At 38.1% G+C, this 60,948-nt stretch overlaps 5 protein-coding genes across 5 annotated transcripts; 4 read left to right on the plus strand and 1 right to left on the minus strand.

Moving 5' to 3' along the window:
- Window positions 1–9,157: 9,157 nt before the first annotated feature.
- Window positions 9,158–13,546, plus strand: LOC130872091 (cationic trypsin-3-like). The gene is made up of 5 exons (XM_057765900.1): window positions 9,158–9,197; window positions 10,716–10,875; window positions 11,965–12,218; window positions 12,726–12,862; window positions 13,397–13,546. The coding sequence occupies exons 1-5, from the start codon at window positions 9,158–9,160 to the stop codon at window positions 13,544–13,546; spliced, it is 741 nt and encodes a 246-aa protein (XP_057621883.1).
- Window positions 13,547–19,055: 5,509 nt separating this feature from the next.
- LOC130889108 (trypsin-4-like) lies at window positions 19,056–23,743 on the minus strand. The gene is given in 6 exon segments (XM_057792690.1): window positions 19,056–19,283; window positions 19,801–19,945; window positions 20,439–20,705; window positions 20,978–21,167; window positions 22,830–22,863; window positions 23,588–23,743. Coding segments are annotated over 6 exon segments (1,020 nt in total).
- Window positions 23,744–30,708: 6,965 nt separating this feature from the next.
- LOC130872126 (trypsin V-A-like) lies at window positions 30,709–36,643 on the plus strand. Its single transcript, XM_057765945.1, has 5 exons — window positions 30,709–30,745; window positions 33,291–33,453; window positions 34,628–34,878; window positions 35,654–35,790; window positions 36,494–36,643. Exons 1-5 carry the CDS (start codon window positions 30,709–30,711, stop codon window positions 36,641–36,643), a joined length of 738 nt encoding a protein of 245 aa, XP_057621928.1.
- Window positions 36,644–44,540: 7,897 nt separating this feature from the next.
- On the plus strand, window positions 44,541–49,795 carry LOC130872040 (cationic trypsin-3-like). The gene is made up of 5 exons (XM_057765839.1): window positions 44,541–44,580; window positions 46,431–46,593; window positions 47,853–48,106; window positions 48,614–48,750; window positions 49,646–49,795. Exons 1-5 carry the CDS (start codon window positions 44,541–44,543, stop codon window positions 49,793–49,795), a joined length of 744 nt encoding a protein of 247 aa, XP_057621822.1.
- A 4,342-nt stretch (window positions 49,796–54,137) lies between these two features.
- On the plus strand, window positions 54,138–60,571 carry LOC130872031 (probable inactive serine protease 58). The gene is made up of 5 exons (XM_057765831.1): window positions 54,138–54,177; window positions 54,940–55,108; window positions 57,185–57,435; window positions 59,824–59,969; window positions 60,422–60,571. The coding sequence occupies exons 1-5, from the start codon at window positions 54,138–54,140 to the stop codon at window positions 60,569–60,571; spliced, it is 756 nt and encodes a 251-aa protein (XP_057621814.1).
- Window positions 60,572–60,948: the final 377 nt, after the last annotated feature.

Below are 60,948 nucleotides of genomic sequence, written 5' to 3' on the forward strand. Positions count from 1 at the left end.
TAAGGGCACTTCTAAGATTTCTAGCCGCTATACAAAGAGAGAAATGTGCCTTTGATGGGTTAGTAGCTGACTTATCTCATCTCACCTGTTAAGGACTTAGAAACCACACTCTCCAGCCTATGGTGACCACATGCTATTGTGACTGGTATCCTGATCCTGTGATCCCAAGGTGCAGTAATCAGAATAAACACTCGGTAGCTCTAAGAACAGAGTTTTCTCCTTCAACACAAGAAATATTTCATCTAGATGATTTGGGAGCCCCTCTGGTTCCCCTAGGAGAAAATCTAGATGGTCCTTGGCAATAAAGTTATAGATGAAGCTTACTGGTCCAATAGAGTGAGAAAACACTGTACTAGGCCCAGGATTTGGAGCTTAATCACAAAATTATGTCTTAGTGGAACTTAAAATTAGTTGAAGAAATGGACAGAGAAATCAAAACTCTCATTTGAAGCTCTATTAAATGAAGCACAATTAATAAAAACTCAGGGTCAGAGATTGTGGTTCAACCTAAATATCCAAAAAGCAAATCAGCTAGCCACTAGCTCTTACCTTGACCTCAGACCAAAATGGTGATCCTGTCTCTAGGAATCTCAGAATGAGACTGTGTGTTGAGAGCTGTTTCTTCCCATTTTATAATCCTCTCTAGGGCTGGGATTAAAGACATGCACCATCATGATTAAAGGCATGCACCATCCGGTTTCTATGACAACTAGTGCAGCTACTGGGATTAAACATGCATGTTACCATGACCTGATTTGTAAAGCTGACCAGTGGGACTGTTTGACTATCAGATCTTCAGGCAGTCTTTATTTATACAAATACAATTGAAATTCCACTACACTCAGCAAAATCACAAAACCCAAGAAGCAATATAACTGGGTCTGTAACAAGGTAAAGAATGACAGCGGATAAATGAAGGCATCTAAGAAGATTTGACAAAAGGAAAACGAAGACAAGAGCAGACAGAAGGAAATTTCGGACTAGTTTCAAGAACAGGTAATACTTGGGATGATCTTTGATGAATACGTGGAAGATTTACCAGGGAAAAATGCAGCATCACTCATTCAGCAATTATTCATCAAGCAAATGTTATGTGCTGGGTTCATGCTCAAGTCGAGGCACAAAAGTTAGCAAGTAAAATATTGTAGCCTCGGGAAATTGAAAACTGCTTGGGACAAACACAATGTATCTACACAGTTTCACACAAACAATGTTTAAGTGGACATTATCATAACAACAGGAAAGAAGGCTGTTAGGAAGCCTTAGGAAGGACTGAGCTTAGCTGGAGAACAAAGTGAGAGGTGTTGAAATAGTACGGAAGTTGACAGGGTGTGTATTGACTGGTGCTTTGGGAAGGTTCACCGTGGGGTAAGCTCCTGTGCTGTGCCCCAGAATTCAGATCTGACCTGATCTCAGTGGAGCAGCTAAAATAGATTTAAGTCTGGAGTTACATGATCTGTGCTGTGGAGAATGCATTGAAAGAAACTAAATCCAGAAAGAGAAGAGTTTTAATAGCACTGTTTCCGTAGCTCAGCAGAGAGAATGTGATCCTGGACAAGGCAAGACACAGTGGTGACAAAGACAAATTATATGATGATAAACCAAGAGTCTTCAAGATGAATGGAGAATTCCAAATTTGATATTTGACTACACATTATGTGCAAAATAAATTGCAAAGTGAGAGACTTTCATGTTTCAAGTCTGAATACCTTTCTTCCTCTCTCCCTCCCTTACTCTATCCTCTCCTTGCTCCTTCCTTCCCTCCCCCTCCCTCTCTCATTCCCTCTTTTCCTCCTTCCTCGTTCCTTCCCTTCCTCCTTCTTTCTTTCCCTTGCTTCCTCCCTTCCTCTCTTCCTTCTTGCTACAAATTTTAAACTATTATTTTAATAGTAGAATTTAAGATAACTTTAACTTTCTATATTATTTCTATTATACTACAGTTGTACTTAAATTTTCTATGTGAGTAGGTGCAATGTTTTTAAAAATGCTTAAAAGATTTGGTGGGAACAGTTCGCGGTGGTGGCGCACGCCTTTAATCCCAGCACTCGGGAGGCAGAGGCAGGCGGATCTCTGTGAGTTCGAGACCAGCCTGGTCTACAGAGCTAGTTCCAGGACAGGCTCCAAAACCACAGAGAAACCCTGTCTCGAAAAACCAAAAAAAAAAAAAAAAAAAAAAAAAAAAAAAAAAAATTTAGGATAGGAGGATGATTCCATGTCACTGTTTTTTAGGACTGGATACTTTAGAGTTGGTCTCTTAAACACAAGCTCTGAAATAAAGCACAATCTTCATCTGTTTGTTCCCTCCTTCTCACCTCTGAATAGTGACAGTGAAGGCTACAAGACTCCCAGTGTCTAGACTCATTACAAGAACATCTGCCCCTACTGTGTCCTGTGTCCTTGACTGTTGGCTATTACTTGTGTCTTAAGCGAACGCGGTAACTACTACACTACAGAAACCTGCTCACCTGTGTGCTGCAGAGGAGGGATTGTCAGTAGACAGAGGGTGCTGTCAGCAGCTCACTATGACCCTCTGTAGCTGCAGGCCTGCTCAGCTCCTACGGCTGCATCCACTGCCACCTGCAGGCTTCCTCCTTGGCTGCAGGCTTCTCGTGTTGGAGAAGGCCCAGGCAGGCAGGTGCAGGGATGAATTGTGACTCAGCCCTCATGAATAACTTGTTCAGATTCTACTCCCCTTAGAGGCAAATGTCCCCATTCTTCTCTTAAAGTGACCCTTTTCCAATTATCTGAATATCTATTCTTTGTCTTGATTTTCCTTGAAACCTAGTCTTTCAAACAACTTTAGGTTGTTCCTTTCTGCATGCACCTTGGTATTTTCTTTACCGTGACACATTTTGTGAAGTATATAAGTACACATGTGTGTACAGGTACGATGTGTATGTGTAGAAGTCAAAGGTAGGTGCCATCTGCCTTCTTCTATCATGCTCCATGTTACTTTTTGAGGTAGGGTCACATGTTCAACCCAGAGCTCACGGATTCAGCAGTCTAGCTAGTCAGCTTCCCAAGAGATCATGTCTTTTCTGCCCAAGGAGTGTGATTACAGACAGGTCACATTGCTTCTAGGAGTCCAAACTCCAGGCTTCATGCTTTCTGTCAAGTACTTTATCTACTGAGCCATTCCTCCTAGTCTTGTTACTGTTATTTATTTATTTGTTTTTTGCTTGTGCCTGAAATCTGAAATAATCTAAAACTCCAATATTTTAATTTTTTCCCATTTTTACTTCTATGTGTATATGACTTGGAATCATGTGAGAGGGCGTAGTCAAAATACCAGCAAAAGACAGGCCTAGGGGCTTATGACCCTAGCACCAACAGAGCAAGGCAGCAGATCTTTGGAAGTTCCAAGCCAGCAAGGGCTGCACAGTGAGACACTACATCAGTTAAAAAAAAAAAAAAGAAATGACCAACTTCCAGTTGATGACATTGTTAGCTTCCAAAAAATTTTGACTTTGGGGCCAGGGAGATGGCTCAACGTTTAAGAGCACTGGGTGCTCCTCCAAAGAACCCAGGTTTGAGTCCCAGCTCCCACACAATGGCTCACAACCATCTGTAACTCCAGCTCTAAGAAATCTGATGCACTCTTCTGGATTCCTCTGGTACCAGATGTGCATGGAATTCATAGATAGTTATTCAAGAAAAACACCCATGAATATTTTATAAACACCCTATATAAATATTATAAATATGTAACATTTTTTGAAAATGCAACCCATAAAATGAAGGTTAGTGTATTAATGCAGGTTAAAATGATGAAACTTGAAGACAGTCACAGGGGCAGTCAGTGGTTAAGAGCACTGGCTGCTCTTCCAGAGGTCCTGAGTTCAATTCCCAGCAACCACATGGTGGCTCACAACCATCTGTAATGAGATCTGGCGCCCTCCTCTGGCGTGTGGGCATAAAAAAAAGAAGACAGTCACAGGAAAAGAACAGATTTTCATGAATTACTGGTGTGTTCAACATTTTGTTGTGAATATGTTTGTTAGCTCATTTTGTGTAAAAATTATATGCAATCTGCATTGTTGGTTCTTGCCCTGTTTCATTTATTTTTCTGGTTTTGTTTGTTTTAAACCGGATCTAACTATGCAGCACTATCATAATGAGTTGTTGTGTAGCATAGAACTTGTTGTGTAGACCAGGCTGGCCTCAAACTCACAGAAATCTGCCTACCTGTGCCTTTGGAGTGCTAGGGTTAAAGGGGTATGCCACCATGTCCATCCTTGTGTCTTGTCTTCTGACATACCTATTTGTCTATCAATCTCACTTCCGTTTCTGTCCCTATTTCTGTTTCTCTGTTGATCTCACTGTCTTCTGATATAATGAGTTCACTTCATAAAATCCTCACCGACTTATCCTATTTCAATTTGTAAACTGTCTCATGGCAGGGCTGGGTTTCTGCTATGTACTTCTTAAATTCTGTGTTGGACATAGAAGCTGATCACACACTAGAGAAGCATCTTTGAAGTGAATTCTTAGAGATAATTGGTATTTTAAAGTCATAACATGTGGATTAAAAAATCATTCTAACTTGTCTGATTTATCCATTATTCTCCATGAGAAGCTCATTTATTCATGAGGATATTGAAGTCCAGATACAAAACTCCTAGTGATGGAGCAAGCACAGGAACGCTGATGTACAAATTGAAATTTATTTATTTATTTATGTTTTATTTTATTTTTTTTTTTTTTTTAGATTTTTCTAGACAGGGTTTCTCCATAGCTTTTTGGTTCCTGTCCTGGAACTAGCTCTTGTAGACCAGGCTGGCCTCGAACTCACAGAGATCCACCTGTCTCTGCCTCCCGAGTGCTGGGATTAAAGGCGTGCACCACCACCACCCGGCTGAAATGTTCTTTCACAAGATTTTCTTCCTCGTATTTTTATTTGTATTCTATTTCTGTCACTCTTCCCTACACTAGTCTCTTTTGCTAACCTCCCAGATGTAACACCTGCTCAGCCATCCTCTTCCTCCTCTCTCCATAAACATGATCTAAAGAGAAAACCAAGATGTTTCCCCTAATGCTACTACCTTTATTTCAGATCATTGCCACCTCTGAAACTAAACTAACATCCATTCCATTTTAAATCCAGATAAAGTTATCTAAATGGTTTCTCTCTTACCTTTACGGCAGACTAAGCAAGTTCCTGCCTGTGCAAAGTGTATGGTTTGAAATCTAAATGTTTAAAAATGAAGCTTTATTAAAACATAGATATAATCAATCATTTTCATATTGAGTACAGAAACTCCTAGTTCAAGTTTCCATGAGACTCTATTCAAGAATAGAATACTTGTTTAGGGAATTTCTACTCTTGCTACTTGGAATTCTCACCCACAAAACTATTTGCAAGGACTTTTTTTTTTGTACAAGATTCAATTGAAAATTATTTAGTTATTGTAGGGGATGTCTCTGTCAAGGCTACTGTACTAATGCACAAATGCAGTCACATAAAATATGAACTTTCTGTACTCTACCAGTGATGGCCTGTATGTGGCAAAGAATAGAAATGTTGCTAAGGGTGTGTCCACAGCTGGGCACCTAGGTTAATTTTTAGAAGCACTTGCTCTGTGACCTATTTCCTGTATTTTTACTGTTCTGTTTTCTTATATCACATATTAGATGTTTTATTAAAAATTTTTGAAGATTAATTTAATCTGGAATTTTCCATATACATTAGAGTTAAGAGGAAACATTCCTTCCCAGTAATGAATGACATATTAGCCAGGAAAGTAGCTAGAGAAGCTAAAGAAATATCCAATGAGAGTCAGTGGAGGGAAGGAACATGCAATGCTTTCAATGGCTGATTCCTCTTGTTCCTGCCAGTGAGAAAGTCAATACATTTATCTGAGCTCAGTCAGCCCCCAGTTCAGACTCAACAAGCTGAGACTTTCAAGGTCACAATGTCACATGCATGAGAAAGACAGATAACAAACACAGACTAATTAAATACAAATAGAGAAGTCTGGGCTGGTCATGTGCTTGAATTCCCCATAACTCATCCCTGGTGCTTTGAGCAGGATGAGGAAGAATGCCCTCAGACCATGTTGTAAAATCAGTGATGGTTATAAATGAGAATTCACTGATATCATTGAGCACAGATATTTTGCACAAAGAGTACAAAAGAATATATTATTATGGGGTCAAGAAACTTTCAACGTCATTAGCTATAAAATATCAAAGAATACTTCAAAGGAATTGAGAAGTTCATTAAAATCTTGTGACGTTCTTATAAGCCTAAGAATCTAAAGACTATATCAGGATATGTTTTTTTTTCCATATTTGTTCAACAGCTGTACATAACTGATTACATAAATTATGCATTTCTTTTTCTTTTCTTTTTTTTTTTTTTTTTGATTTTCGAGACAGGTTTCTTCATAACTTTTTGGTTCCTATCCTGGAACTACCTCTTGTAGACCAGGCTGGCCTCGAACTCACAGAGATCCGCCTGCCTCTGCCTCGCGAGTGCTGGGATTAAAGGCGTGTGCCACCACCTGCCCGGCTAAATTATGCATTTTTATATACAGACATATATACACATATGTATATATAAAACCATATTGTAATCCAGTTATCTTATTATCTTGACTATCTTGGGTCATCTATACCATTTCCACTCACAGACAACTATCATGGAAGAGCCACCATCATTGTTTCTCAGCTTGCCATTTCTGGACCTAACATTCTATGCTAAGTATGATATTTCAAATATGGTATACTCATCATTATTAGCCTTCAACTTAAACTTAGATAGTATGAACAGGATCAATTCCTTTAAAAGTGACCATTTATCTTAATGTCCATCATATAAAACACTTTTGTAAGAAGAAATTAAGAAAAAAAAAGAGGTTTGGGCGCTGGAAAGATGGTTAAGATATTAAAGTACATACTGTTCTTGTGGAGAACCCAAGCGAGGTTCCCAGAACCCACATCCTGTGGTTCACAAATGCTTTTAACTTCAGCTCAAGAAGGTCCAGCATCCCCTTCTACCCTCTATGGACACCACACTCAAATTCACACATATTCTGATAGACACATATACAAATAATTAAAAATAAAATATTTTTTTTCTAAAAGAAAAAGAGTCCATTCAATTCTCAAAATGTAACAGAGTTTACACACCATACTTAGTGGTCTGCATGCACATAGGTGTAGAAATGTTACTAGAATGACCAAAGGCCTGAGATCAGTACTTGATGTTTTCCTATATGCCCACTACCTCTTTTTGATGACTAAATCATTCTCATATCATTTAATAGACCTATGTTCTGTTGTCTTGTTTTTGCAGGAAGGAACTCTGAAAATTATATATCTACCCATGCTCTTACACTCCTGCCTGGAAGCCTCCATTCTTTCCTTCTCAGAAGGACTGACAGGATAAAGAACATGTACGCTCACCAGCTGAAACACTGAGGAACACAGTGGTACATGAGCCAGTTATTGAAAGAAGTCTTTCCTAATCTTCTTTCCTAAAGACCTAGGTCTCAGATGAGAGTCTGGGGAAGTTCTGAGAGTGATATGGGATGGTACAGCTTCCAGCATTGTCACAGGAATCAGCCCCAGATCACTGAAGAATAAGAAGATGCCCCTCATTCTGACCACTGTTCCTTCTACTTTTGTAATTTTTTCTGATTCTTGGGAATCTGTTAATGGCAACTTCCTACCTTGGACTCCATTTAAACCATTCCTTTTGAATATCTATATTGACCCAACACTTAAGGCCTTTTCTTTGACAATAGCAGTGGATACAAAATCTTTTTGTCTTTTTCTTTCTTCTCCCTCATCTGAAATTCTCAGGTGGGGACAGTTTTGCTTGGAGAAGACATGGGAATTTGTCAAATGTTATCACAACTGCAAGAAAGAGGAAGTGAGTGCTCTTTGAAACTTAAGATTCTGCTAAACACCTTACTGGGTGCACAGAATAAATTCCCATAACAAAGACTTCAGAGGCCCCCCAGTGTCAAAAGTGTCAACGTTGAGAATCTGTCTTCCCCTAATACAGTACTTTGTCACAGTGACCAAAGTATCAGACAGATAAATTAAGAGAGGAAAGATTAATGGCTTGTGGTTTAAAATGCGAGGAAAGACGTGACAGAGCAGAGCCATTTATGTCATTGCAAGCCAGGCAGCAGAGAGGAGAATTCAGACACTCTCCTGATTTTCTCCTTTCCTAACCTCCTTTTTATTCAGCTTGGGCCTCCAACCCAGCAATGGAGCCACCTACATTCCAGGGAGGAATTAGCCCTCAGTTAACCATCTCTAGAAATGCCCCCATTCACAGAGCAAGGGGTGTGCCCCTTCAAATTCCTAAACAATTCAAAATTCTATTGTATTGATAATGAAGATTAGACATCCCAGCTAAGTTGTTTAACTAACAGCAAAATTTTAAAACTCACTCAAGAATAATAATTTACATAGTGAGTCCTTTCTCTAAACAAATGTGGGTAGGGGTCGGTAGGTTAGCTTAGTGGTAGAATATGTGTTTTCTGGTTTAGCATGAGTGAGGCCCTGGCTCTTGAGGATGGATTCCTCCATTAATTCTGATAATTCCTGTTTTAAAAATGCAAATTATTGAGAAAAAAATTATGACTTCCTTAAAAAAATCACTTGATAGTTCATCCTGTTTTCTTCATGTTTGAAATATAATGTTGCCTAATTCTGCCAGGAGCCTGCCTTGCAATTTATAGATCAGATTGCTAGCAATGGAAACTTGGTGTGAATGTAGAAGATTAGAATGACCCTAGGACAAGGTATATATACACTATGACTGATTACCAAAGAAACAATGGCATGTGAAGGATCACAGTTCCAGAGAGTCTTTAAGAAAAACCTTCACATTTGAAATGTCAGAGTACCTAAGTTTATATCTGAGAATCTGAAAACCTGAAGTCTGTCTTGTGACCTTACTCTTACTCACTTTCCTACTATGGTGAACTGCTCCCACCAGGTGAGTTGGTTTCTTATATTCCCACAACCTTTGGAAGAAAGGGGTTGCTGTTTGGATAATTGAATTCTAAATTTAGATCTCTGAGTTTCCAATGAAAAAGCTTTCCTGGAACCTATGGTCATGGGCATTAACAAAAGTCCTGGGGTTATAAATAGCCATGGAGCAAAGCCTTCATCCTATCTACAGACACAGTGAGCTACCATGAAGATCTTTGTCTTCTTTGCCTTCCTTGGAGCTGCTGGTGAGTCTCTTTAATGAACAAATCAGTAAGAATTATTAATGCACCTAAATTAGTACTTTGTGCCCTGGGTTTGTATATAGAAGGCTTAAAATGTTGGCACAACATTGTGCAGTGGATGTATTTATGGATAATTAAAGGTTGCTTGCATAGGTTGGCAGACTGTCTTTAACTTCCAGGTAGAGTCCATGAGTTAGGGGGTAAAGAATAAGAACATAACAAAGGGAGTATTGGTATTGACCTCTCTGGAATACTGATATTAATAACAGTAATTGGGGCTGGAGGGATGGCTCTCTGTTTTGGAACATGTACTGCTCTTCCAGAGAACGTGAGTTCAGTTCCCATTTTTGATATCAGCAAGCTCACAGCCATCCATGATGCCATCTCCGGAAAGGGGAGGGGAATCTTCTGGCTACCTCAGGCAGTTGCACTCACATGCACAATTCCCACCTATATGGTTCAAAATAGAGTATTTTTTTTAAAGAAGAGTAATCTGTGCTTCTTGAAGACAGTATAAATATCAAATCTGGGCTTCCTAAATACTGAAAGGCTGATTATTTGATCCAGGGTTCAAATTTTATTTCTCATGGAAAGAAACTTGTGGGCTACAATACACTCATATTTACTAATAAATTCTCCCTTATGTGAATCCATATACCATTCAAATAATTAAACACTGGGACATGACCACTTCTAGGTTAGTCTTAGCAATTTATTAATTTTCCACAGGGTAAGGGTGGTATTTTGGACTTAACCCAAGACTTAATACATATTCACCAGCTACAACATATATATGACCTTCTATTTTATTTTTAACTTTCATACAGAGTCTTGCTAAATTATTGAGGCTGCCTTAGAGTATATTCTGTACCCTAGACAGCCCTTAAGCTTGCCATTGTTCTTTCTCAGCCTCCAATATATGCCTGGGCCAAATGCACTAATGTCACTAAAGTTTTAGTACTGAATATTATACTAGAGTCTCCAACACTCAGCGGTATAAATTAGATGTACATTTCAACACTCCTGGAAATATTTTAGGTAATAAAATTACTCAATTCATAAAAATAAAGGAAGATTCTGGAACTGTAACAAATCTTGATGGTAGAGAATCCTGCTACACAATACAGGAGCACATATTGCAAAGGTTGTTGGCATAAATGGAAAGATTAGGGAAGACAATCCTGTAATGTTTCTTAAAAATTTAGGTGACAAGCAACACAAGAGATAAGGAGAACAGAAAAATTAAATGAGTGTTTTTTTCTAAACTAGAATGTTCTAGGGTTGCTCCGTACGTTTTCCTTGTTCCCTTATAGAGACAGGCATGCCATGCCAACAACTCGCCATCGGTCAAGATTAACACAAAGCTATCCATTTGTATGACTTTCCAGCAGGGTTCTGCATTAAAGTATTCCTCCAATAGAACCATCATTTCCTGATTATATGAGATAGAAAAATGAAGCAAGTGTAAAGCAGACATCCTATGGTGGTTTCATTTACAAGAATATCCAACTTACTTCTTAGTTGCTCTCCCCATACATGACGGTGACAAGATTGTTGGAGGTTACACCTGTCAGAAGAATTCTCTCCCCTACCAGGTGTCCCTGAATGTTGGCTACCACTCATGTGGTGGTTCCCTCATCAATTCCCAGTGGGTTGTTTCAGCAGCTCACTGCTACAACTCGTAAGTGGCCAATATTCACATTTCTTTGCTCTAAAGTCATGTTTTTCTTTAGCTTTGTTGGAGTATAATTAGGCATCATGCAAAGTTGTACAGGATGATGAAAGCATTCAGATACTGGGCTCTAGAGATGGCTCAATGGCTAGGAGCATGTGTTGCTCTTCCAGAGGGCCAGAGCTCGATTCCTAGCACCCACATCTGATGGTTAACAACCACATGTAACTCCAGTGCCAGGTGATCTTGTGCCTTCTTCCTGACTCCATGGGCACCTGCATTCACACATACACATATCCACACATAGACATACACATATAATTAAAAATAAAAATATTTTTTTAAAAAAACACAGATACTAAGAGCTTGATTCTATCGCAACAATTTTATGATCTGTTGAGAAACATTTATGTGGAGTTTTGCTTCAGAACTCACTACTATCTTCTTCTTCCTATGTGATGATACTCAAGACCAGAAATGGAACAGTAGTTAATAAAATATGTGTTCAGATTGTGAATCATTACATAGCTCTAACAAGGGGAAAGGGGCATGTGGAAATAAAACCATTGAATCTTAAGTACACTATTAAAAGCAAGCATCCATGATTCTGTTCCCATAACATTACACTCCTTTTCAGTCAAGCACAGTGGCGCACACCTTTAATCCCAGCACTCCTTTTCCAATTCCTGCTTCGTCATGCTATGTATTCCTATTTGTCTCAGTATCTCAAATCCTTGTGTATGTTGTATATCTGAAATTCTTGGAAATTATAACCAGAGGAAACACGGCAAATGGCAACCAATTTCTATCAACTAACTGTCCATCTCCAACAATTTAGTAGGGGTGCTTCTTCCTATCTTATATCTTGTATTTTAATGTATACTGGACTGTGAGCCTGTACTAGCAGGGATGCTTTTGCAAGAAATTCTCTAAATTTTAAGTAGCAAGGGAGTGCACAGTGCACAAGGGTATAAAGTCACCTGTATGAATAAATGCTCAAACAGGCTGTAATTTGTATTTATTCTCATGATTGAGAAATTGGGAGGAAGGGGAAAAATTGAAGAAGGATATTTTAAAAATACTAATCTTTACATCCAGTCAAATCCAGGTGCGCCTGGGAGAATACAACATTGATGTCCTTGAGGGTAGTGAGCAATTCATTGATGCAGCTACAATCATCCGCCACCCTAAGTACAACAAAAAGACCTATGATAATGACATCATGTTGATTAAGCTGAAATCATCTGTTGCTCTCAACTCTCGAGTGTCCATTGTCTCTCTTCCAAGTTCCTGTCCATCAGCTGGTACTAAGTGTCTTGTATCTGGCTGGGGCAACATCCGGAGCAGTGGCAGTAAGTATCACTGGGACTTGATTGCCATGTGTGAGAAGAATAAAGATGAAAGGCATGTTGGGAGCAAGAAGGTCCAAATTATTACTCAAGAGAATGTTCTCCGAAGGAAGATTTAGGTACAGGGAGTCTTAAAATGCACAAATTAGTGTGAAGAAAATACTTGTGCTGAGACCATATAGTAGACACAACAAAAAATGAACTATTAGAAAAACTCCAGGTGTTCTGCTGAAATGGGGGATGTAAGTAGACAGATGCTGAAGATTTTGGTCTTCCTTTAAGTTTATGCCTGTTGAGAGCTGTGGACAACAAGGCTTGAACCAGATTTCTTTTAATTGCTGTTGTGAATTGAATAAAATTACGTAGCAAACTTTCTCAGAAAATGTTCTGCAAAATTAAAAGTCATGGGGAACTAAAAGACCAAGGAAATGTTAAGAGAGAGGAAGAAGGTGACGATGATGTTTCCAAGAGCAATGGGTAATCTTCCATTTCCATTCTTGTGTTTGACAGCCAAAATGCCTTCACTCCTTCAGTGTCTTGATGTCCCTGTCCTCTCTAACAATTCTTGCAAAAGTTCCTACCCAGGCAAGATCACCAGCAATATGTTCTGCCTGGGCTTCCTGGAGGGTGGAAAGGACTCCTGCCAGGTGAGTTTATTTGTGGTTCTTCTTCTTACTCATTCTCTCTCTTCGTTACTCCTGCTTTTCTGAAAAAAAAAAAAAAAGAACATTAACATCTCAGAGACTGTTGATGAGGGATAAAGAATAGATTTGTAATAAACTATAAAATGTCTCAATAATATTGATGATTAGGACTAAATATAAAAATGATGTACAGAAATTACTACAAACATTTCACCTGACCAACTACCTCAAAAGCTTTATAGTAAATTTTACCTTTGAAAAAGAGAAGATCTTTAGAGAAGTTGAGAAAGGATTCAGTCTCCCCAGTTCTCACATTGTCCTGAATTCATAGACTGACAAGGAAAGAGGTGGGTCTATAAGAAAGGAAGTTATAGAATATTGGCATACTACAAGGACTACGGCTTGAGTTTCTGGGTGTAGAAAAGTTATTTCATGGAGAAACAGTGAAAATGGCCCAAGATCATGGAGTAAAAACTTAGTCCATCCTCTCATTTAGATACATGTGAGAAATTTTCTTCTATTTTCCTTGTTATTTAGGGTGACTCTGGTGGCCCTGTGGTCTGCAATGGAAAGCTCCACGGTGTTGTTTCCTGGGGCGATGGCTGTGCATTGAAAGGGAAACCTGGTGTCTACACGAAGGTCTGCAAGTATGTGAGCTGGATTCAGCAGACTATTGCTGCCAACTAAACACCTTTATCTCTTCACAAGCCATCTCTCTGTAGTAAGATTCACCTTGCTTCTATCCCCCATCACAATAAAAACATTTCCTTCTTACCACATCTGTCCATGTATGGTTCTTGCTTGATAGTAATGAACTTTCTCCTGAGACTTACTCCAAAATGAGAAAAAGTACAGAGAGTTAGATTATTTTATAAAGATGAATGAGAAGGTAATTTAGTATTTCATTCAAATACCATTTGGTAATTTATTAAACTATCTGATAAAGTTTATTTGAATATTTGGTTATAATATATACTCTTATGACCCAAAATGGTAGAACTAATGTTGCCTATTTTTTCTATACTATATCCCCTCTTTTTACCTTCAGAAAGAGATCATGAATCTAATCTCTATTGTTTGGCTATCTCCCCAACCATGATCAGTGACAAATTGTAATAAAAACCCTCTAAATGATGACAAACATTCATATCCCACCCAATGACCAAAAATCAACCACCCAACCTCTTTGGAATGTGGACATAGGGTCCTCTAGTCTGTTTCATGTTGTTTGTGGGTGACAGACAACATCTTTATGGAACCTGGGGAAATTGATAAATGGTCAAGTTCTGGAAAAACTAGCCATAATATTTGTTGCTCAATCTCTGTGTAATGGGAAATCTCAAGGTTTATTTGTACCCTGGATAGCTCAGTTGGTAGAGCATAAGACTCTTAATCTAGTATTAAGGGTTTGTGCCCCATGTTGGGCACCATATATAGGCAGACTTGATTTTGGACTGAGAGATTATAAAAAACAACAAGGAGGCTTACTAATTATTAAAGATCTGTCTTAGGCTTGTTTCTAACTAGCTCTTATAACTTAAATTAACACATTTCTATTAATCTGCATGCTTACATCTTCTCCTCTATATTTTGCTTCCCTCTGTATCCTGTTGGCAACTCCCTCTTTTTTTCTCAGATGTCTCTGTCCTCAGAAGTCCTGCCTAACCACTTGCTGCCTAGCTAATGGCCATTCAACTCTTTTTATTATTTATTTTTTATTCATTCATAAATCTTCCTCCTTCCCCTCTTCTCATACCCTCACCTCCTACCCCCTTCTACCTCTCAGAAAAGGTAAGGCCTTCCTATGGGGAGTCAACAAAGTCTGACATATTAACTTGAAGCAGTACCAACACCCTCTCCCTGCATCAAGGATGAACAAGGCATTCCACCATAGAAAATGAACTCCAAAAGTCAGTCATTTACCAGGAAATAGATCCTAGTCCCACTGCCAAGGGCTCCTCAAACAGACCAAGCTACACAACTGCCACCCACATGCAGAGAGTAGCACACAGGTTTGTACAGGCTCATACAGGCTCCCAGCTATCAGTCTAGAGTCTGTGAGACCCCATGATCTCTGGGCAGCTGTCTTTGTGGGTTTCCTCATTATGATCTTTAACGTCTTGCTCATATAAACCCTTCTCCTGCTCCTCTACCAGACTCTGGGAATTTAGTCTAGCACTTGGCTGTAGATCTCTGCATCTGCTTCCGTCAGTTACTGGATGAAGGTTCTATGATGACAATTAGGGTAGTCACCAACCTGATTATAGGGGAAGACTAGTTCAGCCACACTCTCCACTATTGCTAGGAGTCTTAGCTGAGGTTATCCTTTTAAATTCCTGGGAATTTTTCTAGCACCAGATTTCTTCTTAACCTTATAATGGCTCCCTCTATTAAGATATCTCTTTTATTATACTATGATTCTGTCTCCCCCATCTCAACTATCCTGTTCCCTCACGTTCTCATCCCTATCTCCTTCCCTCTACTACCACCTGCCCCTAGTATACCCAGGAGATCTCATCTGTTTCCCATCCCAGGAGGTTCCATGCATACCTTGTAGGGTCCTTCTTGTTACCTAGTTTCTCTGGAGCTGTGGATTATAGACTAGTTATCTTCAGTTTTAAATCTAGTATCCACTTATGAGTGAGTACATGCTGTGTTTGTCTTTCTGGGTCAGGCTTACCTTACTCAGAATAATTATTTTCTAGTTCCATCCATTTGCCTGCAAATTTCATGATGTTATTAATTTTCACAACTCAGTAATAATCCATGGTGTAAGTGTACCACTTTTTAAAATCTATTATTTGGTTGAGGAGCAAGTAAATTGTTTTCAGGTTCTGTTGAGTAAAATATACTTGTAGTATTTTAAAAGGTATCTTTTTCTAACTTTAGCAATACTCTTTTGATATCAAATAGAAACAAAGGGAACAATATAAAGAATCAATGAAACAAAGAGTTGGGTCTTTGAGAAAACCAGCTCTTTATTAAACCAATTACAATGACACATCTTACACAGTGTAAAGGAGAATACCACAACATAGAAAACGATGAGGAAAGATTGTAGGAGGTAGAGGGGTCAAGATGCTACAAAAATACACTGCAGAGCTCATAAGAGCTCACAGAGACTTAACCTACAATCAAGAAATCTATATGGGTGTGACCTACATCCTCTGCTTAATGTGATGGTTGTGTAGCAAGATGTTGCTGTGGGACTCCTAATAGTGGAAGAAGGGGCTGTCTCTGACTACTTTGCCTCCTACTTGATTGTTTTGACCAACCTTAAGAATATATGCCTAGATTTATAGTAATTTGAGATACCACATTTGGTTGCTATCCCTTGGAGGCCTGCCCATTTTTAAAGGCAAAAAAGGAGGAGTGGAACTAGTGGAAGGGTACGTAGCTGTGGGAGGGACTAGAAGGAGAGGAAGGTAAACAGAATGCATTATGAATGCAATATATCAGATAATAAATAAAAAGTAGAAATACCAACACCATATAATGAATACCGAGCAACTTTAAAGCCTTGAGTCCAGAAAGATAAAGAGAAACCCCTGTTAATGTGGGCTATACTATGAAATATAGCCCATGGCTTCATGAGTTGAACTGTATCTTCAGTTTATGATCCAGTTATGTGTGGAGGGGTTGAGTGGGGAAAAGCTGCTAACAGGGCCATGTCTTTGCATGTTATATAGAGTACTGAAAATTCTGATTCTTTGCATTCTGACTATGAAGTGCCGAGTCTTCTTTGCCAACAGCTTCTGCCACCATAATGTACTGCACCAGTATATGAAGCCAAGTATAGTTAGACTCATCCTCTCAAACCATCAGACCAAGACATTCATTCCTCCCTTAAGTTGATATGTCAAGTAATCTCCACAGAGTTACAAATTTTGATCACCCCATGTTTTATGGCTTCTCTGATGCATGCACAAGTTCTTGGAACAGTGTTTTAAGCTAACATGAAATGACCCACAAAGTAGTTATTCTTCCTCTCTACCACATGGCTAATAATGAGGCTACATGATGACAGAGGACAACTTGGCAGATATTTAGGATTAGGAGTTTATAATCCAAGATTAGGTAATTATGACTATAATTCTCATATATAAGCTTTTAATTCCTTTCTTAATTAATTTCTAACAGGCAAATAGTTACACTAGTGTCTCACAGAATAAAGAATAGTAATAATTCTCCAATAATTGGAGTGTTTATGGGAAGAGGGTTGAGAGGAAATTTAGGTAGGAAAGGCTATGCAGCCTGGTTATTATTAAAAGTCTACACAAAGTTTATAGTGAGAATTCTGAGCAAAGGGGAGACTAGAATTGTGCAAAGCATATGTGTTTATGGTTTCAATTGTCCAGAAACTATTGCAGTCATAGACCAAAGGATAATTTTCCTCCTCAAGGTGAAAGAAGTTCTTCTTGTGTAAGCAACGGCATTGCAGTTGTGAAGGATCCAAGTGTTACAGAGTTCTGAAAGCTTACATCTAGATGGCCTTTGAACCACTGTGTAGAAAGATCAGATTCCTTAAGGTAACTTGTGAGAGGTCTCTGCATGAAGCTGTACTAGAAGTCAAAATTGCAATGCTTACTAAGAGTTTTAGAGTTGCCAGAAATATGGGTCCTCTGCTGAGAAAAACTAGTAGCTTGAAGTTATGCCTGCTTAAGAGAGACTGTGCTCACAGAGGTAGACTGTCTAGGTCTCTCGGAACTCAGATGATGCCAGTACATACCCCAGACACTTCACAAAGAGCATCATGACTTAAGGCTTATTTTTCAGAGTCATGTTTTTATATTGGTTCATTCTTTCCTTTCTATTCCACGCCTCCCATTTGACATGGAAATGTATTTCTTGAACCATTGCATATTGGAAGTATGTGAAGCTTTGTGTATTTATGGGAAGTTCATAGACAGCTGGACTTACTTTGTGGCTCAGAGGGCATTTGGGACTTGGGCTTTTGATCACTTGGAACTATTACGAGAGTCAAGCATAATGAGAAATGTACTTCCGTTTTGAAGCTGGGTCCTGTGATTCTTTGTTGTTGTTGTGGCAGCCTGAACTACCTAAGTGAAGATGCTCTGAGCATACACTATTTGTTTTTTTCCTCAAGCCCATTGTGTCATCATTGCCATTAACCCCTCCAAAGAATCCCCGGAAGCATCTGTTGGATCTGCTATAAAAATCATTTGGTTTGGTGAGCCATGAGCAAATGGTGATTGGAGGAAAGCAGGTGAGAAAATGTGGTTGTGCCTCACTCTCCAGGCTGACACGAACATGCAGATGATAGCTTAGTAACCAGGGAAGTAACCCACACACTTAAAACCTCCATGTTTTATAAATGTTTTTGTACGTGGATTTAATTCATATGCAGTTTGTGTTTTGTGACTGCTTGGGTGAGTTGAAGTGACTGAGAAGCCAAAATTTAGAGGAAACATATATTTAAAAATATTGTTCAGGGGCTTTTGAAATGGCTCAGAGGCATTCTTGCATAAGCCCAGAGTTTGGTTTTGAGCAACAATGTCAAATAGCTCTTAAAATAGTGTTCCTGTAGTACAAAGATAACCAACACCTCTTTGCTCTACAGACATGTTGCTTACATGCATGGACCTCTATGAAGACTCAAATATATATGTAACTAGAAAAAAATTTTAAATTTCTTTTCTTCAGTTTTCAGTACTTAAGCACCATAGAGATTCTCAGCTTTTAAAAGATTAAGAAAAAAAAATAATGAAGACACTGCACTGTGTCTTAGGGTATGCAAGGCTCCAGGCATCAAGAACGGTCATGATGAATTTAAGTTTGTCAAGAAAATACTAGAATAATTAGGTAATTTGTAATAAGTGTATATTATGCTATCCATCTTAAGTTATAAATATATAATCTGTCATGAAGCAATTCTGAACAGGTGTGTATGGTACCTACATATTAAAACAAAATGTATCATACCTGTTAAAAATCATTAGTAATTATGATGCAAAAATATACTGATAATCGCAAGCACATTAACCAATGTAGCTACTATACCTCACACACCATAGAAGGACATGAGAAAATCCTTATTGTTAGATGAATGCTTCATTATTTACAATTCTCTCAACTCTCAGACCTTGTTCTCATTTACCAACGAGTTTTCAGAAAGTGCCAAATAATAGGATACAGGAATGAAATGCTCACAGAGATGGAGCAGGAGAAAATATATTTATTCTGACTTCATTTCAGGAGGAGGAAGAAAAGGAAAAGGATAAGGAACACGTGAATAATGAAAGGGAAGAGAACTCAAGTTGGCAGCCATGGTCTCCCGAATCCAGCTCAGGCAGTTGTAGATCTTGGTATAGACACCAAGCTTGCCTCTCAGTGTACAGCCTGTACCCCAGGAGACAATGCCCTGGATCTCTCCATCACAGATGACAGGGACAACAGAGTCCCCCTGGTCAGAAAAAAATTACTATATACTTATGTGGATATGAGAGAATGGACTCCAAGATGGTTCTTCTTTATCCTGGGGCTAACACAGCTGGTGCTGACACCCTGGAAAGCAATGCAGACTCCCTGCATATCTAATTGTAGTTTTTCAATTCCAACTCATCCTTTCTCTATAACCTTGACTTTTCTAATTGGCGCATAATGTCAGGAAAGCCTGAGGATTTTGGTTATTACTTCCCATTTTCCTTGGTTTCTTGGCAGAGTGGTAATATCTTGTAAAGTAGCTTCTCTGACATTTTTTTCTTTTATGTGATATTTATACTGCATCTTATGTGCATATTTGACTCTTGAGGCAACCATCACTGTCACAGTGAGAAAAGCTGTTTGTGTTTTCATCATCGACTTTTGTCATCTCACATGAAATCTTCCAGACAAATGTGCAGGCTTCTCAGCCAATAGAAAGACACAGAAGAGAAAACAGAAAAAGTAATTTTTTTGAGCAGGAGTAAAAGAATACTCACATCGCAAGAGTCCTTTCCACCCTCCAGGAAGCCAAGGTAGAGTATGTTACTGGTGATCTTGCCTAGGTAGGAATTTTTGCATGAACTGGAAGAAAGGACAGGGTCTTCCAGACACTGAAGTATCTGGGCATTTGCTGGGTATTTACTTGTTGTGAGCAAAACTGAGAGAACACTTAGTATCTTCCATGAAAAGTCTAATTTTTTTTTTCAATTTGCCAAACATTTGTAATAAAAAATACTTTTGCTTCAGAAGTTTCTTTTATTAGTTTTAACTAACCTGCTGCTATTTTTATGACAATATCATCATTGACTTCAGATTTCAAATACTGGGACAAAGTTTCCTAAAAGAGGTAGATACCTTAGGGAAAACAAATACTTGGGTAACTTTTCTAATTGTCCCTTGAGATTTTATTACTTCCACATCCCTGATTACACCAGTTTAAATACCTCAGCATCTTTCCAATATCTCATTCTTATTGTGTTCTCCACATTGTCTCAAACTTCAAACAGTGTATTCCAGCATCGCCCATTTTGAAACTTCTGGGAGTATGACTTACAGTGAGAATTTGGGCATGCCAGCACCAATATACCTCCCATATTTCTTATCTGTACACATGGAACTTATATTCCATTGACACTTACCTCTAAGGTTCACAGTATTTCCCCAACCAGACACAAAGCATTGAACACCTGCAAATGGACAGGGTCTGGGCAGAGAGATTGTGGACACTTGGGGGTTAAGGATAGCAGGTGACTTCAGGTTAATCAGCATGATATCATTGTTTGTGGTGTCTTTGTCGTACTTGGGGTGGCGAATTACCTTTTCTGCATCAATAAATTGCTCCCCACCCTCAAGGACCTGAATATTGTGTTCTCTCAGGCAAACTTGGTGTCTCCTCTATTAAAAAAAATAAGGAATTCCTAAGGATCCCTGTTGATCTGTTTCTCTTCCAAGTTCAAAGTTCAGAGTACCATCTTCTTAAAGCATGCAGTCCTATAAAGTCTATGCAGTTAAGGTAGTATCCTGTCCTACCACCAATGAGCAGGATAAAGGGTTCCTTTGTGTGTCCTGTGAGTACAGATTCACAAAGGACCATTCCCTCAGAGATGGAAAGGGAAAATTCTTGGGTCTTAGAATAGAGGAATTTGAGTATTATTCTCTTACCATCCCTTCTATCAGTGAGCTGCAGACAGTACCCACTGTTCACTAATGAGGGAGCTGCTGGAAAGATGGCTCAGCCGTAAAAAGCTAGGCTCAAACTGATGTCCAAGGCCATCATTCAATGACACCTGGTAAGGAATGGAATTCTTCAGACAGTTGTGGCCTCCAATGATCTTGCCATCATCATCACAAGCAGGGAGAGCAACTGGGGGAGAATTAGCACAAGAAGTCTTGTCTCAAAATTAGTCTTCTACATGAAGTTTGTACAAACCATCAGAAAAGGCATGTGTCCTCCTGTTGAGTAAAATGTGGGTGTATTGCTTTAAAATGTACAATTTTTTTTTAAATTCAGCATACACTTTTGATATCACTGCTAATAGAATCTAAATTGTAATAGTTATTTTCATACATTCATAATATGTCTGTCTGTCTGTTTGCCTCTCTTTCTCTCACTTGCCTGCTCTGTGTGTGTGTGTATGTGTGTGTGTGTGCGTGTATTGTGTATGTAGTAATGTTCCTGTGGAGAACAAAAACAACTTCTAAGAAACCACTTTATCTGTTTACTGTATGGGGTCCCAGTATCTATCCTGAGACCTAAGGCTTTGGGGCAAGCGCATTTCATACAGAACCATTTTCCGTAGACAGAATTTTCTGTCCCACCCAGTCCCACAGTCATTCAGTCATAAATAAACACATAGAGGCTTATATTAATTATAAACAGTTTGGCGTATTAGCTTAAAGCTTAAGCTTATTATTAACTACCTCTTACAATTTAAACGAACTCATAATTCTTGTCTATGTGTAGCCACGTAGCTTGGTACCTTTTCTCAGTAAGGTATTCTCATCTTGTTTCCCTGCATCCGGCTGGTAACTGTATCTCCTTTCCTCTTCCCAGAATTCTCCTAGTCTGTTTTCCCTGCCTATACTTCCTGCCTGGCTACTGGTTAATCAGTGTTTTATTAAGTGAATATGAGTGACAAATCTTTACAGTGAACAAGATTATTCTCCCACAGCAATTTTATAGCTCAGGTACTTCAATTTATTTTTGGTCTTTTTTATACCTAACACAAACAAATTATTCATTGAATTAATTTATTAGATATAGTTTGTATACATCATTTAATCACCATCCTATGTTTTTCTTCCCCAAAGCTTTCTTTTATACCAGCTATCTATTGTGCATATATCAATGCATTTAGCAATTTTGGAAAATAATATTTTTATTATTCATACTAAATATCATACATTTAAATAATTTTTATTATTGATATAAGCCCCCAATTCCTTATAATTAGAAAGACTTTAAAACATCTCTGGGTCATGCACTCCAATATCTTCCAAACATTAGAGAATTTACTAAATCAAAACCCATTTAAAATTGTATGAATTGAGCTTTAAATTTAGTTGTATTAACCAAGAACACTAAAGTTTTCTGTTGTTCACTACTGAGTGACAGTTTGATACAAGACTGATTTCATTAGTAAACATTTTTTGAGAAACACCTAAGACTATATGCATAGATAATAGCATATCTCTTTCAATTATGATAACTCCATTAAATCAGCAGACTTTGATATTCCATGGAATCAGGACAATGTTCTGGCCTTCTTCTTGAAGCAGATGACTTCAGTTATTTAATACTACTTGACAAAGAAGGAACGACACACATATGTGCCATGTGCCCTGTCCTTTCTTTTCTTGACTAACCCATAGAACACATGAATGCAGTAAATAATGTTGCTTGATCACTCTTAGCTATTTCCCCTTGGAGTTGATACTTAAAATCACCTTTACTGTTTTTCCACCCACAAAGCCCAAACTTGAATGTATGATAGATAATTAATAAAATGTTCTTTGAAAGATTCACCAGCAGCTCCCAGAAAAGCAAGGAAAGTGATTATCTTCAGGTCAGGGCTTCTTCATTTGACTGGAGTCAACACCAGGATGAAGGCTTTTCACTCACAGCCATTGTATACCCCTAGTTTTGGTTTCAACAGATAGGACCAGAGTGCCAAAAAAAAAAAAAATAGTTATATCATTGAACACACACAAAACCAAATTTAGAGTTCTATTCTGTAATGGATGAAAGGTGATTCAGCACCAAGTTTCCATATCTCCTTTTCCCCAGTTTTCCATGAAGGTAATGGGAATGGAAGTCACAACTCCAGCTGGTAATGCATTCTTATAGTAGGAGTGCATACTGTAGAAAGATCACAGCACAGAGCTCAAGTTTCCAGAATTTTAGATGAAAATTTAGAAAACCAGTTCTCCGAAGAGTGTGTCTTGTTTAGGACAGCTTTAAACTCATCACCTCCTGTGTTTATTTAATATTGGGTCTTTTAGAAGTGTATACCTTTTCTTAAGGTTTGCCTGAGATGCCACTTTGATATTATCTTCCTATTGTTAGAAACAACCATTTTCTATGAATAGGAAACTTATTATTAGTTTAAATTATGCTATTTAGAAAATAGAAACTTAAAGCATGGAAATGGTTTCACCTACATATATTTTTATTAGCATTTTTGTCCTTTCTATGACTATAATTATACAGGAACTAAGGAGTAATGGTATTATTCCAGATCCTGGATTGAGGATAGTTTATCATAAGCCATGGAAGCAGTTTACAGCTGATGGTTTACAATTGTTTGTGCTCTTATTCTCATCTGGGCAGATCAGGAAGCAGTGACAGAAAAAGAAGGGAAACTGATCACCCCCTTCATGGCCTTTCTCCCAGACATCTATGACTGCTAGTACTGGAGGATTTGAGCCTGATCCATCCATTTTCCCTAATCTGTCTACACTCTCAGTGGTGGTAGCTGGAAATTAACTCAGGCACAAAATCTAGGACCTATAACCAACCTGTAATTCCTGAAAGATGCCCTGGGTCAATTGTAGCTTAGAGTTTCTGGGGGTGACCACCAATGACTGGTCTAACCTGAGGCCCACACCATGAGAGGGAGCCCATATCTGACCCTGCTTAGATGTTCAGGATGCAGAAGTTGGATGGCTCAGAGTTCTAGGACCAAACAAGACTACCAAAAAAAGGGTGTAAATGATTCTTAATGATATTCTACTGTGTTATTAGGATGGGGGCTTAACTCAATGGTCATCAATGAGGCTTCCTCTTGCAGATGTGTTGAGAGCAGTTACAAAGACTCACAGCAGAATACTAGGTGGAGCTTTAGGAGCTATGCAAAAGAGGATGAGGAAGGAGTATAAGAAAAAGAAGGGTTGAGGGCACCAGAATACATGAGTAAATTCAGAATCAACTAAGCAGGACTTATAAAAGCTCACAGAGTGTGAAGCAACAAACTGGGACTGTGTATGTTGTTATCATTCTGTGATTCTTTAGCTTGAAGCTTTTGTGAATTCCTAACAATGGGAGGGGGTGCGTATGATTCTTATGTCTGTTCATGAAAACTTTTTTCTCTTACTGGATTGCCTTGTCCAGACTTTATATGATGATATATACCTAGCCTTATTGTATCTTGTTATGCATAGCTGAATTGATATACCCAGGGAGAACTGATCTTTTCTTCAGGGAAACAGATGAGAAATGGATCAGGGAAAGATGTGGGGGGGGGCGCTCAGAGAAGGGGATAGAGGAGAGACTGTGGCTGATATGTAATATATTAGAGAAAAGTAAAAAAGGAAGAATAAATAAAGAGTGCCTCTAGGCATACGACTCAATCTCAGCCACCTAGGAAGTTTTCCTTAAGTATGTTTTTATTATATTTATGTTGTAAAAAGTTTCTAACAGGAGCCATGTGATCCTAGGCATATCTGAGTTGTTGGCAACATTTGAGGTCATTCATTTGATGATGGTTTTGCAAATGTGCAGAATACAAGTAGGACAATTCCATCAGGGCTTCCAAGCAAATTTGAAAAGAAAACCTTGGGGTCTTAACAAGCATGTGGGTTCATAATACCTGAAGAAATCCATAAAGATCATGAATTTTTCTTCTGTGATGGTGAAAACTAAAACCAGTACTTATTATAGAATCTTGGAAATGCTAGGACCAAGGAATATAAGAGCAGAACTTCAAAGTTTTGAGTAGACACAAATCAAATAGACACCTTGTTCAAATGGGATAAAGATGGCAAGTCTGTAGATCTAATAGTTCATATCAGGATACCATATGTCATTGGTGCTGACTTGGTGCTTCAGGACTTACTGTTTTCCATTCTAACTGTTGTTCTTACTTGTAATTTTCTCCTTTCATGCTTTGGTCTTGCTCCTTTTGTTTATAATCCGGTTTGTGTATCGGTTATTGGAAGTATGTATTATGATTTAAAGCTTGAAGGAACTCACAATGAAGAGGCTTCCTTGAGTCTTGGCATAGACTGTTATTTGTTTCATTGAAATTAAGCCCAAGTTGGCCTCAAGTCTTCTGTATCGGAGGCTATCCTTGAAAGACTGGTTATTCTGACTTTATTGACACTACAAGTATGTGTCATGTTCTCCTCTACAGAAAATTTGCATATATACTACCTTTCCAGTATTAAACCTTGAGGGATTCACTGAAGTGGTCTAAATACATTTTTCATATGAAACAGTCATGAAATTTTGGGTGCCAGTTTCAGAAAGTTGTAAGTCACATATGAGATATACCTTGCAATCTTGTATGTTGAACAATTCTTTCACAGTTTATGGGGCTACTTTGGGAAGCTGTGTAGAGTAGGAGAAAGTGGCATATGAGGTCATAACTGTCAATGTTATATCTAGTTCTAATTCTTTATTTTCTCCCTGTCATGAAGTTATGAGTCTCCCTGTCAGTGGTTTCTACCACCATGGTTTACTGCCAAAGTATATGAAGCCAGGTATCATTAGACTCAATCCAATCAAACCAAGAACCCTGATAAGTCTGTCTTTCCTTAAGTTGTTATGCCACATAATGCTCACATAGATATAAAAGTTCCTTGATTTCAGCACCAAATATGAAAAAAATCACATTAGAAAACTAAAGAAGAGCAACAAGGTTATTATAAAATCAATCTTAGTTTATCCAGTTACCATTCAAGAATAACCTCTAGATAATAGGCATCTTCTAAAACTATTCATAAGTTTACTGGGATCCTATAGAAATGTTAAATTTGAAGAGATTTAAGGAAGCAATAGCTTCATATAGTATTCATTCAACTTTTGTAAAGCTGTTGTTAAACTGTCAGACTACTCAGAACAGAATTATTCCATGTGATTGGCAAGATCTAGTTACAGCAGTACTGAAAACTAATCCTCAGTTACAATGGAAAATGTGGTGGAAAGAGAATGCTAGGTACATAGAACTGTGAAGATATGTGAAAATAGATCCAAATCTATCACCATGCACAAAACTCAAGTCCAAATGGATCAAAGACCTCAACATAAAGCCAGCCACACTGATCCTCATGAAAGAGAAAGTGGGACGTACACTTGAACACATTGGCACAGGAGACCACTTTCTAAATATAACCCCAGTAGCACAGACACTAAGAGAAACAATTAATAAATGGGACCTCCTAAAACCGAAAAGCTTCTATAAAGCAAAGGACACAGTCAAGAAGACAAAATGACAACCTACCAATGGGAAAAGATCTTCAATTACCCAACATCAGATAGAGATCTGATCTCCAAAATATACAAAGAACTCAAGAAATTGTTCATCAAAAGAACAAATAATCCAATAAAAAACTGAGTACAGGCCTAAAGAGAAACTCTCAACAAAGGAATAAAATGGCTGAAAGACACTTCAGGAAATACTCAACGTCCTTAGTTGTCAGAGAAATGCAAATCAAAAACAACTCAGAGATTCCATCTTACACCTGTAAGAATGGCCAAGATCAAAAACACTGATGACAACTTGTGCTGGAGAGGTTGTGGGTAAAGGGAACACTTCTGCATTGCTGGTGGGAATGCAAGCTGGTACAACCCTTTAGGATGTCAGTGTGGTGATTTCTCAGAAAATTAGGAAACAACCTTCCTCAAGACCCAGAAATACCACTTTTAGGTATATATCCAAAGAATGCTCAATCATACCACAAGGACATGTGCTCAACTATGTTCATAGTAGCATTTTTTGTCATAACCAGAATGTGGAAAAAACCTAAATGCTCCTTGACCAAATAATTGATAAGAAACATGTGGTACATTCACACATTGGAGTAATACACCATAGAAAAAAATAATGACATCTTGAAATTTGTAGGCAAAATGGATGGAGCTAAAAAAAAAAAAAAAAAAAAACAACATATTGAGTGAGGTAACCCAGACCCAGAAAGACAAATATCATATGTTTAGACATAAAGCAAAACAAACAAACAAAAAAAAACAGCCTACAATTCACAATTTCTGAGAACACAGATAGCATTGAGGAGCCTAAGAGAGACATACATAGATCTAATCTACATGGAAAGTAGAAAGGGATAAGATCTCCTGAGTAAATTGGGAGAATGGAGACCACGGGAGAGGGTTGAAGATAAGGGGAGAGAATGGGGGGGGGGGTGAGAAGAGAAAGAATTCTGAATCAATCTGACAAGAACACAGACTGCTTCCACCAATGTTTGTGTGCTATTAGTAAATTACACTACTGTTGTGGCGTAAATGAATGGAAGACAGAAATTATAATAAAATATTCAGCTTTAATTAGCCCCTACTACAGAATGGCACCCAGACATGGGGCACTGAATCCACAGAAAGCCTGAGAAGGCTTGGGAAAGAAAAAAGCAATGCCTGGGAGGCAGAGACAGGCAGATCTCTGAGAGTTCAAGGACAGCCTGGTCTACAGAGTTATTCAAGGACGAAGATATACAGAGAATATAAAATAAAAGTAAAAATAAACGAAATAGTAGTTAAAATAAAGCCACACAAAGATGGAAAATAAACAGATAATCTTGATACTATATGCTATTAAGCTCTCTTTGAATTGTTTGAATGCTGAGGAAAGGGCAAAAGATGCTAAAAGATATTTGTTTATAAATGCTGCTGAAGTAATCCAACATAGATATTTTGAAAATACCTTGACTTTAAAATTTGGATCTAAGGATATGATGCTTTGGAAAGGAGTTTCTTCTTTTGTTTTCACAGACAATGAGATCCTGTGTATTGCTCCTATCCCAATATGGTATGATAGACCACACCCTCCTGAAAGGATGCTGTGAACACCCTCAAAAAATTACTTTGCTCAACTGCAGACTGAGAGGAACCTAGCAGACAGGTTATACCATGAAAGACTTGATTAACAGTGCCCCCATTCAGCAGGAAGCAGTTTGGAGAGAAATAACTATGTCCATATTCCCAAATATTGTTTATAAATGTTCTTTTACATTTAAAGGGGGATATGATAGAGGTATGAATAATTTGCATTAGTATAGATTTTGCTTTATTGATAGAGATTTAAGGTCAATTTTGTTATATGTATATGTATTTCTGATCTTGATTAAGGTATTGTGATTATGTAGTTCATGTAAAAATGTAATGTATATAGGTTGTTAATGGATAATTATCCATAATAGTCAAGCTTGTAGTCATGTTAGTTAGATTTTATAGATGTACATAGATATATTTTAGATAGGCATTCTTCATATCTTTCAAAGATTATAAAATATGGCATTTTAAGTGTTTTAATAACTTAGGGTTTTCCTGACAATGAGACACGTCTGCTCCTGGCAGCACCAATCTACTTCAAAAAGAAGATGGACATTGAAGAGGCACCTTATGGAGTTTGATAGCCATTTTGGACAAGAAACTGCTCTTGCCTGGACTGTTGAATAAACTGAACACAAAGAACCCGCAGAGAGAGGACTGCTGAACTTGCTTAAAGGTGAGATGATCTTTCGGGATTCCTGATTCATGAAGGAGTCTGCGAGACATTCTGCAGGACACAGCAGATAGTGACTGAACTGCCTTTGAAATTTCCTGCTTCATGGAAATGTCTCTGGATACTATGGACCTGTAGGCTGAAGATGGATGCCCCAACGGTACAGAGGAACTTTGGGTGACTGTCCAGGCAGCGAGATGTCTCTGTGATTTCTAGAATTTTGTAAGTTGCTTACTTCTCATTTACTTGGGTAATATTATATCCTTCTGGAGTCTTTGATGGAATTGAAGAATAGATAGATAGTTATAGTTTTCCTTAGTTATGATAAAGATAAAATAGATGTAAATATTGTAACTGTAATTCTTAATTGATAACTGTTTTGTTATATGTAATTTTGCTATGTTAAAGTTAAAGCCTTCCTTTTTTTTTTTTTTAAACAGAAAAAGGGGAAATGATGGAGGAAAGTCATTGGTTAAAAAATAAAGAAACTGCTTGACCCTCATAGGTTAGAACATAGGTGGGTAGAGTAAACAGAATAGAATGCTGGGAGGAAGAGGAAGTGAGCTCAGACTCGATAGCTCTCCTCTCTGGGGCAGATGCCATGAAGCTCTGACCCAGGATGGACATAGGCTAGAATCTTCCCGGTAAGTGCACCTTGGGGTGCTACACACATTATTAGAAATGGGCTAGTCCAGGTGCGAGAGTTAGCCGAGAAGAGGCTAGATATAATGGGCCAAGCAGTGTTTAAAAGAATACAGTTTGTGTGTTGTTATTTCGGGGCATAAGCTAGCCAGGTGACCAGGAGCTGGGGCAGCAGGAACACAGCCCGCAGCTCCTATGACACACTACTACTTTGGTCCTAATAGTACTCTCTACAATGAATTTAATAGGTCCCTTATAGACATTTAAGAAGACTAGACTTATACAAAGAACATAGAATACACTATTAGCATTACCCATGGAGAAAGCATTTCAGGATCTCCACTAAATGCATGATATGCAAATAGTAAAAATCTCACAAAGATTTTAATTTATTTCTATAAAAAATTTTAAATTTAATTTATAGTTATTCAAAGTAAAAAATAGCATCACTAATTGTTAATAAAATAAACACAATGTTATAATTAATTGTAATTATGTTGTTTTGCCACTAGGTAATTCTACAAAGCATAAGCTGGCCTTGAACTTGTGATAACTCATAATCTCCCTGACTTTCAGGTTCAGAGACTAAAAATATGTGCCACCGTGTGAGGCAAAAGTTATTTAAAATTAAAGAATTATTCATTTCTAGAATTTTCCATGTATTGATTTTCTTTCTTATCCAAAGGTAACTGGGCCACTGCTTTTACAGATATTGAAACCCCATGTAAATGGGATTTCTACATCCCTTATACTTTGTAAGGTTTAGATTATTGAAAAGTAATTAGGTATCATTACTATGCTTTTTCTCTTATTCTACTATATTTTAAATACTAAAATGATTACTTGCACCGGGAAAACAACCTATCCCATTAATAATGACATTTACCAATATAAATCAGAGCTTCTCTACATCAAAGCAGCCAATATACCAAGTTATGTCATTATGATAACTTCTTGGAAAATTGTTCATATGTCAGCAAATCAGCTATCAACATATTTGGCTGAGAATCTGGAAAGTATTAGCTGTTACCTGTGACCTCATACAAATACATTTTTCCTTTTAGGAGGATCAGTTCCAACCAGGTGGGTTTGCCACTTCCATTCTCACAACTTTCTGGGGAAAAGTTAATTAAGTCTTGAATTATGTTCCACCTGTCACAGAATAGGATTCTAAATTTAGATTTGTGAGTTTCCAGTGAAGTCATTTTTTGGCACCTGAGACCACAGTGTTGTTGACACACATGAAGGTATAAGTACTCATGAGAAAAGCCTCCATCTTATTGCCTGGTCCTGACCCAGTGAACAACCATGAAGATTTTCTTCTTTGTTCTGCTCGGAACTGTTGGTGAGTCTTTCAAATTAATGAATCTGCAAGAGTCAGAATTGTAAGTTTGTAATTTGTTCTGGGAAAAACAACAAGGTTCATTGAATTTAAGGGCTGACAAGCAAAAATTCAAAAGGTAGAGACATGAGTGTATAGTGCCTATGCTTATTAGAGATTAAATCTCACTTGATAGTGGAAATTCATAGTATCAAGAACTGATTCTCAAAGGAGGTCTCATAAAGAATCAGAAGGTGTTTTGAAATTCCATGTAGGTTCCAGAAATTTAGAACTGAAGAGAAAGTATAATACACACACACACTCACACACACATGCTTCCATTGACTTCGAAGAATTCAGAGCTAAAGTAATGTGTACTACTTAATGGGACCATGATCACCAAAGCCTAAGTCTCCTGAACATGAAGCTGTAGTTATTTACCCAGGAAATCCCAACAGATGCAAACATTTTGTTCTCATTATAAAAATCTCAGACTGTGTTTTCAGACACTTTTTAAGTGAAAACATTCTAATATAAACTCACAAGTCAAGCAGTTGTGATAAAAATGATTGTTTTAATACTACTAAATTAATTTTTAATGCTACTAAAATTGTATTATTAAAATTTTATACTTATCTATATGTAATGCATTTGTATACTTTTCTAGAAGTTTCTTTCCTAACAATATTTTAAGAATTGAATAATAGAACAAATATTTTTTGAATAGAACACTTGTAAGGCTGTAAGAAATCTCAATAGTTATTTGGTAAATATGAAAATGCTGACTAACTTGTTTGATGTAGGATAGTCACACAATAATAAAATAGATTCAAATAGACTTTTATCTTTCATTTGTGTTCTTGTGTTTGTAGACAAGAGAGTTTTGTTTCATTGAGATAAAAATTTCACCTATAGCTTGATCATACTGTTCTGAAACTCACTGTAGACATGTTAGTCTAGATCTCATATTCTAGAACTCATAGATTGACAAGTGATATGGTAATTAATTCTCAACTCCAAGAAAGAAGTTGATTAAATACAAAATCAAAGTTGTCATTTTTTTGTAGGATGGAATATTCTCCAATAGCTTTTAAGAGTTTTTTTATTAACTTATGTAGGTAGATTTTCCATTTTAACATTTCATCAACTTCCACAAACATACACCCAGAAAACTCCTGGAAGGTTTCCGTTGGTGGTGTGTGTGTGTGTGTGTCTGTGTGTGTGTGTGTGTATGCATGCCCACGTGCTGGTGTACTCATCTGTGAATGTGAAGGTCAGACATCAACTTTGTATATCTTTCTCTCATCCTCTACCTTACATTTTTGAGACAAGATCTCTCACTGAACTTAATAGTTTCTATTTTAAGCTAACTGTCTGACCAGTGGGTTCTAATTAATGTCTCTGTCTGCAGTTGCTCTCCCTCTAATCCAGGACTGGGGCTATAGAGCCTGTCACTATGCTAGACTTTCATGAGGATGCTAGAAAACTGAACTCAGGTCCCAGGCCTGCACAGCAAATTATGCCTACTAAGCCACCTCTCCAACCCATATTGCAAATCTTTCTACATATTTGCATGAAAATTGATGAGGTGACAGATTTAAATGGTTAAATTGTAAGTGGTGGTGATAGAACATTTATTTTCTAAAGAGCATCTGATCTAAATTGGTAGGTATGTATATGAGTTACAATGTATGTGTTTATGAATGGAATATGTAGTTGTGTATATGTCATAATGAAAAAAAATTAATCAAACAAAGAATATATTTCAATAGTACTTGCTTATTCATCACAATATAAGTAGGGTCCATGCTCAAGGTGCAGAGAAATGAATAATCATAAAGATTACATAAACCGGGGCTGGAGAGATAGCTCAGAGATTAAAGGCATTGCCTGCTCTTCCAAAGGTCCTGAGTTCAATTCCCAGCAACCACATGGTGGCTCACAACCATCTGTAATGGGGTCTGGTGCCCTCTTCTGGCCTGCAGGCAAACATACAGACAGAATATTGTATACTAAATAAATAAATATTAAAAAAAAAAAAAGATTACATAAACCCAGTTATATTAGCCACTTTACTCATTGTTGTGAAACAACCAGACAGGAACCACATAAGGAAAGAAATATTGTTTTGGCTCATGCTGAAGAGGGTATGGTCAGCCTTGGAAAGCTGTGCTGGAGATGATTCATAATGGTTGTGGTGGGAGGGTAAGGCAGTGGGCTCTATGATACTGACAGTCTGGAAGCAGAGAGATATCATTGGTGCTCATCAGGCTTTCTCCCCTCCCCCTTTGGTTCAGTCTCCCTACCTCACAAAATGGTGCCACTCATGATTAGAGTGAGTCTTCCTTTTGCAATAAAACCCTCACAAAGATACAGAGGTGTGTTTTCCAGGTGGTTCCAAATCCAATCAAGTCATCAAGAAAAGTTAACCATAACATGGATATGCCTTGATTGTGATGCTGGCGAGCATTGTCATCTCTTTTGACCTTAGTCTGAAATAAGGCTTCTTGGTGCATGAAATAATATGATAGGGCCATGTAACAGAGATCGCCTCACTTTTCTCCCACAGCTTCCTTCCTCACTGAGGAGAATGATGAGAGGATCGTTGGGGGCTACACTTGTCAGAAGCATTCCGTCCCCTACCAAGTGTCACTGAATGATGGATCTCACATATGTGGGGGATCTCTCATCACTGACCAGTGGGTGCTGTCTGCTGCGCACTGTTATTCTCCGTAAGTAGCCAATATTCACATTCTTATCTCTAAAATAACTTTATCCTAAAGGTCTACCAAGTTCAATTTAGCAAAAAACATCTATGCTTGATAGATTCTCTGAGACTCATTGGTCATCCCACAGTTTTATTAGGTATGGTATTAATTTATTGTAAAACATTTATTGTGAAAGCTGTAACATGGGTGTATACCCTTACAGTTCATTGCTCTCTTCCTAAATTACAGTGCAAAAGAGAGAGGAGGATAGTTAATGATAGATCTTTAGAAGAGTTAACTAATCTAAGTCTAATAGATCAATCAGAACAAGACTACATACCATGTTAAAAAAAAAAAAAAGGACATGATACTTTCAGTGCCACAAGACAAATAATAATTTGATCTGGTCCCTATATTTATTTCTATTCCTCTTACTGTTGCCTTGGGGATTCTAACAACAAGTAGAAAGTATCAGTTAATATTCACCAATCTTCTTTCCACATGGAAATATTTTATAAGATATGCTTGGCTTCTATTCTTATGATTCCCAATTATAAGATGATGGTGGTCTACAAGTTTCTACAAGCAGTGACTCTTACTAAAGAATTCTGTATCCCATGCCATGATTAGTTGTGTGTACTTACTTCACTGATTCAGTGCTTAGAGAGCTATGTTTATGCTCATGATTGAGGGGGTTGGAGAAAGGAAAGGGTATTCATGTTGGATACTTAAACTTTTTAAATTGTTTCTTTTCTTTGATATTATGGTATATAATTACGTAATTTTCCATTCCCTTTTCTTCCCTCACATCTTCCTCTCATATACCCCTCTTTTGTTTCTTTCAAACTCATGACCTCTTTTATCATTAACTGTTCTTACATATGTGTGTGTATGTATAACTTGCTTGGTCTCTATAAAGTTACTTTATGTTTTCTATATTTATATGCATAGTATGTTGCTATAATGTTTTCAAGGTTTTGATCATTTGATATTGGCTAACAAATTCATGGGCTTGTCCCTCAGTAGCAGTTACCTAAAGTTCTGTGTGTAGGGTTGAGGCCTCAGGGCCTTTCCCCAGTACCTTAGCCTTTCTATTGGTGTCATCCTTGTTTAGAAATACACCCACAGATTCCCACCAGCACAACTGCCTAAACATGAGCTGAACAAGGACACTAAAACTTGTAATCTTTAAATCCAGCAAAATACAGGTGCATCTCGGGGAACACAACATTCATAAAATTGAAGGTGGTGAGCAGTTCATTGATGCAGCTAAGATCATCCCCCATCCTGATTATAGTATGTGGACTGTTGACAATGACATCATGCTGATTAAGCTGAAATCACCAGCAACACTAAACTCTCAAGTATCTACTATCCCTCTGCCAGAATGCTGTCCATCAGCTGATATGGAATGCCTTGTGTCTGGCTGGGGCCTTCTGACAGGCAAGTGTCTCTGTGATATATAAAGTAGTAAGTGTGAGTACTGGAAATGAATAGTGCCTTAATGACCATAATAATGATTATACACAGAAATAATCACACAGAAAATATATTATTTAAATTATTGCTTGGCCCATTAGCTCTACTTTCTTATTGGCTAACTCTTACATCTTAATTTAACCGATTTCCATTAATCTGTGCATCACAAGGTCGTGGCCTACCAGCAAAGCTTCAGCACATCTATTTCTGGTGGTGGCTCCATGGCTTCTCCCTGACTCCGCCTCGTTTTATCCAGCATTCTGTTTAGTTTTCCCTGCTTTGCTCTGTTCTTTTGCCCTATCACAAGCCAAGACAGTTAACTTTATTCATTAACCAACAAATGCAACACATGGACAGAAGGACCTCCTACAGCAACTGATGAGTTAAAAACTATAACTAGAGGAAGTAACTGGAACAGAAGCCATTGGACTCCGTGTTGACTGAAGCCTCTGCACTTGAGAGCAGTGGTCACTGATATTAAAGTCAGAGGAGTTAAACTGGTGAATAAAACTATTTAGAAAACCACCCCCCCAAAAAAATCTTTTATACATTATATATTGTTTTTAGATTTTTATTTTCTGTGTTTTATGTATGCATGTTTTTTGCACACCATATTCATGCCTGGTGCCCTTAGAACTAGAAGTTTTGAAAACAAGTGAAAGACACTCTCTTGAAAAGTAATAGAAAATAGGAAATAAATATTGAGTCAGTATAAATAATTCAATTTCACCCTTAGAATCTGCAGCTGATGTTCCTTCACTTCTTCAGTGTCTGGATGCTCCTGTCTTGTCAGACTCGGTTTGTCACGAGGCCTACCCACGTAGAATCACTAGCAACATGTTCTGTCTTGGCGTCCTGGAAGGTGGAAAAGATTCTTGCCAGGTAAGATTCTTGTTGTCTATTTCTATCACAGTCGTCTGTCTTCCTTATCTAACATATTTCTTCTATGAAACAAAATAATAAATCTAGGGGCTGCAGAGATGGCTCAGTGGTTAAGAACACAGGCTGCTCTTCCAGAGGTCCTGAGTTCAATTCCCAGCAACCAAATAGTGGCTCACAACCATCTGTAATGAGATCTGGGCATACAGGCAGGCAGAATGTTGTATATATAATAGATAAATATATCTTTAAAAAATAGTAAATCTGTGCCTGGCTCCCAATCTGAGAGGTGAAGAGAGACTTTGAGAAAACATATGCTGGTTTTCCCTTTACAGTGTGATGATGAAGATTATGGGATGGGTAAAAAGCCAAAGAGATGATGCTTTGTAAACCCAAGCAGCCTTGTATTGTGGCATGAAGTCCTTATGAAAGAGACAGAGCTTAGGTGTTATATTAGATCTCTACAACCCTCAACATTCTGCACCCTCCCATACAATGATTTCAGAAGAGGTGAGGACACAAAAATGCACATAGTAATGTAAACAGGGATACTGAATATATTGGAAACTAAAATTCTAAGGATAGTGAGTGTTTTGTGGAGGATGAGTAGCCTGCAAAAATAATCCCAGGATCATAGAAGAAATTTTTGAATCCCATTCTTCCTCAGTGTATAACCAAGTTTAAATATCTTATCATTGTTGCCCAGATGGACTCTGGTGGCCCTGTGGTCTGCGATGGAAAACTCCAGGGTGTTGTTTCCTGGGGTGATGGCTGTGCTCAGAAAGGGAAACCTGGTGTCTACACCAAAGTCTGCAACTACCTGAACTGGATTCATCAAACCATTTCTGAAAACTAAGTTCCTTTATATCTTCAGGTGTCACACCCTGGTGACCTTCCTTCTGTCTCTACAATCTATGTGGAAATAAAAACTTTTTCTATGTTTTAACCTTTTGAAGCTTAATGTTAAAGTGAGAAGTTTGGCAAAGGTGAACAAAAGTACTCGATAAAATATTGACAAATAAAATCCAAGAACACATCAAAAACAATCATCCACCATGATCAAGTAGGCTTCATCCCACAGATGTAGTAATGGGTCACCATATGAAAATCTGCCATTGTAATCCAGCATATAAACAAACTGAAAGGAAAAAAAAAACATGATCATCTCATTAGACTTTGAAAAAGCTTTTAATAAAATCCAAAACCACTTTATGATGAAGGTCTTAGAGCGATCGGGAATATGGGTAACATACTTAAAAATAAATAATAATAAAAGCAATATGCAGGAAGCCAACAGTCAATGTCAGATTGAATGAAGAGAAACTCAAAACAATTCCACTGAAATCAGGAACAACACAAAGCTGCCCACTGTCTTCATATCTATTCACTATAGTACTCAAAGTTCTAGCTAGAGCAATAAGACAACAAAAGGAGATTAAGGGGATTCAAATTGGAAAGGAAGAAGTCAAACTTCCACTATTGGCAGATGATATGATAGCATACATAAATGACCCCCAAAATTCTACTACAGTACTCCTACAGCTGATAAACACCTTCAGTAATGTGGTGGGTTACAAGAGTAACTCAAAAAAAATTAGTAGCCCTCCTATATACAAATGATAAACAGGATGAAAATGAAATCAGAGAAATATCACCATTAACAAAAGCTACAAATAATATAAAACAAATTGTGTAACTCTAATCAAACAAGAGGAAGACCTGTCTGACAAGAATTTCAAATCTTTGAAGGAAGAAATTAAAGAAGATACCAGAAAATGGAAGGATCTCCCATGCTCAGGGATAGGTAGGATTAACATAGTAAAAATAGTAATCTTACCAAAAGCAATCTACAGATTCAACATCATCCTCATCAAAATTCCAGCACAGTTCTTGAAAGACTTCAAAATGTCCTTCAATGGAAGAATGGATGAAGAAAGTGTGGAATATATACATATTAGAGTACTACTCAGCAGTAACAAACAATGACTTCTTGAATTTTGCATGCAAATGGATGGAAATAGAAAACACTATCCTGAGTGAGGTGTCCCAGACCCAAAAAGATGAACATGGGATGTACTCACTCATAATTGGTTTCTAGCCATAAATAAAGGACATTGAGTCTATAATTTGTGATCCTAAAGAAGCTAAATAAGAAGGTGAACCCAAAGAAAAACATATAGTTATCCTCCTATGGGAAGGATATGGGAAGTAGACAAGATTGCCGGGCAAAAAATTGGGATCTTGGGGGTGGGGTGGGATAGGGGTAAGGGGAGATGGGGAGAGAAAACTGAGAAGGGGAGGATGGGGGTAACTTGGGGAATTGGGATGGTAGGGATAAAGGAAGGATGGATATGGGAGCAGGGAAGCATATATCTTAATTAAGGGAGCCATTTTAGGGTTGGCAAGAGACTTGAACCCAGAGGTGATAGAGGAAGGTCATTGGTTAATTAATAAAGAAACTGTTTGGCCCTCATAGGTTAGAACATAGGTGGGTGGAGTAAACAAAACAGAATGCTGGGAGGAAGAGGAAGTGAGCTCAGATGCAGGGTAGCTCCTCTCAGAGCCAGAGGAGTTACAGCCAACCACCAGGTCAGACATGTTGAATCTTTCCTGGTAAGCACACCTAGTGGTGCTATGCAGGTTATTAGAAATGGGCTAAATTAATACATGAGAATTAGCCTAGGGCTGGAGAGATGGCTCAGCCGTTAAAGGCTAGGCTCACAACCAAAAATATAAGAGAATTAGCCTAGAAGAGGCTAGATATAATGGGCCAAGCAGTGTTTAAAAGAATACAGTTTGTGTGTTGTTATTTCAGGGCATAAGCTAGCCAGGCAGCCGGAAGCTGGGAGGCAGAAATGCAGCCTGCAGCTCCTACAACATAGAGGGGCTCCCAGGTGCCCAGGGTGATGTCCCCAGTTAGTTCCTTGGGCAGCTGAGGATAGGGAACCTGAAATGGTCCTATCCTATAGCCATACTGATGAATATCTTGCATATCACCATAGAACCTTCATCTGGCGATGGATGAAGATAGAGACAGAGACCCACATTGGAGCACTGGAATGAGCTCCCAAGGTCCCAATGAGGAGCAGAAGGAGGGAGACCATAAGCAAGGAAGTCAGGACCACAAGGGGTGCACCCACCCACTGAGACAGAGGGACTGATCTATTGGGAGCTCACCAAGGCCAGCTGGACTGGAACTGAAAAAGCATGGAATAAAAGTGGACTCTCTGAACATGGTGGACAATGAGGGCTGATGAGAAGCCAAGAACAATATGTTTTGATTCTACTTCATGTTCTGGCTTTGTGGGAGCCTAGCCAGTTTGGATGCTCACCTTCCTAGACCTAGATGGAGGAGGGAGGACCTTGAACTTTCCACAGTGCAGGGAACCCTGACTGCTCTTCGGTCTGGAGAGGGAGGGGGAAAGGAGTGGGGAGAGAGGGAGAGGAGTGGGAGGAAGGGGAGGGAAATGGGAGGCTGGGAAGAGGCAGAATTTTGTTTTTTTTAATAAAAAAAAGAAAAAAATTAATGGAAAATAGAAATTAAAAAAAATACTTCAAAAGAACAATACTCAACTTCATATAGAAAAACAAAAATAAAAAGCAGCTTGGTATTGGCGTAAAATTAGATGCATAGAACAATGGACTAGAATTGAAGATCATGACATTAATCCACACACCTATGAAGACCTCATTTTTGTCAAAAATAAAAGCCAAAATTATACAAAGAAAAAAGAAAGCATCTTCAACAAATAGTGTTGGCGTAACTGGATGTCAGTAGGGAGAAGAATGTAAATAGATTCTTATCTAGCACCCTGCACATAACCCAAGTCCCAGTAGTTCAAAGACCTCAATATAAATCCATTTACACTGAACATGATAGAAGAGAAAGTGAAACTAGCCTTGAATCCATTGGCCCCAGGAGGCTACTTCCTGAATATAACACTAGGAGCACAGACACTGAGACTGACGATTAATAAATGGGACCTCCTCAAACTGAGACACTTCTATAAGGCAAAGTATACCACCAATAGAACAAATGGTAGCCTACAGATTGGTAAAAGATCTTCGCCAACCCTCCATTTGACAGAGGGCAAATCTCGAAAATATATAAACTCAGTTATAAAAAAAACAATGACCTCATGAAATTGGCAGGCAAATGGATGGAACTAGAAAAAAAAATCCAGGTGAGGTAACCCAAACCTAGAAAGACAAACATAGCATGTGCTCACTCTTAAGTAGATATTAGGAGTAAATTATATGATAACCAACCTAAAATCCACAGCCCTGGAGAGGTTTGATAAGAAGGAGGACTCAGAGAGGGATGCATGAATTTCCCCAGGAAGGGGAAATAGAAGACATCTCCTAGGTAAACTGGGGGAACGGGCAGGGGGCTTGGGGGAGGGGAATTGGGGGGAATGGGTTGGGCATACTGGGTGCAGAAGGCTGGTTAGGGTCAGAACGGAGACTGGAAGTAAGGAAAGAGAACTCTTGATGAGAAAGCATTTCAGGGTTAATGAGAACCCTGCTGGCAGGGAAACCCCCAGGAATTCATAAGGATGACCCCAGCCAAGACTCCTAGCAATTGTGAGAGGATGCCTGAAATGGCCATCTGCTGCAATAAGATTGGTGACTGTCATCATAGAACCTTTATCCAGTAAATGATGGAAGTAGATAAGGAGTTCCACCGCCAAGAACATTGAAGTCCTAGCACTCACAACTCCAGCCCTGGGAGATTTAATACACTCTTCTGACCACTATGGCACCCTTACATATGGAGCTTTACAGGGAAAAACATATGTAGGACAATTAATAAAAACCCAGAGACAGATATCTGGGTTCAACCTGAAGGTCAGAAAAGCAAAACAGCCAGCCACTGGCTCTTCTACCTCAGTCTGAAATGGCGACCCTGCCTTGAAGAATCTCAGAATGAGACTGTGTGTGAGAGCTGTCTCCTCCCGTTTTATATTCCTCTCTAGGACTGAGATTAAAAGCGTGCACCACCATAGCCCAGTTTCTATGGCGAACTAGTGTGACTACTGGGATTAAAGGTGTGTATTACCTCTGCCTGTAAAACTGACCAGTGGGGTGGTTTTACTCTCTAATCTTCAGGCAAGCTTTATCTACTAAAACACAAATGAAATATCCTTGCACAAATAAATATACCTAAAATAATGTTAATAATACCACTAATAATAAATATACATATTCTTTCATAGTGCTTTAATCTTTTATGGCTTGTTTAAACTCTTACTTTGTATTTCATTTTTGCTTTCCTATTATGAGATCACATCATCTAATCACTTAACGTAGTTCCGTATCTTCAACTTACTAAAAAAAAATTGAAATATAGAGGATTTAATTTGTGAATATGTATTCTGCGTATACTTCTTAAATTTATCTCTCCTCAGCAATCCTGAACTTTTCATTGAAAATCTGAGGCATTACATAAACCTAGGTGGTCATTATCCACCTATTTTACTTGCTTTTCTGATTCTACTGCTTATTAAATAAATTTTTAAAATAAAGTCCTCCATGAAAAGTCTTAAGTGGTTGTTTTATTTCCATTTTGTAATTCTTACCCAATGGTCTATGCCCTGAGGTTTGCTTTATGATATATAAATTGTTTCAAGCCCAAGGTAAACACAGATACAATTTACAACTGTCATTTGCCAGTTTTCTGTCATTATGCCTGTAATCCACAAGACACTGTCTTTGAAACTCCAGACATATCTCCTATCTGTCACACCCATCATCAGAGGTCCCCCTTTGCTCTCTAGCCCCATCCAAACCCCTACCGCTACTACATTCCTACCTTTGCCTATCCTGGAGTCTGTGTAAACAAATTTCAAACAAAAGTCACACAAGGGGAAAAAAAAACAAAAACAAAAACAAAAGATAGTAATGTCATTTTTACATCTGTCGTAGCCTCCGCTGCCCACGGTCATCCTACAGATCCATATCCAAGCATGGACAATCACTATACCCCATCATACCCACCGTGATCTGAATCTTAGGGATTTCGAGACTTGCTGGTCTCCAAATTGATCACTTCTCATGGGCAGGGCAGCATCAAAGCCATCTGTGGCAAGATGAGACTGGCACTCTAGTCTGTGTCTGGTGGAATATTGATTTCACGGCTCTCCATACCAAGCGTTTGCTTAGCAACGTCCACTAGAATTCTCCTGTTACCTAGAGACTCTTCACTGAGACTAGGGGCACTGAACAGGGAATCCAGGTCCTCAAACTCAGCATAACCAACACCTTTCAACCGGCCTGGATTGCTGGTTTCACGTGGTAAGCGTATATCTGACATCTAATCATCTAAAGAATTCCTTAATGGGATTTTCTGTCATCAAAAGGGCAGGTTTCCCAGACAAACAGTGTATAGGGTGGCAATTTGGGAAGATGGCGCCAGTTGACACTGGGTTCCGGAGCAGTTTCAGCGAGCACCGGGAAGGATAAAATGGCCTAATATACACTGTCGTCGTTATAGCCACGAATTGTTGGCACAACTGCGTCCAGTCCCGCTGATTGGTGTGGGAACGTAGGCTCTCCTCCACCAGTCTGCCTGCCCTCCTCTGCCAAGAAGTCTGCTAGGGAGACAGTCTTCTCTTCTTATCCGTCTCTTTTGCTGAGGCCTTCATGCTATGCAGGTATTTTAAGGCCACCTATTTAAATAAGAGCCCTACCACATTAAATATATTGATTAACAGAGCTACGTTTCTTAATTAAGCCAACAGTATTAGAGAATGTACTCATTCAAGTTTACCCTAGTTATACGAACTTTGAAATGCATTTTTTTACATTTCTAATTTACAGGCTGTTATTTATTTTTAAGTCACTTAGGGCTACTTAAACCTTGTAAAGAGGACATTATTGATTTTCTGTTTTATCAAGATTCCTGATATTTTTTTCAGGTCTGTAACTACTTAGAAAATAAATTTTAACTTTACAAGACATTTTATTTTTATTTAACACATATAAATATTAGCCTATATGTATGCCTGTGCACGATCTGTGTGTTTGATACTCTCAGAGGCTTGACAAGGCCCATGTATTGTCTGGGAACCAAACCTGGGTCCTCTGCAAGAGCAGCAAGTGATCTTAAATGCTGATCCATCTTTTCAGGCCCAAGAAATTAAGTATCAGTATAGTCAGTGTTCATCAAAACATCTTTTCATGTGAAATCCTTTAAATAATAAATTTATAAACAAGTATAATATTGCAGAATTCTTCAACATATCTATGACCAGATACATGCACATCTGGCGTCTCAATTTTATTATTTTTTATTTTATTTATTAAAATATTATGCAAAGATTTAGGGAGTTTAGGGTATATGGGTTTACCACATGCAAAGTGAACAATGTGTGTTCTGTTTTGTACAATATACACTGTTTCTGGACCTTCAAAGTACAAAATGACCACTACATTTTTTTTGACATTCTGATGTCTGCAAATCTATTTTTAAAATATTTGAACCTGGTCTACATCTATGTGCCTTGACTAAGCAACCCTTTGTCGCTGCCCTAGGAATAGGAAATACAGTTGCATATTGGGCAGTTGCCTCTCCACAGTCACTAACAATGCTGCTCATGTTCTTGTGCTCTGAACTGCTTCAGAATAACAAGAAATGGCCAGGTACTGTGTACTCTAGGCACTACTACTCTAATAACTAAGAGGGTTGGTCACTGAGAGAGTACAACTCTAAACAAACAGAACTCATCCCAATTTATGCATTTTCAATCTCTTCAAAAGGAAATCAAGGTGAGGTTTATGTTTTAAAGTCCTATTATTGACAAATTATGTCATTTTTAAGCTGAAGCAAAGATTTAAATACATTTATGAAAGGATAATAAGAACAACTTGAAAGTCTTGACATAATATTTTTATCATAATTATTATCCTCAATGTTGCATGGAGAAGCAACGGCACTGTTTTGTAAAGTGGAAAAACTCTCTTCAAAATTTGGACCAAGGCTGACCTATGTGTTTTGCCATCTAGTAACAACAGAAAATTAAAACCAAACCACAGGATGTTTTATCAAGTGATTTCTTCAGAGAAAACTCTTCAGACAAAGTGGAGGGTGTTGTTATTAGTGATGTCACATCCCCCATGGTGACACACAGCTGTAATCGCAGCACTTAGGAAGCAAACACAGGACAAGTGCATAGACTGGCATTGAACTTGCTGTCTAGTTCAGGGTGATCTCAAATGCAATCTCCCAATCGTGAAAAATCAGCATAAATATAAAGGATCAGAACTATCCCAAGTCTTCTTATAAAGAATGAATCAGCATTTGATTGTTTTCTTTGTGCCTAGAAAACTAACAAAGTATATAATTGTGAAACAACTATCAGCTACATACCAAGGGTACAAGGTTTAATATGGTCCTTTGGGCAAAAGCTCACAACAAAAATCTTTTATTTTTATCGGGGAATCCAGAAACATGCATCTTTCTACTGTGAACTTAGTAGAACTTATTTCCTTTTGCAATGACCAGTTCCCACCAGGTTTGCAACTTCCATTCCGATGTCCTTCTAGAAAATTGGGAAATACTTACAAGTGGTCCTGCATTATCTTTCATCATTCACAAACTGAAATCTCTCTCTCTTTTTTTTTTTTTTCACTTTACAGTGAAATCTATTTTCTGGCATCTATGGCCCTGAGGGTCAATGACAAATCTGGAGGTATAAATAGCTGTGGGGAAAAAGCCTTTATTCTATTGTCCAGTGCAGAACTAGTGAACAGCCATGAAGACCTTCGTCTTTCTGGTTTTCATTGGAGCTACTGGTGAGTCATTCAGAAGAAAAGCATCTGCAGAGATACATATTGCACATAACTGTGGTTTTTGTGTTTAGAAACAAACAATGGTTATAGAATAAAAGACCTGAAAGCAAGACATTTGGTATGTAAGAAAATTAGTATGTAGGTAGCATCTGTGTTTATAAAAGACTAAATTTTTATCAGAGAAGAGTTAAAGGAGACTAAGGGTCCAGTGTATGAGACACAGATATGCAGAATGTGTACTGAGCATCCAGGTAGACTCTCTTGTACATGGAGACTGCACTTTCATTTTTCAGCTGCCCAGACCCAAATAATCACAAAGAAACTATATTAATTGCAACACTGTTTGACCAATGGCTTAGGTGTATTCCTAGCTAGCTCTTATATCTTAAATTAACCCATCTCTATTAATCTATATATCACCGTAAGGCTGTGGCTTACTGATAATGTTCTAGCATCTTTCTCCTTCAGTGGCTACATGGCGTCTGCCTGACTCCACCTTCTTTCTCCCTGCATTCACTTTAGTTTTACTGCCTACCTATATTCTGCCCTGCCATAGGCCAAAGCAGCTTCTTTATTAACAAATGGTAATAAAACATATTCACAGAATGCAGAGGGGAATACCACAACACTCTCTAAATTAGAGAAGACAAGGAAACAATAGTCCACATAAAAGTGTTAGCCCTTATCTCTAAGAACATGGAGTTAATTGTTAAAATTAATCTGTGTTCACTGCAGAGGCTGTGACCATGTGAGTCTGAGTTTCCCGAAGACTGAACGGCTGGTTGCTTACCAAGAACAAGGGACCTGACATGTCAAAGAATTTACATGTCACAGATAAAATCTAAGCCTGTGTTTTGAGAAAACTGTTGATGAATTAATTCTTTTTGGCATAAAGTCTCATGTCAATTGATTGTGAGAAAGAAGAGTGAATTATCTATTTCAGTGTAAGCACTACCAAATTTTCATTGCTAAACCTTTGTATTAACTTTTCCCCACATTGAACTTGTACAATTTAGAACAACTTCAAACTTAGAAACTCCTCTCCCAAAATTAAAATTTTAAATATTATAAAGCAGAAACTATGTATTATAATTAAGGACATTCATATCTACAAGAAATCTTAACAAATATACAGGTCATAATTCCCAGTGTTAAATGAGGTGATAAACAGAAGAGAAATAGCCAGGATAGTACGAAAAATCAGGGAGGATACTATGATTTTTTGTAAAATGCTCAAATAAACACTTTAGGCTAACCTCCCCAAAAAAGTTGACAAAATAAAAATTTGAAACAATTACTTTCTTCAGAGCAAGAATATTCTTAAGTGGTTTCTGAAAACTCCATTTCTATTACCTGCTAGAAACAGCTAGTGTACACCAATACTTCTATAATCACCATAAACATATACAACTAACAAGTTACTGCATAGGGTTTTATTTATTTGTATGGATGCAGAGTCTGCTTCTATATTTAAAACGATATTTATATACTAAATAATGGTTGCAAGTCATTTGTTTTCTGGGTCTCTGCTAAGTGTGAATGCCTTTATGTGTGTGTAAAAATGTATATGCAAAAATACAAGGATTATCAAATATAAAGACACATACCTAAAGGTAAATGTTTCTTTCTATAAAAAGGTTCATATAAAAGGCACAACATAATAAGTTACAAAAATATCTACATTGAAATAAAATACAAAATAGAGAACAAACAGCTACCTGCCTGAAGTCTAACATTTCCTGATTTGATGGTGATAAGTGCAGTCACCTCATGTGTGGTTAGTTTGCCTTGATTTCATGAATGGAATTCCGTGACAGATTTGTGTAACAGAGTGTCTGCCTCTCCCCTAACAGCTGATATCCCTGCTAATGATAGTGTCAATGAGATTATCGGAGGCTACATGTGTGAGAACAACTCTATCCCCTACCAGGTATCCCTGAATGCTGGCTACCACTTGTGTGGGGGCTCTCTCATCAGTGACCAGTGGGTACTGACTGCTGCTCACTGTTATAAGCCGTAAGTATCCAATATTCACACTCCTAAACCTAAGGTCATTTTCTCCTTAGCCCTACAAAAGAATAAACAAGAAAAAGGCAGAGTTATATTTAATTAGTAAAATGATTTTTATGTTTATCATTTACTTTGGGGGAGGCACGTGTGGAGGTCAGTGAACAAGTTTGAGAGTTGTTCTTTTCCTTCTGCCATGAAGGTCCCAGGAATAAAACTTAGTTCATCAGGCTTAACAGCAAGCACCTTTACCTACTGAGCCATTTTTCCAGCCTACTTGATGGATTCAAAAGGGAAAAATCAGAAGTTAGATGTATTAGTAGTAATAATTGCCCCTGGATTTTTACAAATGTTTTTCTAAATAATGCAGTAGTTTAAAAACATGAATATATATGAATATATAATCTTAATAATATACCTCAACTGTGATTATAAAAATGTCATTTGGAGTAATAAAATGTACCATATTTCTATTATAACATGAGAAAGGAGAATTTGTTCTGTGCTCTAAATATTTTCTGTCCCTCGACTCCTTCCTCACTTCCCTATTAAACTTTGTGATTGCAACCAGAAGAGAAATATTAAGTTTGATTGATATTTAATCTTCTCCATTCAATCCATTAAATCATCTCAAATTCCCATTTTCACCTCCAACTGTTTTGGAGTGGGCACTTTCCTCTCTCTTCTGCCTTGAACTTTACTGAGATAATGTGTTGATGGAAGGCTACTAGTTTGTTTCCGAACTGCCCAGACCCAAAATAATTACACATAAACTGTATTATTTATAACACTGCTTGGCTCATGCTTCTTATTGGCTAGCTCTTATATTTCAAATTAACCCATTTTTATTATTTTATATTTTACCACAAGGCTTGTGGTTTACTGGTAAAGTTCCCGGGCATCTGTCTCCTCCTGCAGCTACAGGGCATCTCCTTGACTCCTCCTCTATCTTCTTGGAATTCCTGCCTTGTTCTACTCTGTTAAGCCACTGACCAAAACAGCTTTATTCATTAACCAATGGCAATAAAACATATTCACAGCATACAGGGGGGAATCCCACATCAGTGGTGGACTCTAGTTCTTCACTAGCAGTGACATATAAAGAACTAAGTATGACGAGGATAGGAGTAACCAGTGCTACCTAAAGTGAAATGAGCTGAATTCTTGAATAAGATGGTATTTGTGTTTATGTTCATAATTAAAAGTTGGAGGAGGGGAAAGAACTCCAAGAAGGATTGTTAGAAAACTGTTAATCCTTATAAATATAGCCAACTACAGGTCCGTCTGGGAGAATTCAACATCCATGATGTTGAGGGTGGTGAGCAAATCATTAATGCAGCCAAGATCATCTCTCACCCCAAGTACAACAATGACACCACTGATAATGACATCATGCTGATTAAACTGAACTCACCAGCCACCATCAACTCGCAAGTGTCCACTGTCTCTCTGCCAAGATCCTGTCCATCTGTGGGTATTGACTGCCTTGTGTCCAGCTGGGGTGACACAATTAGCATTGGATGTAAGTGTTACCTAAGCATAGGTCCCAAATATGAGCATCCCCAGACATGGAAGGCATAAAAGTAGTCACTTGGTCCAAATTCAGATTTAAAGTATGTTTCCCTGAAACATTTTGAATACATGCAATCTTGGAATATGTTATTCAAAGTATAAAACAAAATTTAATTATTAGAAAGATGTCAATGAATTTAAGTATGATTGGTGATAATCATAGCCTTAGATACTGGGATGCGTATATAACATTACAAGATTCAGGTCAGCCTGGAGAAGGCAGCTTTTAAAAAAAAGTCTCTGGACTTCAGATCTGTCACCACTAACATTTGTGTCAAAGAAAAAACTTGTTGGTTAGAACTATTTGCAAAATCTTCCAGGAAAAAAAATCCTCCCAAATTCCAAGGCCTAGCCAAATTGAAAGACACAGAAAGTATTGTGAGAGAGAAGGGCAGACAGGAAAGAAATATCATGGGACACTATGGTTATCTTTCCTTTTTTGCTCTTCACTCTACAGATGGCCTATCTTCACATCTTTTTTGTCTGAATGTCTCCATCCTGTCAGACTCTGTTTGCCACAGTGCCTACCCACATAAGATCACAAGAAACATGTTTTGTGTTGGCTTCCTAGAAGAAGAAAAGGATAGTTGTGAGGTACGTTCCTTTCCCTCCTCTGTCAGTCAATCAGTCTCAGCCCTGCCAATATATCTCTCCATATAAAATGCAAAAGGCTATAATTTTGCATCTGAGAGTGGGGAAAATGGTTCAGTGCATATCGCACTTGCTTCACAGGGACCGGGGCTGAAATTTGGGTCCTCAAAATCCATGTAAAAGCTTACAGTCACAGCATCCACCTAGGAGGCAGATGCATGGGAAGCAAAGACAAGGGATCTCTGGAGCAAGCTGAACAGTAGAATGCCAGGAATCAACAAGTTTAAGTGCAATGAGAGACTCTGTCTTGAGAAATAAAAATGGAGAACAGTGAAGGGAGAAAGCCAATATCAACTTCAGACCTCTGTAAAATGATCACATAGTGCTTGCCCTTCTCTATACACATATGCTTACAAAAAAAATCAAACACGTGCACACACACACCCCACATATACATGCCAAAATAAAAGTAAAATAATTTTTTTCTGATGCTGAATCCAAAAGTTGGGGAATAGCTTTAGGATAAACTGTCAGTTTCTGTTAGTGATGTGATTGTTAAAATCAGTGTTAAGATTGTCCAGAAAATACATATATGCAACTTTTTGAGATGTATTGTAGGGAACCCTTGTGGAAATGCAGAGCTGATGGGGCAGTCTTAAATCTCTCCAGTCTTCCCCTTTTATAGCTTCTACAGGACTGTGGTAGAAAGAAGCAGGACCATAAAAAAAATAAATGTACTAGTAATATGGTAAGGATGCTGTGTGCTCGATTTTCAGGAGTAGAGTGGGTATCAGTTGAAGGACTTGAGAAACGGCCCCAGGATAATGAATGACCACATCAAACCTCATTCTCTCCTGTGGGTATCAACAAGAATGATTGTCTTTTTCTTTTGGTTCAGGATGATTCTGGTGGCCCCATGGTCTGCAATGAAGAGCTCCAAGGTATTATCTCCTGGGGCACTAGCTGTGGTGAGGATAGGAAACCTGGTGTGTACACCAAAGTGTGCAACTACCTGGACTGGATTCAACAGACCATTGATGCCAACTGATATCTCCTGAGCCACCCACTCATACTCAACTTCACTTTCCTAGTGTGCCTGGAATGGGTGTGGAAATAAAAACATTGTATTCTGCCATACATTTGTCTACATATTGTCTTTGCTTGATAATGATGAACTTTCTATTCAGACTTGCTGAGAGAAAGGTGTCATTTTCTTCAGTGATGCAGCTGCTAATAAATTGCTCAGATTCCAGTAGGTTTCTATGCAGAGCAACAACTATAGTTAAACTCAATGAGTTTTTTTAAAGACACCAACATAAGCAAACTTTTTTGTTGTTGTTGTTGTTTTTGAAGAAAGTTTTCATCAGGATAGAAGAATAAGAAGATAATGGGTATGGAATCTCAGAATGATATTATACAGACTAAACAGTTTATATTCAAGAATGTATATCTATAAAGCATACATATATGTATGCAATAATAATTAGCAAAATGAGAAACCATGAACTTGAAGGAGAGTGATGAGGGGTATATAGGAGGGTCTGGAGGGAGAAGGAAAAGAGAAATAAGTATTTTATTTCAAAAATTAGGGGAAAATATTAAAATAGTATACACATGTATAAAATGTCAAAGAATAAAAACAGGTCAAAAGGGAAAAAAACAACAAAAATGAGAAGGTGGGCAGAATGTTGAACAATTTTATGGAGTTTGAAAGAGTCTTTTGTCATTTATTTAACCTAATAACTCGCTGTTTGATGACATATGGGAGACTCTATGAAACATTGCTGCTGCAAAAATGAATCTGAGGACTGCTCCCACTGCATTGTTTTAAAATAAGTTTCTCAACATATCAGAGAAACGTTGCCAAAATGAACACTTAATTTTACCTGCCAAATAGCATGAGTTATAAAACTCAGAACATGACACCAAAATACAAAGTTAAAAAATCAGTTGACCAAAGTAATTGAAATAGTTCACCATAAAGACAGAACAAAGCCCAGACTCCCAGACTGTCCACATCTTCTTCGGTGACAGGGTGCTGCCATTTTCTTTTTCTTTTTTTTTTTTTTCTTCAAGGTTTTCCTAACCTTCTCCTACCAGTACCCTTTTCTCTAAGATCTTGTTTTCCAAAGGTATATTAGCATTTCCATGGCTTCTAAGTTAGATGTTTGGTGGAATTCCCAGGGACTAAGTCCTCACTGGAGGAAATACAGCAGTACTGAAGGTATAGCTTTGTAAAAATTCCCATGGTCCCCAGTCCCACCTATCTTCTATTGCTTTCTGTCCACATGTAGGTGAGTGCCCTCTGCCACATGCCCCCATCGTCATTATGTTCTGCCTCACATGACCCAGAAGGAATGTAGTCCCAAAGTGTTGACCTCAGAAATCATGAACAAACATAAATTATTCCTCAAATTATCTTAGATATTGATCCAAATAATGGAAATCTGATGATCATGCTACTAGAATAGCCATGGTCTCTGGCAATAGTCTATCCCTAACCCCATCCCATGAAATGAGCCCAGATTGTGTACTAATTAACCAAGGATTTTTTTTTTTAATTTGGCTACACTATTTTTTTATTGATTTTTATTGAGCTCTACATTTTTCACTACTCTCCTCCCTGCCTCTCCCCTCCTCTACCCCCTTCAACTCTTCTCTATGGTCCCCATGCTCCCAATTTACTCAGGAGATCTTATCTTTTTCTAATTCCCATGTAGATTAGATCTATGTACTTCTCTCTTAGTGTCCTCATTGTTGTCTAAGTTCTCTGGGATTGTGATTTGTAGGCTTGCTTTCTTTGCTTCATGCTTAAAAACCACTTATGAGTGAGTACATATGATAATTGTCTTTCTGTGTCTGGGTAGCCCCACTCAAAATAATGTTTTCTAGCTCTGTCCATGTTCCTGCAAAATTCAAGATGTTATTTTTTTTCTGCTGTGTAGTACTCCATTGTGCAAATGTACCACATTTTCCTTACCCATTCTTTGGTCAAGGGGCATTTAGGTTGTTTTCAGGTTTAGGTTATGACAAACAATGCTACTGTGAACATAGTTGAGCACATGTCCTTGTAGCACGACTGAGTATCCTTTGGACATATACCCAAAAGTGGTATTTCTGGGTCTTAAGGAAAGTTGTTTCCTAATTTTCTGAGAAATCGCCACACTGACATCCAAAGGGATTATACCAGCTTGCATTTCCACCAGCAATGCAGAAGTGTTCCCTTTTCCCACAACCTGTCCAGCATAATTGTCATCAGTGTTTTTGATCTTGGCCATCCTTACAGGTGTAAGATGGAATCTCAGAGTTGTTTTGATTTGCATTTCTCTGATGACTAAGGATGTTGAACATTTCCTTAAGTGTCTTTCAGCCATTTTAGAGTCCTCTATCGAGAGTTCTTTGTTTAGGTCTGTACTCCATTTTTTTATTGGATTATGTGTTCTTTTGGGAATAGGCAGGAACCTGTAACCCAGGATAAAATTTTAAATGGTGAGTGCATACACATTTAAGATCTAAGTTTCAAAGGTGGTGGTTATCTGTGCTTTGAGTCCAGCCCGAGAATGGATCTCTCTCTCTCTCTCTCTCTCTCTCTCTCTCTCTCTCTCTCTCTCTCACACACACACACACACATACACACACACACACACACACACTCACGCGTGTGCGCCTTATTCTCTTATTGGCTCTTAAGTCCTCATTATCTCACCAATCATTCAGAGAAAGGTCTACAGTAAACCACATGATTCCTGTGGCTATCTGCAATGATCCAATGGAAAAGAAATAATGAGGAGTAGGGCCTGAGAACAGATAACACCGAATAAGTGGAGTAGATTTAAATAAGAAAATATGCCCCACCCTAGTGATGAGATAATAATAATAATAATAATGCATAAGTCAGTTCACAAAACACCAGACCCAAGGGGATTCAAAAGCACATACATCACACAGTTTTGAAGGCAATGGAAGGTCTGGGAGGATTAGTGTCCTCATTTGTCCTCACTAACGTGATACCTCTGGTCCTTCCACCTTTGAAACACTCCATCATGGGAATGCCACATTCCCCACCTTACTTATGTGTAATTACTTCTCAAATGGCCTCTTTTTGTACCATCTTATATTTTAATATGCACATGCCAGAGGAACACAAGGGTACTGTCCACAGGAGACTCGGTATAAACAGTGTACAGGAAAATGGTTATATAATTACTTATGGGAGCAGGTTTCCATCTGGAATCAATTCTGACTTATAAGTCATTTGAGTCACACTTGCCTTCTCTGCTTTCTTCAGTATCCTTGAAAGATGTGAGAATGTTCTGATTAAGCCTATTGGAAAGAACATTTTTGACCATGAGAAATAACACATTATCCACTATTCACAGGCTGGTGAATGGCAGCCGAAGGCACATGCAAATAGAAAAGGGGACTGCTTGCTGCAGCAGAACTCATATGAGAGGTAATGAGCCTGCCAGCTTGTGCTTCCTCCCAAGGACAATGCAGGGAGGTACTTACCTGAATCTACTGCTCTTTGTTCTGCCTTCTGTCTTTAATCTGTATAAAAGCAAGTTCTGAAATAAACTCTGGGCTGGTCAGTATTTACTAACAAACCTCCCAAATCTATCTGGTGTGGGAGAATTGTCTATATTCTGTCAATCATGTTTTAAATAAATGCTGATTGGCCAGGCAGGAAGTATAGGTAGGTCAACCAAACAGGAAGTAGAGGCGGGGTGATGAGAACAGGAGTATTCTGGGAAGAAGGAAGCCCATTCCTCCCAGTTCTACCCAGACCACCGAAGAAGCAAGGATCTCAGGAAAAGCTTAGTCTTGTCAAGGGGAATCTGAAGAATTCATTCTGAGTCCTGATTCTGCCACTAACTTCCATAAGAACTATAGGATCCTCAGCACAAAAAAAATGAGGTGAGAATTAAAAAGGGTGTTGATAATGTACTTTATGCATCAATGTTCTGAGAGCCTCTGGCAACGCCAGGGTGACTCTGCAGAGGCAGAGGTGCCCAGGGAGGCAGACTTAAAGTCACAAGCAAGGGGTGAGGAAGACAACAAAGAACAGCCATGTCACAAAGAGGGGAGGGAAGAGGTCAGCAGGTACATCTGCTGACTAGAGAGGGCTTTAGTATCAAACAGGAAGCACCAAGGTCCTGTCTTGGTCTTCTCCTTTCTCTCTACCCACATCAGAGTCAGATCCTGGTGACTCCCACACACCTTGATAGATCAGATCTTGAGAAAACAGTTTGAAGATTTCTGTAAGGCCTTTGACTTTTCCTCCTGCTGCAAGTGTTTCTCCTTCAGCCACTTGGATCAAGGTCCCAGGTGTCCAAATTGGGGCAATTTACTGTGTGGCCACGTAGTCTGCGCTGGTGAGATCATAGCTTGCCATGAAGATTTTTTTCATCCTTACTCTCTTGGGGGCAGCAGGTAAGTTTGAAGTCTGATTTCTACCTAGGGTGAAATCCAGAGAAGTGTTCCAGTGGTTGCCAGGTACAGTAACCACCTATAGCTTGTGAGATGGAGTGTAAAATGGGGAATCATCTTAAAGATAAAATTAGCTGCTGGAGGAAAACGAAGAAAAGACTCTTATTCCACATATTTTCCTACCAATGTATTCTATGGTTCCCTTGGATGTCTGGGAGCATGTTAAGTGCCCTGTCTGCCAAGGCTTTGTGGAAACATCCCTAGGAACTCCTCAGTAGGCACTTGAACACATGATACCCACCCTGCATAGCTACCATTTCTTTTTCCACATCAGATGTTAGGAAATATGTGGGTTCAGGAAGAGAGCTGGGTTAATAAGTCAATAAAATTTGAGTTTCCATGCGTTTTTCACTACCAAAGTCAAAAAATCCTTAATTATGCTCCAATTACTGACAAAAGTTAATTTTAAGAACTAATATTTAAAGTACTTATTGATTTTGTTCACTTTCCTAATACACAGGGCTGTCAGAATTTCTGATCAGCATCAGATGAGCCCATATTTTAGTATTAGATAACTTTGATATAACTCCATCTCAATAAAAATAATAATTACTTTCCTAACATGTGTATCTTGTATGACATGTTATTTTGTGTGAAATTTTTAAATGTCAAAAATAAAAGCCTTGATAACTTTGAAAAACTTTGGTTAGAGAAAACTAACCAAATCTACCTTACTAAACTTTTTGTTTCTGTTTCCTCCCTTAATCCCTCATTCTCCAGAAGCTATTTTAGGAGACATTAAGGACTTAGATGAACAGTTGCCAGTTGATTTCAACGTTCCTTACATGGTCTATCTGCAGTCCAGGCCAGAGCCTTGTGTGGGGACTCTAATTGACCCTCAGTGGGTGCTCACTGCTGCTCATTGCTCCTTACCGTAAGTGGCTCCTCAATTGTGGGATCTGGAAAGTATCTAGGCTATGGGAGTTGTTCTGGAAAGCAACCTTCCATGCTTTTCATGGAATTAGATAATCCAAGAAGATTGAATCTTCTTCCATTTTTATGCAACTCAGTAAAGAAATCAATAAGAAGACTTTTCTCAAATATTCATTGATAAACATTCACCAATCATTTGCTACATTGTTTAATATAACCATTGAAGTATCAAAATAGAAATAAGTTTTCTTCATAGAGGTTACATTCTGATACAAGAATAGAAGTGATCAAAAGTAAAGAACAAAACAGGACAGCAAGGTATGGAGAGTGGGAATGATGTATAAGTTGGGCATGTTAGGTCTCTGAAGATACAGAGCCAATGGGAAAGTACAACTCAACTAAATGAATAAAGCCTAGAAATGTTCCAGGGCAAGGGAACAACATTCAATCTCTCTGATGTAACAAAGGTTTAAGCATGCTGAAGAAGCAGTGTTGGCTGAGTGTATGGGGTAAGGGAAGGGATCACAAGGATGAAGTTGGAGGCAGAGATTACACATCTTGAAGGTAAAAGAAAAGAAAGCAAGGAAGGTCTGTATAAAATAAAGCATCTCTTAAAATCTATTTTTATCATTTAATTTCAGTGTAATCACAAGTAAAAACATAACACAGCTAGATAAACAAAGTCACTTAAGCAAACACTACTCAGTTCCAAACTCCACATGTCTCTTTGAGCTTCATTTAGAATGGTCATGCTAAAGTCATGCAGCTTCACATAGGTAGGGCTTTATTACTTCATTATCAATTACATCGTAAATACACTTACTCTCAACAAAAGAAAAGTCATGTCAGAATCAGAAGGAGAAAAAATACTCTTTTACAACTCATGTCATTTCATTCTTCCTCAATCACTTGCTACTCCTTCCTATTCTCTCTAAATGTCGTCTTATAACTAGGTGTACATCTGTTTACACGTATGCATGAATGCAGTTCAAGCGAGGATCCCCATATGAGGAAGAACATTGCTTTTGTTCTTTCTGAGAATCTCAGTATTGTAGGATGTCAAGAATCCACCGAGAGAATGGAGAGATAGCTCAACAGTTAACGGCACTTACTGCTCTTGTAAGATGACCTGATTTGATTCCCAGCACCCACATCACTCATCACCACGTGGCTCACAACCATCTGTAATTCAAAGTTCCAAGGGGATTTGATGTCCCCTCTGGCCTCCACCAACACTTTCACATATGCAGTTCACACACACAACAAAGGCAAAGCACTTCATTCCCATAAAATAAAAGATCATGTTTAAATTTTTAGAAAAAGAAGAGAATGTTGAATGAGGGAGTCTGACTCAGAGCTTCAGCTCCATTTCGAACTTATTACTATTAGCCATCTGGTTATTTAAGACAAGTTTGATTAAACAGAGCTTGAAGGTTAGCTTCTGCATTAGGACAGATAACACAGAAAACAAGCAGTTCGCATAGTGCTGGAACTGGCGTTCCTAATTAGACTATCACTGTGAACTGTGAGCTTCTTTTGGAAGGGAATGCCTCTTTTGATATGTTGCATGACTAGCCTCCTTGTGACAGAGGCATCTGAATTTGCCTAGAGAATGTAACATGAAATGATGACTTATCATCTCTACAAAACTACTCATGGAAATTTGAGAATCTAGGATCAAGGTAGAAAACACATGAAAAAGTAATCCTGAAAAGAGTATTGGATAGATTAGGAATGTTAGACTCAGTAGTACAGGTTCAAAACACCTGTCTAAGCAAATATGGAGTATACTCTGGAACTTCAAGTCAAATGTGGTGTCTTTTCTTCCGGTGGAGGGTTCAGATTAAAATTAGAGTAGGAGCTATTGAGTATGCTGTAGATATTGGGATCCCATGTTGGTCATTCCATATGCATATTGATTATATAGCAATCCTGTAAACTATTCTTTTATATACAACATTAGTTCATTTTAATGAACTTCAGCTGAAAAGCAAAACTAAGTTGATTGGATAAAGTGACTCCTGACATTATGTGACTGTTTTCTCTTCCATCTGTCTGCTTTTCCTTTTTCCCAAAGAGCTAAAATCCGACTGGGAGTTTATCAACCTAACATCAAAAATGAGAGAGAGCAGATATACAGTTACTCATTGACAGTAGTCCATCCTAATTATGACCCAAATACCCGGAAAAATGATCTGATGCTGATAAAACTCTCTTATCCGGCTACTATAAACACTCACGTGGGAACTATAGCCATAGCTATGGAACCCATGATATTTAATGAAACCTGCTTTATACCAACATGGACCTGGAATAACTACAAAAACTGTGAGTGTTTGAATTCATCTTGGGGAGGCCGGGGCTGGGAAAAGATGTGGTTGAAGATACTTGATAGAAAAAGGAAATATAAAGTTCTTGATCTTGTAGTGATTACCACCAAGACTTTGCACTCCCAGGAAGTAACAGAAAAATATATGGGGCAGCTACTCTGACAGCAGCAAAAAGTGTGGGCAGTAACTGTTCTGTCTCTAAAATATTTGATAACTGAGGCTAGCAAACCGAATGCAAATGACTTAGAACTTGGAGTCCTCATTGATAAAGATGGTAATGAAGGTGGAGGATGGGCTTCTCAGTGAGGATTGCTGAAAGCCTACCATGACTTCTTAGAAGGGAGGTCAGAAAAAGCAACGCTTTTGTGATAGGTGAGGGAATGCAGAATGCTTTCAGCTCTCTAACACAGAAAACCCAAGCTGTGTCCAGGAACATAAGGACACATTTTTTTCATTGGACCCTGGATGACGAAGAAATGGTTGAAGGAACCATCTGCCCTCTAACCAGTGCTGGTTCCTTACAGAGTATAGTTTTCATAACTTGTGTCAAAAGTGAAAGTTCCTCACTTGAGGATGTAGACTTGGGTGGTTCATAGACTCATTATTACAGCATGTTCGTTGTTACATCTCTAGCCTAACACACGTCATGAGAAAATAATCACAACCTATAGTGTAAGTACACATCCCTCTGGCTTACGAGCTTGACTTGGGAAGAACAGAGTGTACTGATATCTGCAGAAAATTCACCTCAAACATGGCTTTTTCATGTCCTTTAGTCCTTGTTGGCTGCTTGTATTTTACGTTTATTTTAGATTTTCTCAAAGTTGCTTAGTCAGGTTTAAATCCAGCTTCTGGTGTCTACACCATGGAAACAAAATGAGAACTTTCCAAATATGTTTTTTGTTTTGTTTTGTTTTGTTTTGTTTTGTTTTTTTATTTGGAGGAATGCTTTAATCATCACAGCTGGCAGCCTATGAGAAATATTAAAGCAAAATTTTTTTTAATTTACTTTATTTATTTATTCGTTTTTTCAGAAGCACAGCTCGGTAATTTTCTTTTTTTTTAAATTTATTTATTTATTTATTTATTAAAGATTTCTGCCTTCTCCCTGCCACCACCTCCCATTTCCCTCCCCCTCCCCCATCAAGTTCCCCTCCCTCATCATCCCTAAGAGAAATCCGGGTTCCGTTTTTACAACAAATAAACTATAGAAACTGATTTCCTCAGTATTTTGAAACTTTGTACTTTAGAAACAAACTGACTAGGATTCTAAGTGTTTAAGCTTTCTTAAAAAAACAAAAAAACAAAAAACAAAAAAAATATTTTATGTGGGTTTTTGACATTGACTTCTTAAGCTTTATTTGAAGTAATTCCATCACATCTTACAAAAGTAATTTGTTAGGTACCATTTGAAATAAAACAAACTACACTACATAAAGATTTCATTGTGTCAGCTTTGTATATTAAAATAATCCCAACATACTATCTCTAGAAGACCTCTCCTACAAATGTCCCAATATCTATAAGGAAATCTTTGTTTCATTTAACTTAAGTTACTTCACATAAGTTTGTTAAGTGAATTTTTCCTGAAAATACAAATACATAAAGCTGAATATAACCTCTCTCTCTCTCTCTCTCTCTCTCTCTCTCTCTCTCTCTGTCTCTCTCTCTCTCTCTCTTCTGACTTGACATGTTTTGATTTCCTCCACAGAGCATCACCTTACTAGCTACACCATCAGCTCTTTAAATACCACCATACTAGCTTGATAAATTGTTGATTTCTTTCTTACTACTCTTTACTAGTTAAAGCCCGGTACCCAGATGTTTACAGTATAGTAGCATTTTCTATGATGGAGATGAACAGCATGACTGCACAGGGGGCTGGGAATGTGTGTGTGGTATTTCTATATAGATACACATATATGGAAATAGCTATTTAGAAATGATCAATTTATAGCCAGGAACTACATAATGTTGTTTCAGACAATGAGGAGAGACATGGAATAGCAACCACATAAAGTTCAATTTACAGCTTAAAAGTTCTTAATGATAGTATTCTAATAAAACGTTGTAGCAGGGATTTTGGAGTCCAAGAGTTTTGCTTCTTTTTCTTTGTGGACATTCATAATCTCCATACAATCGCTTCAAAAAATTGTGGATTAAGCACAGTAGCTAGAACTACACATCTAGGGGTGGACAGATAAGGGACTTTGGGATCTATTTCTTCACCATGGATATTTCCCATGAGGAACTATAGGAAGGATTGGAGTGTCTATAACTATCTACATTGGATATTCTCAGATTGATTCTCAAACTAAAGGCTGGTCACAAGGTGACTTGTCAAAAGAACAGCTCTGGGTCTCATCTGTCTTTTTTTCCCCCACAGTCAGTGATCCTGACATCCTGACATGGATAAATCAGTACTCTCTCTCCCAAACTGAATGCTGGCACATTCTCCAAAAACAGAAACAAGAAACAAGGATGAACATCATGTGCATAGGGAGTTCACCTAATATTATAACTTCAATTAAGGTATCTCTCCTTTATCCATGCAGAAAGATATCACAGGGTCTGTTAGAGGAGAGAGATAGTGTTGGGAAACGAAACATCACATATTAATAAGACTTTCCACAGGTAAAGGGCAGAAAGCTAAAATCCCTCTCCATGACTGCTCAGTCTGCAATGTATTTCATTCCCCTCTCCATCTTAGAGTAGAAAAGATCTAAGGTAGACCATTTGTCCTTTTTTAGAGTAGAAGAGATCTATGACAGACCATTTGTCCTTTCTTTTACTTGCACTCTGGTTAGATAAAACTTGAACTGCGAAGAGAAAGAATAGAGCAGATCGAAGCAAAATTTGTCACCCCTTTCATAAAATAAATTCATTCCCCCAGATTCTGCTACTGCTATATGCCATGTCTTAGAATTTACTCTTGATCCATGACAACAACATGACATTGCTATCTTGTCATCTCTTTCTGTCAGGAAGTCTCAGCTGCTCCAGCCATCTGCAGTGGGAGGCTTCACGGAATTTTGTCCTGGGGGAAAGCAGGCATAACCAAGGGAAGTGAGGGCTTCTTCACTGAAATTCATCCTTATGCAAGATGGATCTTGAAAACGATGCATTCCAACTGAGAAGCCATACCACTCAGTGTAAAATAATGCAGTCTCTGCAACGAATTAATAACTGTCCTCAAAATCCAAAGCATCCAATAAATGACAATGGAAAATTATGACTCCTACTTTTTTTCATGATGTAAACTTTTAGTAATGAAAAATTTAGCAACAAACTATTTATACAAAATGACCAATCACCAGTTTCTTAGTAGATTCTGAGTGTACTAAGAGAAAGGTAAGACTATGAAGTGGCAGATGTTAGGGGAACCTACTGTTGGTTTTCTTGTTGTTCTTCTTTAGTTTTGTCTTGTTTGCTAAATGGTCATGTTGTCAAACTGCATTCTAAATATGTTATACCAAAAGATTTACACAGCTCTCAACCTCAGTCATAGAAG

This window comes from Chionomys nivalis, chromosome 1, assembly GCF_950005125.1.
Source record: "Chionomys nivalis chromosome 1, mChiNiv1.1, whole genome shotgun sequence".
Taxonomy (NCBI): Eukaryota; Metazoa; Chordata; class Mammalia; order Rodentia; family Cricetidae; genus Chionomys; species Chionomys nivalis.

What these genes read in the sequence shown, in the direction of transcription:
- LOC130872031 (XM_057765831.1), top strand. Translation starts at nt 54,138, where the DNA reads ATGAAGATTTTTTTCATCCTTACTCTCTTGGGGGCAGCAG. An exon ending in TACTCTCTTGGGGGCAGCAG is followed by an intron (nt 54,178 to 54,939) that starts GTAAGTTTGAAG and finishes TTCCTCCCTTAA; the next exon opens with TCCCTCATTCTCCAGAAGCT. An exon ending in ATATTATAACTTCAATTAAG is followed by an intron (nt 59,970 to 60,421) that starts GTATCTCTCCTT and finishes TCTTTCTGTCAG; the next exon opens with GAAGTCTCAGCTGCTCCAGC.
- LOC130872091 (XM_057765900.1), top strand. Translation starts at nt 9,158, where the DNA reads ATGAAGATCTTTGTCTTCTTTGCCTTCCTTGGAGCTGCTG. An exon ending in CAACATCCGGAGCAGTGGCA is followed by an intron (nt 12,219 to 12,725) that starts GTAAGTATCACT and finishes TGTGTTTGACAG; the next exon opens with CCAAAATGCCTTCACTCCTT. An exon ending in GTGGAAAGGACTCCTGCCAG is followed by an intron (nt 12,863 to 13,396) that starts GTGAGTTTATTT and finishes CTTGTTATTTAG; the next exon opens with GGTGACTCTGGTGGCCCTGT.
- LOC130872040 (XM_057765839.1), top strand. Translation starts at nt 44,541, where the DNA reads ATGAAGACCTTCGTCTTTCTGGTTTTCATTGGAGCTACTG. An exon ending in GCTGCTCACTGTTATAAGCC is followed by an intron (nt 46,594 to 47,852) that starts GTAAGTATCCAA and finishes TTATAAATATAG; the next exon opens with CCAACTACAGGTCCGTCTGG. An exon ending in AAGAAAAGGATAGTTGTGAG is followed by an intron (nt 48,751 to 49,645) that starts GTACGTTCCTTT and finishes CTTTTGGTTCAG; the next exon opens with GATGATTCTGGTGGCCCCAT.
- LOC130872126 (XM_057765945.1), top strand. Translation starts at nt 30,709, where the DNA reads ATGAAGATTTTCTTCTTTGTTCTGCTCGGAACTGTTG. An exon ending in TGTTCTGCTCGGAACTGTTG is followed by an intron (nt 30,746 to 33,290) that starts GTGAGTCTTTCA and finishes TTTCTCCCACAG; the next exon opens with CTTCCTTCCTCACTGAGGAG. An exon ending in GTGGAAAAGATTCTTGCCAG is followed by an intron (nt 35,791 to 36,493) that starts GTAAGATTCTTG and finishes ATTGTTGCCCAG; the next exon opens with ATGGACTCTGGTGGCCCTGT.